General features: G+C 37.4%; 2 protein-coding genes across 2 annotated transcripts; both read left to right on the forward strand.

Annotated features, from left to right (window-relative positions):
- Positions 1–35,847: 35,847 nt before the first annotated feature.
- On the forward strand, positions 35,848–37,583 carry LOC122278536 (transcription factor MYB4-like). Its single transcript, XM_043088716.1, has 3 exons — positions 35,848–35,983; positions 36,076–36,205; positions 37,079–37,583. The coding sequence occupies exons 1-3, from the start codon at positions 35,848–35,850 to the stop codon at positions 37,581–37,583; spliced, it is 771 nt and encodes a 256-aa protein (XP_042944650.1).
- A 13,841-nt stretch (positions 37,584–51,424) lies between these two features.
- LOC122278537 (transcription factor MYB14-like) lies at positions 51,425–53,137 on the forward strand. The gene is made up of 3 exons (XM_043088718.1): positions 51,425–51,557; positions 51,877–52,006; positions 52,618–53,137. Exons 1-3 carry the CDS (start codon positions 51,425–51,427, stop codon positions 53,135–53,137), a joined length of 783 nt encoding a protein of 260 aa, XP_042944652.1.
- Positions 53,138–72,089: the final 18,952 nt, after the last annotated feature.

Here is a 72,089-nt window from a genome sequence, read left to right on the forward strand (position 1 = left end):
TGACGTCCCGTTTTTACATGTATTTTCACTGAAGGAGTATTTTAATTCAATTAATATATTAGTTCTTTTATTTTAAATTATTGTATTTTAATTAGATTTATTTAGTTGTGATATTTGTTTTGTGGAGCTTTCTTTATATTAATTATCGTTTTGAATTTAAATTGCTGTTTAATTTAAATTAATTTGTTTTTTTTTTTTGATTTAAAATTTAGTTCTTAGTTTTTATTAGTTATTTATTATATTTTAGTTTGATGTGGTGTTTAATTTATTTTACTCGTTTTATAGTTTTTAAAATTGTTTTCGTCGAATCAGTTTTTGGACTCCGGAAGTGAGGATTGGACCTCATTTCTTTTCCTCATCTTTTCTTTTTTCTTTTTTATTTTTCTTTTTCTGTTTTCCTTTTCTTTTTCCATTCTTTCTTTTCTTTTTCTTCTTTTTTTCTTTCTTCTTTCTTCTTTCTCTCCCACACGCACGACCTCTCTCTTCCTCTTCCGTCGCCGTCCAGCTCCCCAGCCCAGAACCACCGCTTGCCGGCAACGTGGCTGGCACCACCCACCCAGAAAGTTCCCCCTCCGGTCGGTGAACCTCTCCACCAAAATTCAGCCCCTCCCGTGCTGTCGTTTGCCACCTAGAGCCCATCTAAGTCGCACGGTTTTTGGCCTTTTCCGGCGCCGTCGCTCCACCTCTAGCCACCATCTTTTCACCACTTCATCCCCTACCTCTTGTCGTCCTAACCCACCCATTTTCGACTCCGATCCGTTGCCGGAGCAGCTCCCACGAGCAAAACTTCGATTAGCAGGGCGTGAGGTTAGTTTGAGTGTGGGCTCCCCTCTAGGTCAAAAGAGGCTGAACATTGATGGTGAAGGAATCAGTTCTAGATCACCACAAAATTTTATGCAGAGGACACGAATTCGATTGTTGGCAGCCCCTGGTGTGCGTATGGGAGGCCGAGTTCCAGTTTGTGGCAAATGTAATAGAGCTCACGGAGGCGAGTGTCGTCTGGGTAGTAACTAATGTTTTGAATGTGGTCAGACGGGGCATTTTGCTCGTGAGTGCCCTAGTCGAGTTCAAGAAAGCCGTGGAGCTCGTCGTAGTGGTAGAACTAACCAGAGGCAATTAGATCGGGCTCGAATGTACGCAGTGACTCTTGGTACTATTGAAGGCGAGGTTACGGAGACTCAGAATGCTGGAGTCATGGCAGGTATGGGTCTAATCTAATCTTTAGTGATGAACGCCTTGTGTGGTTTGTTTTTTTTTTATATTATCGAGGCTTGGAGAGAATGGCATGATCTGGGTGATCTTTTAGGGAAGTAGAATAAGTGAGTTCTTTGGTTCCGTGGAGTTTATGAAATGGTCTATAACGTAGTAGGTTGTAAGTTCAACAAATTTCAAGGATAGATTTTATGAAGTTTCAGCAAAGTTTTAAGATTTTGCAGATTTTAGGAAATGATTGGTTATTATTTAAGATTTTAGATTTTGAAAGTTTCGGGAGTTGATTGTTTTATTATTAGATATAAGTTCATTGACCTTACGGATTTTGGGGGAAGGAGTTTTGCATAACTTAAGGTTATAGGGTCGCAAATTTGAAGGACTGATTTTTTTTTTTTAATGAGATTGAAGTTTTTAGTTTCGCAGGATTGGTGTGCTAGTATGAGTTATTTTGGAGATTGATTAGGCTGTAACATTAAAATGGAGTTTAACATAGTGGGATGATGGATATAGGAAGTTTCAAGGAGAATATTTATTTGAGAATTAAAGGTAATGACCTAGTTTGTGTATTTTTAGGATTGATGATATTGATCTTGTTTGTGTGTTTGTCTAAGGATTGAAAATATCGATCTTTTTTAGAAAAAAAAAAAAGAAAGAAAAAAATAATAATAATTGTTATAGCTCAAGGTTATAGTGACAGGTTTTTGGATTGATCCATACCAAGTTTGAGGAAATTAGATGGTGTATAGAATTTAGGTGATGAGTTTTCGGGATTAGGTTGTCGGGTAGAAGTTTTTTTTTAGGCGCTCCTCATGGTGGGTTAGGTTGGGTATGAGCCTTTAAAGGGATGTTCCTTATCATAGATGAGATGACTATCTTTTGGGATGAAATAACTTGTTTTCAATTTGGGATGCTGATGTTGATTTGGTACTGACTTCCTATCTATGATCATGGATGTAGTCTCAGAATGTTGATTTTGATTAAGGCAGCTAGAACCAATTGAGGAATGAGTGATAATTCGTGATTTTTGGAAGTATATTATTAGTTTCTATCAAAATATGGTAAAAGTTTTCTTGTTCATAGGTGTTAATCGAGCTTGTACTTGATGCTGCTAATTTATGAGGACATAGTCATTATATATTTTGGCGAGTTATCAGAGTGCGCGCGAAAGCTTGATTTTTTTTTTTTTTGGAGATGCTTAGATATTCAAATTTTGTGTTGATTTTGAGGAATTAGTAGTGATTCAAAGTTTTAATGGGAGATTAATCATTTGGTCGTGCAAATTTTGTTTATTGATGGTTAACTTTGGAAGTGGCTATTAGGTTACCAAAGTTGGACTAGGATGAAAATTCAGAAGGTAAAGCAGAGACGTCGTCGATATTAGCAATTTATGGTGTGAAGATAATAACCATTGGAATTTGTTGGGAGTTTTCGATGATATGTATCTCTCAATTATGTTCGGAGTTGTATCCTGTATCTTATTTTGGCGCTGATGTTTGACCTCACAAATTTCGAGGACGAAATTTCTTTTTAAGGGGAGAGGATGTGATGACCCATTTTTACGTGTATTTTCACTGAATGAGTATTTTAATTTAATTAATATATTAGTTCTTTTATTTTAAATTATTGTATTTTAATTAGATTTATTTAGTTGTGATATTTGTTTTATGGAGCTTTCTTTATATTAATTATCGTTTTGAATTTAAATTGCTGTTTAATTTAAATTAATTTGTTTTTTTTTGGATTTAAAATTTAGTTCTTAGTTTTTATTAGTTATTTATTATATTTTAGTTTGATGTGGTGTTTAATTTATTTTACTCGTTTTATAGTTTTTAAAATTGTTTTCGTCGAATCAGTTTTTGGACTCCGGAAGTGAGGATTGGATTTCATTTCTTTTCCTCATCTTTTCTTTTTTCTTTTTTCTTTTTCTTTTTCTTTTTTCCTTTTCTTTTTCCATTCTTTCTTTTCTTTTTCTTCTTTTTTTCTTTCTTCTTTCTTCTTTCTCTTCCGCGCGCATGACCTCTCTCCCCCTCTTCCGTCCCCATCCAGCTCCCTAGCCCAAAACCACTGCTCCCCGGCGATGTGGCCGGCACCACCCACCCAGAAAGTTCTCCCTCCGGCCGGTGAACCTCCCCACCAAAAGTCAGCCCCTCCCGTGCCGCCGTTTGCCGCCTAGAGTCCATCTAAGTTGCACGGTTTTTGGCCTTTTTCGGCGCCGTCGCTCCACCTCCGGCCACCATCTTTTGGGCACCATGGTGCCGACTCTCGAGTGTGTGTGCCTAGGTGTGTTTGAAAGGAATGTTGGAAGGCTTTTCTAGCACAACAACGTGGAGTTGAACTGTTTGAAAAGTGAGAGTATGAAAAATAAAATAAAAGTAAAATAATCAGAAAAATAAATGAGAACAAAATAAAATAATGGAAAGAAATTTGAGTTGCCTCCCAAAAAGCGCTTGGTTATAGTCTTTAGCTTGACGTTTCCTTCTTTAAATCACTGATCAATCAAATCAATGGAGACTTTTTACTTGTTGAAATTTCCTTCAAAGTAGGGTTTTAGATGTTGACCATTAATTTTGAATGTGCTTTTTGAGTCGTTAGAAATCTCAATGGCACCATATGGGGAAAACTCCAGTTACTATAAATGGTTTGGACCATCGGGATCATAATTTTCTAGGGAAGATGCGAAGTTTGGAATTATAAAGTAGAACTCTTTGGCCAACTTCAAATTTTCTCTTAAGAATGTGTCTATCATGCCATCTCTTGGTTCTCTCCTTGTATATGTGAGCATTCTCATAGGATGCATGCCAAAACTCATCCATTTCGTTGAATTGTAATATCCTCTTTTCACCTGCTATCTCCATGTCAAAATTAAGAGTCTTGATAGTCCAATAAGCTCTGTGTTCCATCTTCACCGATAAGTGGTATGCCTTCCTGAAAACTAGACGATAGGGGAACATACCCATTAGAGTTTTGAAAGCTGTCCGTTATGCCTATAGTGCATTGTCTAACTTTTTGGACCGATCTTTCCTTGAGTTGCTCACAGTTTTCTCCAATATTCGTTTCAACTCTCGGTTGGAAATTTCTACTTGTCTACTAGTTTCAGGATGGTATGGAGTGGCAACCTTGTGTGTAACATAATTAGGGATGTCAAATCGTGTTAACGGGTCGTGTTCATGTCGTGTCAAAGCATATATATTATACTATATAGGTTAACCCTGTGACGCCCCCAAATCCCCACGTACGGACACGGGAAAATCGAGACGTCTGGATGATGACATCACGGGTCACCACCCTATCGACGTGTGCCAAGTGTGTGTATAAGCAACGAATGTGCATGAGAAACACCCAGCGAATAGCAAAGTCAATAACTAAGTTTCAGAATTTTTCTTAATTTAATATAAAGATGTTTAAAACATACATAATAAAATATTACAAAGCACAAATATAGTTTTAAACCAACAACAAAGCTTAAACTTTAACTCAGAACTTCGGCGGAGCTGGATCCTCGGGCTCAGCCTCCTCCTCTTCCTCGAATCCTGCACCAAAATCTACGGAACCAAAAATGGTGCCGCAGGTAAGTAAAATCCAAACACCACTAGATAAAAATATATAAAACTCAAACAATAAGCATGAAAGAAAAATCAATGCACATGTCCTGCAAAACCATATTTTTCCACGCACGCCAAAAACTCATTCGGCCCAAAAACATATCGCTTAAAACCAAGCCTCGCCATTATCCCAGATAATGGCCCAAACCACCATTTTCCCAGAAAATGGATCAAAAGCCTCAAAACCAAACTTCGTCATTTTCTCAAAAAATGGCCCGCATCTGAAAACCATAAAAACGATCCAATTATGCAAGCACCATGATCTCCCCTAGGGATCATCCGCACACTCTGGCTCTGTGCCACACCGCAGGTAACGACTACACGTGTGACACCTAAACGAGCGATGCCCAGACTCGCGCCCAGCGCGTACCTGGCCAGACCATCCTCTAGTCCCCACCACTCTAGGGACCACGGAGTCTACACGACAGCGTTACTGTATCGTGCGATCCAGTCATCGCCCTGAGACAACCCAGGGGACGTCACTCAGTATTATCCACTCCCGAGTGACCAGAGGAGCTCCACCGAGATAATAACCCATCCCGGCTTGGGCTCGTGAAACACACGCACCCGAAATCCATTTACTCCAACGAAAGATGATTTTCTCAATTAAAATAAAATGCACATGTATGCAATATGTAACGCACGCCTCATGGCACAAATAACCAAGCAATCACAAACAACCAAACCCAAGCACTCCGTCCTTAAACCATCCGACCCCCGAACTCCTCGGACTCAGTCCGGAATCAACCAACCAGCAGATAAATATTTATTATAAGAGTAAAATACATTTAAATCTAAAAGTAGAGTTTGAAAAATACTTACAGCACTATATGGTATTTTTCGAAGGCTCTCGGCGTTGCCAACAGCGGAAGAAAAGTAACTTAACAGTGAAATTTCACTGTGGCCGTGGGTTGTAAAATACCCACTTTTGAACGGGGACAAACCAAAGCTCGGGATTGATAGGGAATGGTCTAGAGATGTTTATAAAGCTAAGGGAAGTGGAATTTGGCCGTGGGTGGCGGCGAAAACGGCAGAGGAAGGGCTTAAACACCCAAATCAGAAACTAGCTCGTGGGAGCTGCTCCGGCGACGGATCGAGGCCGGAAATGGGTGGGTTAGGACGGGAAGGAGTTGGTGATGAAGTGGTGAAGAAGTGGTGGCCGAAGGTGGAGCGACGGCTGCAAATCGGAGCTAAAGCCGCTTGGCTTGAAGATGGTTTTCCGGCTAAACGGTGGCATGGTTGGGGATGAAAGTTGGTGGGGTGGTTCACCGGAGGGAGGGGAAGAGATGGGTGGTGGTGGTGTGCTGCACGGTGGCTGGCGGCGGTGGGTCTGGGCGGTTGGACGGAATGGCGTGAGGGAGAGGAGAGAGAGAGAAAACACACGGGGGGGTCGACGCACGGGAAAGAAAGGGAGGGAAAAAAAAGAAAGAAAAAGAAAAGGAAAAAAAAGAGAAAAAGAGAAAAGGGAAAAAAGAGAAAAGAAAAGATGGAGGAAAGAAATGAGGTCCAGTCCTCACTCCGGAAACCAAAACAGATCCGCCGAAAACAGTATTAAAAACTGTAAAACGACTAAATAAATAAAACACAACATCAAATAAATTAAAAAATCAATTTAAAACACAATAATTTAAAATAAATAAACCACTATATTAATTAAATTAAAAACAACCCTTCAGTGAAAATACACGTAAAAGCGGGTCATCACATCCTCCCCCCTTAAAACAAATTTCGTCCTCGAAATTTGCAAGATCAAACACCAACTTGAAACAAGCCACATAATTCCACATAAAACCACCTGTGACCAAGATTAAGAATGTACCGTTATTACTCAAACAAGTATGGGTTTGCTCCCTCATGTCCGCTACTCGCTCCCAAGAGAAATCTTGAGCTAACGGATCTCCCCATGCCACCTTTACCAGAGGTATTGTCTTGGACCTCAACTGTTGCTCTTTCCAATCCATGCTCTTCGACGGAACAACCTCATAAGTAAAAGGTCCGGTTGCAACTGAATACTCTTTGGGTCGACAAAGCGCGGCTCTTGTTGTCCAAAGCTCTTCTTCAAGGATGATACGTGGAAGACATCATGAATATCCCCAAAATATTCTGGCAAAGTAACTCTATAGGCGACAGACCCTACCTTCTCCAGAATCTGAAAAGGGCCAACATACCTCAGATCCAGCTTCCTCTTCTTACCAAAGCGCTTAACTCCTCTCATGGGTGAGACTTTGAGATAAACCCAGTCACCTTCTTCAAAAGATAACTGTCTCCTCCTGGTATCAACGTAGCTTTTCTGACGACTCTGAACTGCCGCCATTTTATCCCTGATGATCCGAACTTGGCTTTGCATTTCTTGAATTATTTCGAGTCCAATTATCCTACTCTCCCCGACTTTATCCCAACACAAAGGCGATCTGCACTTCCTCCCATAAAGAGCTTCATAAGGAGCCATCTGAATGGTCGCATGGAAGCTGTTATTATACGTAAACTCTATGAGCGGCAAGTGGTTTTCCCAACTCCCTTAAAATTCCATGACACATGCCTGCAACATATCTTCAAGGGTCTGAATGGTGCTCTCTGATTGGCCTTCTGTCTGCAGGTGATATGCAGTACTGAACTTCAACTTAGTACCCAATGCTGCCTGCAAACTCTTCCAGAACTGAGACGTGAACCTTGGGTCTCGATCCGACACTATACTCTTCGGTATGCCGTGCAACCGTACTATCTCCTTGACATACAAGCGGGTCAACTTACCCAAGGAATCGGTGTTATTAATAGGCAAGAAATAAGCACTTTTCGTTAACAGGTCAACAATCACCCAAATAGAATTTTTCCCACTAGGCGTCCTCGGCAAGCCCACTACAAAGTCCATCATGATGTCATCCCATTTCCACTTAGGAATGGGGAGGGGTTGGAGCATACCTATGGGTCTTTGATGCTCGGCCTTGACTTGACGGCATGTGTGGCATTTCTCAACATACAAGGCAATATCCCTCTTCATTCCATCCCAACAATAATTTTTCTTCAATTCCCGGTACATCTTTGTATTGCCGGGATGAACTGAATAAGGGGCCGCATGAGCTTCTGCCATGATCCGCTCCTTGAATTCTGAATCTTTGGGGACCACCCTACGATCTCAAAACCGAAGAATTCCATCTTTATCCATATTATAGTGCAACGACCCTCGAGATTTTCTGACTCTTTTTCTGATATCCAGCAGCTTCGGATCCTTCCTTTGAAGAGTCTTCAATTCCTCAAAATCAATTACCCGAATATCAAGAATTGAAGATAAAATCTCTTCTTGCTGTGAACCTTCAATAAGGAGCCTTTTCATCTTCCAAGTGCGATTTTTGGCTCAAAGCATCAGCAACTATATTTGCCTTCCTCGAATGATACTTGATCTCACACTGGTAGTCACTGATTAACTCCAGCCATCGTCTCTGCCTCATGTTCAGATTCTTTTGGGAAAAAAAATGCTTCAAGCTCTTGTGATCAGTGTATACTTCACAAGCTTCCCCATACAAAAAGTACTGCCAGATCTTAAGAGCAAAAACAATCGCAACCAATTCCAAATCGTGTGTCGGATAATTCTTCTCATGGTCCTTTAGCTGACGGGATGCATAGGCAACAACCCGTCCTTCCTGCATAAGGACACAACCCAATCCCAATTTAGACGCATCGCTAAAGACTACGAATGGCTTATGTGGTTCTGGAAGCGCTAACACTGGTGCAGTCGTCAACCTGTTCTTCAATTCTTGGAAGCTTCTCTCACACTTATCTGACCAAACAAATTCTGCATTCTTCCGAGTCAAAGTTGTGAGGGGTCCATTTAAGCGAGCAAATCCCTCCACAAATCTTCAGTAATATCCGATAAGTCCCAAGAAACTCCGGATCTCACGCACTGTTGTCGGACGTTGTCATGACAAAATAGCTTCCACCTTACTAGGATCAACAACCACACCGTCTTGGGAAATCACATGCCCAAGAAATCTGACTTCCTCCAACCAGAATTCACACTTGCTGAGCTTGGCATACAACTGGTGTTCTCTCAATTTCCCAAGAACTAGACGAAGATGATACACATGCTCTTCAACATCTCGGGAATAAATCAGAATATTACCAATGAATACTAACACAAAGGAATCTAGATAAGGTCGAAATATCCGATTCATTAAATCCATGAAAGCAGCAGGGGCATTGGCTAATCCAAACGACATCACCTTAAATTCATAATGCCCATATCTCGACCTGAAAGCAGTTTTGGGCACATCCTTGTCTCTGATCCTCAACTGGTAGTATCCCGACCTCAAATCAATCTTCGAGAACACAGCTGCTCCTTGAAACTGATCAAACAAATCATCGATTCGTGGGAAAGGATATTTATTTTTGATGGTCACCTTATTTAATTCCCGATAATCAATGCATATACGGAGGGTTCCATCTTTCTTTTTAACAAACAGAACTGGCGCACCCCACGGCGAAGTACTTGGTTGAATGAACCCCTTATCTACCAGCTCTTGCAACTGAGTCTTTAACTCTTTTAATTCAGCCGGTGCCATGCGGTAGGGAGTTTTATGTACAGAAGCTACTCCAGGTTCCAAGTCTATAACAAACTCCATTTCTCGAACAGGGGGTAGCCCAGGCAAGTCATCCACAAACACGTCCGGAAATTCTTCCACAACGGGAATGTCTACCAAAGACTTCTTCTCAGACGGCGTAGACACCATCTGAACTAAGAAGGCATCCGCTCCCCATGCAATCTCTCTTCTTACTAGAATTGCCGATATAATTACCGGCTTTTCTTTTAGCTTACTTCCCGTAAATTCCAGACAATCACCATCTGGAAGCTGAAAGCTAATTACCCGACTTATGCAATTAATACTCACAGAATATCGGTATAGCCAATCCATCCCGCGGATGATGTCAAAACCCAACAGCTTAAACACCACGAAATCAGCATCCAAGAACCTTCCATCAAAATTTAATGGGCATCCCAAAGCAACCTTGGAACACCACACCATTTCACCATTGGGTAGAGCCACTACCAATGACTTCAGCAAAGGTTCCGTGACCAAAGTACACATCCGAGCAAACGTGGAAGATACAAACGACTGTGACGCACCGGAATCAAACAAAGTGCAAGCATAAAACTCATATAAATGGACTCTCCCTGAACCAAACACATAAACCCTTGAAATCCAAATACACAAAGAAATCAAACCACACCAAAAATCAAATCCAACATAAAATTAAATTAAATCCATACCTATAATTACTCCAGCATCATGGGTCGCTGGTGCCTCATCATCCACATCTCCAGGTGTGACAGCATAAACTCAGGCTTGCACTGCTTGTCTTAGATTTGTTCTTCCACCGCGTCTACCTCCATAGCTTCCTTGAACTGGCCTTGGACACTCACGGGCAAAGTGACCCTGCTGGCCACAATTATAGCATCGAGCCCCACCAGAAGGGCACTCACCCACATGGGCTCTATTACAAACTCCGCAAACTGGCACACGTCCTCCCATACGAACACTTGAGGATGTTTGCAGTCGAGTTCTGGTCCGCTAAAAAAATTTCTGAGGCGAACCCGAGCTGCTTCCTTCACCAGAAAAACTCCGCCTCTTATGTCCTGAAGGGGAGCCCATACTCAGATTATTCTCTCGCTCCACAAGGGTGGTCACATCCACTAAGTCCTGAAAAGTGGATATCCGATGACTGACCACCATACGGCGTATATCAGGACGTAGTCCCTCCTAGAAACGCTCGGCTCGCATTTCCTCTATGGCGATGAGGTGGGGAGCAAATCGCCCAAGTTCTATAAATCTCCAAGCGTACTGTTCCACGGTCATGCTCCCTTGGACCAAGCTTGAGAATTCTCTTGCCTTTTGCCGCCTTACAGAAGCGGTGAAGCACTGCCAGGTTACAGCGGGAAAAGATCCCAACTCTGCTTCTAGCATTACTTTCTTGGTATCCCACCAATCAGAAGTGGTGCCTTGCAACAGATAGCTGGCGTAGAGCACTTGTTGCACCTCAGTGCAACCACACACCTCAAAAGTTCTTTCTAAGTCTCTGACCCACTTTCCAGCTTGAAGTGGATCTTCTACTCCAGTGAAGTGTGGAGTTCTATGCGCCAGAAAGCTCTCATAGGTGCATCCGGCTTGCACCATGCTACTAGGCCCTCCTGGGTATAGCCAAGGCCCTCCCTGATGTGGCCAAGGACCTCCTGATGTAGCCAAAGCCCTCCTTGTTGTGGCCAAAACCCTTCTTGTTGTGGCCAAGGACCCCCTTGTTGTGGCCAAGGTCCTCCTTGTTGTGGCCAAGGCCCTGACTGCTGTGGTCTAAAATTCTATTGCATGAACTCCGTCATCTGCCGTATTGCTTGGGCTATGGAGTCATCTCTCGATGTATCGTCCCGTGACTCTTGAGTAGATTTCCTTGGTCTCACCATTTTTCCTGCCACAACACAACCTTTGACCCCCTTTAAGAAAACAAATAAAACCAACATAAAACTAAAAACCAAAACCAACACCACATAGCAAGAAACAAAAGAAACCATCATGCAATAACATAACTAAATAAATAAAAACAAGGAAACAAGTTCTAATAAATAAAACAAATAAAACATGTCAAATAGCAACTTTACTTAAAATAAGTTTATTAAAACACAACTTTAAAAAAAATATTTTGGTACTACCTACGGGACATGTGGTTTTACCCAGAGCCAAACCGCTCTGATACCACTTGTGATGCCTCAAATCCCCACGCACGAACATGGAAAAATCGAGACGTCCGGATGATGACATCACGGGTCACCACCCTATCGACATGTGCCAAGTGTGTGTATAAGCAACGAATGTGCACGAGAAACACGTAGCGAATAACAAAGTCAATAACTAAGTACCAGAATTTTTCTTAATTTAATACAAAGATGTTTAAAACATACATAATAAAATATTACAAAGGAAAAATATAGTTTTAAACCAACAACAAAGCTTAAACTCTAACTCAGAACTCCGGCGAAGCCACATCCTCGGGCTTAGCCTCCTCCTCTTCCTCGAACCCTGCACCAAAATCTACGGAACTAAAAATGGTGCCGCAGGTAAGTAAAATCCAAACACCACTAGATAAAAACATATAAAACTCAAACAATATGCATGAAAGAAAAACCAATGCACATGTCCCGCAAAACCATATTTTTCCACGCACGCCAAAAACTCATTCGGCCCAAAAACATATCGCTTAAAACCAAGCCTCGCCATTATCCCAGATAATGGCCCAAACCACTATTTTCTCAAAAAATGGATCAAAAGCCTCAAAACCAAACTTCTCCATTTTCCCAGAAAATGGCCTGCATCTGAAAACCAAAAAAACGATCCACTTATGCATGCACCATGATCTCCCCTAGGGATCATCCGCACTCTCTGGCTCTGTGCCACACCGCAGGTAACGACTACACGTGTGATACCTAAACGAGCGATGCCCAGACTCGCGCCCAGCGTGTACCTGGCCAGGCCATTCTCTAGTCCCCGCCACTCTAGGGACCACGGAGTCGACACGACAGCGTTACCGTATCGTACGATCCGGTAGTCGCCCTGCGATAAACCAGGGGACGTCATTCAGTATTATCCACTCCCGAGTGACCAGAGGAGCTCCACCGAAATAATAACCCATCCCAACTTGGGCTCGTGAAACACACACACCTGAAATCCATTTACGACAACGAAAGACGATTTTCTCAATTAAAATAAAATGCACATGTATGCAATATGTAACGCACGCCTCATGGCAAAAATAACCAAGCAATCACAAAAAACTAAAACCAAGCACTCCGTCCTCAAACCATCTGACCCCCGAACTCCTCGGACTCAGTCCGGAATCAACCAACCAGTAGATAAATATTTATTGTAAGAGTAAAATACATTTAAATATAAAAGTAGAATTTGGAAAATACTTACCGCACTATATGGTATTTTTTGAAAGCTCGCGGCGTTGCCAACAGCGGAAGAAAAGCAACGTAACAGTGAAATTTCACTGTGGCCGTGGGTTGTAAAATACCCACTTTTGAACGGGGACAAACCAAAGCTCGGGATTGATAGGGAATGGTCTAGGGATGTTTATGAAGCTAAGGAAAGTGGAGTTTGGCCGTGGGTGGCGGTGAAAATAGCGGAGGAAGGGCTTAAACGCCCAAATCGGAAACTAGCTCGTGGGAGCTACTCCGGCGATGGATCGAGGCCGGAAATGGGTGGGTTAGGACGGCAAGGAGTCGGTGATGAAGTGGTGAAGAGGTGTCGGCCGGAGGTGGAGCGACGACGGCAAATCGGAGCTAAAGCCGCTCGGCTTGAAGATGGTTTTCCAGCTAAGCAGCGGCACGATTGGGGATGAAAGTTGGTGGGGTGGTTCACCGGAGGGAGGGGAAGAGATGGGTGGTGGTGGTGTCCTGCACGGTCGCCGGCAGCAGTGGGTCTGGGCAGTTGGACGGAACGGCGTGAGGGAGAGGAGAGAGAGAGAAAACGCACGGGGGGGTCGACGCACGGGAAAGAAAGGGAGGGAAAAAAAAAGAAGGAAAAAGAAAAAGAAAAAAAAGAGAAAAAGAGAAAAGGGAAAAAAGAGAAAAGAAAAGATGGAGGAAAGAAATAAGGTCCAGTCCTCACTTCGGAAACCAAAACAGATCCGCCGAAAAAGATATTAAAAATCGTAAAACAACTAAATAAATAAAACACAATTTCAAATAAATTAAAAAATCAATTTAAAACACAATAATTTAAAATAAATAAACCACTATATTAATTAAATTAAAAACAACCCTTCAGTGAAAATACACGTAAAAGCGGGTCATCACAAACCTTAACCCGACCCGTTAAGCTTATCGTGTCAAAATTTCAATCCCTAACACAACCCATTAATATAACTGATCATGTCGTGTAAACTTATTTTGACCCATTAGTGAAGATTATGAAATAGGTTAACATGACATAATACGACTTCTTTCAAACTATTTATGTAAATGGATTGAATATGAACGAAATTAACCCATTTGACCTGATTAAATTTAGTATAATTTTATATAAATCTTCAAATTATAATATCTATAAAAATTATAAAACTAACTACAAGTCCAAAAGAACAATTCAAACAATAAAAATATCAATGTTAAAATTCTAACAATTTTATTTTAGGTATAAGTATATAATTGTAACTTTAACTTTCTTATCGTGTCAAAACGGATTGACCCGTTATTAACTCGTTAAGCAATCATGTCTTAACAGGTCAACCCATTTTGATCCAAACCTGTTAAGACTAAACCTTAACCCGCTATTATCGTGTAGTGTTCTTGTTGGATTAACGGGTCGTGTAACATATTGCCACCCCTAAACACCATATTTGCTCAAGAGTACCTCAAATTGCCGGTTACAAGAATGTTTCTCCCTATCACTAATTATTGTTGTTGGAGTTCCAAACCGAATGAATATCTACTTTATCAAAAACTTCATCACAACTTTAGAATCATCCGTAGGGAGGGCCACGACCTCTACCCATTTGAAAACATAATCCACAGCTATTAACGTGTATTAATTAGAGAAAGAAGGAGGGAATGACCCCATGAAATCTATGCCCCAAATATCAAATAGCTCAACAATAAGTATATTATTTAATGGCATTTCATTTTTTCAAGAAATATTACCACTCATTTGACATTTATCACAAGAAGAAACAAAAGCATAAGTATCTTTAAAAATGGTTGGCCAATAAAAACCTAATTGGAGCAATTTAGCTACCGTTTTGTTCACTCCATGGTGCCCACTAACCTCTAATGAATGACAATGTCTTAGGATCGACTATCTCTTCCTCAGGTAACATCTCCTAATCACTTGATCACTACAATGCTTATAGAGGAAAGGTTCCTCCCAATAGTAGTGCTTGACTTCCAGAAAGAATTTCTTCCTTCGTTGGTATGTAAAATCTGGATTGATCACAATGCTTACTAAGTAGTTTACATAATCTGCATACCAAGGAACTTGTGTTAGAGATATAACAAAGAGTTGTTCATCGGAATACCTCATTTATTGGAGAAAGTGGCGCTCCTTCTTTGGTTGTGTGCTCAAGTCTAGAGAAATGATCTGCTACTTGATTCTTGATTCCTTTTTTGTCTTTGATCTCTAAATCAAATTCTTGTAGGAGTAAAATACACCTAAGTAACCTTCGTTTAGCTTCATTTCTAGTTAATAAGTATTTAAGAGAAGAATGATTAATGTAAACAATTACATTTGACCCAATTAAATATGATCTAAATTTATCAAAAGCAAAGACCACAGCTAACAATTCTTTTTCCGTAGTAGCATAATTTAATAAGGCATTTGTCAAGATATGACTTGCATAGTAGATAACATGGAGAACCTTGTTCTTCCTTTGTCCAAGCACAGATCCTATTGCGTAATCACTTGCATCACACATCAATTCAAATGGAAGTGCCCAATCTAGTGTACATATTATTAGGGCTGAACTTAACTTCTTCTTCAAAAGTGAAAATGCCTGCAAACAATTATTGAAAAAGTTAAATGGAGTATCTTTGACCAAAAGAGAACAAATGGATTTAACAATATTAGAAAAATCTTGAATAAAACGACGATAAAACCCTGCATGTCCCAAGAAACTTCTCACGCCCTTGAACGTGCTAGGTGGAGGTAATTTTTCTATGACCTCTACTTTGGCTCGATCTAGCTTAATACCCTTGGAAGAAATTTTATGTCCAAGTACAATTCCTTCCTGCACCATAAAATGAAACTTTTTCCAATTAAGAATAAGGTTAGTTTTTTCACATCTATGTAGACTTAAAGATAGATTATTTAAACAATTATCAAATAAAGAACCAAAGATAGAAAAATCATCCACCACATCCAAAAAAATGGCCATCATGCATCGTTGAAATGTGGCTGGAGCATTGCACAAACCAAAGGGCATCCTCCGGTAGGCAAATGTTCCATACGGGCAAGTGAAAGTGATTTTTTCTTGATCTTCCCATGAAATGTGGATTTGATTGTATCCCAAGTATCCATCTAGGAAACAATAATAAACATGACCGGTGAGCCGTTCCAACATTTGATCAATGAAAAGAAGTGGAAAGTGATCTTTTCGTGGGGTATCATTGAGCTTGCGGCAGTTTATGCACATTCTCTGTGATTGTTCTTGTTGGGATGAGTTCATTTTAATTCTCTACCATCGTCACTCCTTTTTTGGGCACTACTTGCACCTTTCTTGGGCACTACTTGCAGTTGACTTACCCATGAGCTATCATAAATATGGTAAATAATTACGGCATCCAATAATTTGAGAACTTCATTTTTTACAACTTATTGTAAGTTTGGATTAAGTCTCATTTGTGGCTGCACCATAGGCTTATAATTGTCTTCCATTAAAATCTTGTGCATGCAAAGTGAATAGCTCATTCCCTTAATGTCAGCTATAGTCTATCCCAAAGTTTGCTTGTTAGCTCTCAAAACTTGAAGTGACTTCTCTTCTTTAAAACCTGTCAAAGGTGAAGAAATTATTACGGGTAAAGAAAAATCATGTAAATAAGCATATTTAAGATGAGAAGGAAGATATTTGAGTTCTAAAGAATAATGGATGACTTTTGTGGAGTAGTGCTTTCTCCCAATGTTATGTTTTTCGACTTCCCTTTAAGCAAGTAAGGTGGAGATGTTTCCAAATAGTGTGCATAATTGCTTATCTTGGAATTCTTGGAATTGGACGTTCCAGATTGAACAAGACATGCCTCAAGTGGTTCCTTAGGATAACTCCCTTAAAAAATTTCTACCACAAGTTCATCAATCACATCTATGTTGAAGCATGAATCGGTTGTTGACGGATATTGTATTGCCTCAAACACATTAAATGTAACTTGTTTATCTTGCACCAGTAGTAGTAGTTTTCCTTGTTGCACATCTATGAGAGTTCTTCCTGTGGCTAAGAACGGTCGAGCAAGAATAAGTGGGGTTTCTCTATCTTCCTTTATATCTAAAACAATAAAATTTGTAGGGAAAATAAACTTGTCAACTTTAACAAAAACATCCTCTATGATGCCTCTTGGTCATTTGATGCATCGGTCCACCAATTGAAGTGAAACGGTAGCAGCCTTGATCCCTTCTATCCCTAATTGCCTTAAAATAGAAAAGAGCATCAAATTTATGATAACACCTAAATCACACAAAACTTTTTTGAAATAAGAGTTTCCAATGGTGCAAGGAATGGTAAAATTCTTTGAATCTTTAAGCTTTGATGGCAACTTATTTTGCAAAATGGCGGTGCACTCTTCAGTCAACATCACTATCTCATACTCTCATAATTTCCTCTTATTTGATAGAATTTTCTTCATAAACTTCACATAACTAGGCATTTATTGCAAGGCATCTACAAAAGGAATGTTAATATGTAATTTTTTTGAAAAGAACAAGGAACTTAGAAAATTATTTATCTAGCTTATTTTTCTGAATTCTTTGAAGAAAATGTATAGGAGGAACATGATGAGAAGTAAGAGAAGAAGACTAGGGAGGATTTTCTAAGTTTTTCACTGTTCGGCTCATAATAGGGGTGGGAGATGCGGCTCTCATAGTCATCTCCTCTTTTCCAGAATTTTTCACTTTCTCTTCAAAATTAAGCTCCATTCCACTTCTTAAAGTAATGCATTTACTTGCTCTTTTGGGTTGTTTTCTATGGTGCTTAAAAGTGATCCTTGAGGCCTTTTAGACATAAATGTTGCCAATTGACCAAACGTCATTTCAATGCTCCACATAGTGTGCTCATTGTTCTTTAGAGCAATGTCATGTTCTTGAAATTTAGCATCAATCTTAGCCATAAATTGTGCCATTACCTCCTCCATATTTGGCTTCTTCTCTTGTTATTGATTTTGAAAACCTAGTGGAGGCCTGACAACATTTTGAGAGTTGCTCCATGAGAAATTTGGGTTGTTTCGCTATCTTGGATTGTAAGTGTTGGAATAAGAATTGCTTTGTCATTGGTAATTTGACACAAAGTTTGCTTGCTCTGAACTATTGTTGATGAATGGATTTCCCAATTGACAATCTACCTCCATATGATTTCTTGCACAAAATTCACAAATTGCATTAGTAGATTGAATGAGACTCACATTTACATTGTCTAATTTCTTAGATAAAGCTGCAACTTGAGCAATTAAAGCAGATAAAGAATCAATTTCGTGAACTCCTTGAATTCTTTTTGTTGTCACTCGATCCACTGGCCATTGATAATTGTTGGTTGCCATCTCCTTCTCCAACTCATATGTGTCTTCTGGTGATTTCTTTATGAAAATCCCTCTCGCTGCTGCATCAATCATCTTTCTAAACAATTCTTTATACCTCTCCCGAATTTCATAAAGCGACTCCATATGAAATTGGACAAAAGTGGTGATATCATTTCTCATCTTCACGGTTTTGGCTTGGGGAAAGAATTTTGCTAGAAACCTTTTAGCCAAATCATCCCATGTAGCTATGGTTAACGGTGGAAGTGAGTTTAACCAGACCTTTGCCTTGTCTCGCAGGGAGAATGGAAAGAGTCTCAATCTAATAGTATCATTAGAAATCCCGTTATGTTTAAAAGTATCACATAACTCTATAAAATTAGCTATGTGAGCATTTGGATCATCATGTGGTATGCTACTGAATTGCACCATTGAAGCAACTATTTGAAGAATAACTGGCTTTATCTCAAAGTTATTGGCTTGAATGGTTGGTCATCTCATGCTAGAGGTAGCTCCGGTGACCAAAGGGACAACATAATCTCCCAAAGTCCTATTTCCAAGTTGATCTTCCATTGCTTCGTTCTCAGTTGTGGAATCCTCATTCTCCTTGTTCAAACGATGAAGGGTGCTGTGACGCCCCCAAATCCCCACGCACGGATACGGGAAAATCGAGACGTCCGGATGATGACATCATGAGTCACCACCCTATCGATATGTGCCAAGTGTGTGTATAAGTAACAAATGTGCATGAAAAAACACGCAGCAGATAGCAAAGTCATATAACTAAGTATCAGAATTTTTCTTAGTTTAATACAAAGCTGTTCAAAACATACATAATAAAATATTACCAATCACAAATATAGCTCAAATCCAACAACATGGCATAAACTCCAACTCAGTACTCCGGCAGAGCTGCATCCTCGAGCTCAGCCTCCTCCTCCTCCTCGAACTCTGCATCAAAATCTACGGTACCAAAAATGGTGCCGCAGGTAAGTAAAATCCAAACACCGCTAGATAAAAGCATATCAAAACTCAAACAATATGCATGAAGAATGCCAATGCACGAAACTCATAAAACCACATTTTTTCCACGCACGCCAAAAGTCCCACTTGGCCCAAAAACATAACCTTTCCAAATATCACCTCGCCATTATCCCTAATAATGGCCCAAAAACCAGACCGTCAGAGCACTATAGGCGGAAATCACAGGCAGGACTCTACCACCATCCCTGCTCACCATCGTCCCTACGCGAGCGCCAAAGGCGGGAATCACAGGCGGAACTCTACAACCGTCCCTGCTTACCACCATCCCTACACGTGCCTCTGACTCAAACCAGTCAGTACAACCGTTCACATATACCATAATTCATTTCTCGCTTAAAAGCCCAGCTTTCATTTTTTTCAAACATATGTACATGCATGCAACTACACGAAAAACCCAGTTTTCCCTTTTTAAACATGAACATGCGTGCACTATACAAAGAAAACATCAAGGCACAAATATCTCAAACAAACATCAACATCAACCCAACAACTCCGTCCTCAATCCATCCGACCCCCGAACTCCTCGGACTCAGTTCGGAATCAGCCAACCAACAACAAATATTTATTGTATGATCAAAATATATTTAAATCTAAAAGTAGAGTTTGGAAAATACTTACAGCACTATACGGTATTTTTCAAAGGCTTGCGGCGTTGCAAAAGGCGGAGGAAAAGCAACGTAACAGTGTAATTTACACTGTTGCTGTGGGTAATAAATTACCCACTTTCGAACGGGAACAAACCAAGGCATGAAATTGATAGCGAAAGGTCTTGAGATATTTATGAAGCTAAGGGAAACGAGTTTTGGCCGTGGGTGCCGGTGGAAATGGCGGAGGAAGCGAAAAAAGCTCAAATCGGAGTTGTGCTCATGGGAGCTGCTCCGGCAACGGATCGAGGTCGGAAATGGGTTGTTTAGGTCGGCAAGAGGTAGGGGAAGAAGCTGTGAAGAGATGGTGGCCGGAGGTGGTGCGGCAGCGCCGGAATCTGTGAAAAATCGTGTGGCTTGGAGGAGCTCGTGGTGGCTAACGGTGGCTCGGATGGAGGTGAAACTTGGTGGGGATGTTCACAGGTGAGAGGGGAAGAAAACTGGGTGGGTGGTGTAGGCCACACTACCGGCAAACGGCAGTTCTGGCTGCGAAAGCAACCGGCGACAGGGGAGAAAAACAGGGCAGGTGCCGTGACTTCCAACCATGCGTGGCGGCTAACGGCTAGTCCGATGGCGCTGAAAATTGGTGGGGATGATCTCTGATGGGAGGGGAAGAAAATGGTGGGGGTTGCTACACGGTGGCCGGATGGCGGTGCACTGGGCTGTCAAACAGGCGGCGATGGGAAGGAGAAATGGAGGCTCGGGCACGCGGGAAGAGGAGAAAAAGAAGAAGAAAAAGAGAAAGAAAGAAGAAGGAAAGAAAAGAGAAAAGGAAAAAGAAAAAGGAAAAAAAGAAAAAGAGAAAAGAAAAGAAATGAGGTCCAATCCTCACTCTAGAATCCAAGAACTGATCCGCCAAAAAGGATTTTAAAAAACATAAAACAACTAAAATAAATTAAACACCGCATCCAATAAAATAAAAATCAATTAAAATACAATAATTTAAAATAAAAGAACTAATATATTAATTGAATTAAAAACACACCTTCAGTGAAAATACACGTAAAAGCGGGTCATCACATCCTCCCCCACTTAAAAACAAATTTTGTCCTCGAAATTTGCAAGATCAACCATCAGTGCCCAAAAAGATACAAGATACAACTTTGAACCTAATTGGGAGATACATATTATCGACAACTCCCATCAAATCCAAAGGTTATTATCTTCACACCATAAATTACTAATATCAACGACGTCTTTGCTTTACCTTCCAAACTTTCATCCCATTCCAGCTTTGGTAACCTAATAGCCACTTCCAAAGTTAACCATCCATAACCCAAATTGCATAACCAAAAGATTAATCTCCCATTAAAACTTCGAATCACTACTAATTCTTCAAAATCAACACAAAATTTGAATTTCTAAGAATCTCCAAAAATCATGCTTTCGCGCGCAGTCTGATAACTCACCAAGATACATAAAGGCTATGTCCTAAAAAATTAATACCTTGAAGTACAAGCTTAATCCACACCTAATCACAAGAAAAGCTTTACCACCTTTCCATAGAAAATCATATACCTCCAAAAACCACAAATCTCCACTCATTCCTCAGTTGGCCATCGCTGCCCTAAACGAAAACCAACATTCCGCAAAAATACATTCATTGATTGATGATGGAAACCAATACTAATCAACCTCTAAGCCCCAATTTGAAAACACAAAACATCATCCCAAAATACACGTCTCTTCTAAAGATAAGGAACATCTCCAAAAGGCCCAAGTCCTTCCTGGCCAACCAACGAGAACGCCTAAACCTCTATCCGATATCCCACACTTCAAGCTCATTACCTATATTTTGAATAACATCTAATCTTGTAATAACTAACTCACTATAAACTACCATTGACTTCACCTAGATATAATCAAAACGCTTTTGGTAACTCACCCACCTACTTGTACTCTCAAAAACTCTAGTTTTAGCACAACTAATTCCTTCAACAGCACTTCACAAATAAATCTCAAGACAGGCTATACTGTTTAAATCTTCAATCCATCAAAAACTATTAAACAACACTCATGGATCCTAATGCTTTATTACTTCACACATATGATTATGCTACCCACCGTTGGTGCATAAGTTTCAACTTCCAAGATTTATTACTTCATACACCACACATGGTGACCTAATGATCTCTTTTCAAGTTAGGTAACCATATCTCCAATTCTCCCAACTGGATACTTGATCTCCAAAGAAAAGTATAGCCTCACCAATTTAAATTCCTATGACTTCAAGTCGCAAATAATTCTCAAGATGAACACAACAGTCGTTTCAAACCATCATCCCAATGGGTAACCCGCTCCGACTGCACATTCCGCTCAACTTACCAAACAACTCAAAGCCAAAATCTCTTGAATTTAATATTACCACACAGATTCCTCTTCAACTCCTACCAAGCCAAAAATAGATGAGACTAGGACTAGCACTCCCCGGAATCCATACGCACTTACCATTACTACTCATCGATCTTATGTACTCTTAGCCAACACCAAAAATCATTCAAACGTACAAGTGATCCATTATCACATTTCCATCACCTGGACTTATATCCTCAACTCAATAAGAATCATTCCTGAATCTACTCAACTTGTATCCTTAAATCAGCAACTAGCCATTGCTTAAAGTTTGGTACCGAGAATGACCTTAAACCTACTAAGAACCCATTCCCAAAAGTCTACGAATCATATAGCCTCAAATTCAATCGTATTCAACACCAACACAAAATCTACTATTTCCAACACCCCAATGGACCTATATCTTTCAAATCAATAGAATCATTTCCTAAAATCTGCCACTACAACCTCGAGTTAACAATAATTATTTTCTAAACTAGCTCGATGTCTTCAATCCTCAAAGAAATATACGAACTAGATCATTACCTCCAATCCTCAAAGAAATCTACTCTAGAACAATTTTCATATCAATAGCTCAACTCCAATCAACCCCCTTTTTAATGGTTACAAACTACTCACTCACTAGAGTAGATCAAATTACAGCACTAAGTCTGTAAAACTAAGAACTCAATTCTTATTATAAATTAGTCCTTCAACTCTGCAATTCTAAAACCTTAAATCAAATAAGAATCATCTTCCGGAACTTCTAAGATCAATGAACTTACATCCCATAATAGAAAAATCGACTCCCAAATCTTTCAAATTTTAAAACATTAATGGGTAATAAATCATTTTCTAAAATTCTCAAGATTGGTGGCTTTAATCCAAAACATTCACCTTAAAAGCTTGTAAAATCTAAAGCTCCAATTGCCACCAAATTATTCACCCGAATTACGAAATCTAAAACTCGAAATTTAATTATTCCCCCCCAAAGCTTGTCGAACCTAACACCTTAATTACCATAAACTTATTTTCCTAAAATCTATAAGGCCCCAAACTTTAAAACTTTGCTGGAACTTCATAAAATTTAACATCGAAATTTGTTGAACTTACAACCTACTACGTTATAGACCATTTTCTTAAACTCCACGGAACCAAAGAACTCAATTATTCTACTTTCCTAAAAGATCACCCAGATCATGCCACTCTCTCCAAGCCTTGATAATAAAAACAAACCACACAAGGCGTTCATCACCAAAGATTAGATTAGACCCCTACCTGCCATGACTCCAGCATTCTGAGTCTTTGTAACCTCGCCTCCAACAGTACCAAGAGTCACTGCATACATTCGAGCCTGAGCTAATTGCCTCTGGTTAGTTCTACCACTGCGACGAGCTCCATGGCTTTCTTGAACTCGACTAGGGCACTCACGAGCAAAATGTCCCATTTGAACGCATTCAAAACATTGGTTACTACCCAGACGACACTCGCCTCCGTGAGCTCTACTGCATTTGCCACAAACTGGAACTCACCCTCCCATACGCACCCGGGGGCTGCCAACGATCGGATTCCTGTCCTCTGCATAAACTTTTGTGGCGATCCAGAACTGCTTCCTTCACCATCAATGTTCAGCCTCTTCTGACCTAGAGGGGCATCCACACTCAAAACCCACGCTCTGCTAGAGTGGCCAAAACAACTAATTCCTAAAAAGTTGTAATCCGGTGGCAAACTACTATTTTGCATATATCTGGTCGCAAACCTTCCTGAAAACGCTCGGCCTGCATCTCCTCTGTGGCAATGAGGTGGGGAGCAAATCGCCTAAGCTCTATAAATCTTCGGGCTTACTGTTCCACGGTCATGCTCCCTTGGACCAAGCTTGAGAACTCTCTTGCTTTTGCCACCTCACGAAAGCGGGAAAGAAGCGATCATTAAATTCTTTCATAAAGCACTGCCAGGTCACAATGGCAAAAGACCCCAAACCTTAAATAAAATTCCCTTAAACATATCCTTAAAGTTCGTTGAACCCACACTCTCCTATACTATAGCCCTGTTACATAAATTCTACAAAACCTTAACCTTAATCATCTTAAGCGACTTAAAGCTAATTCCTCTCCTCATGGCTACGTGAGTTCCCACCTTACAAAGATTGCCTAAGTCATGACATTCTCTTCAGACCTCAACATCATACAAGCAAACCACACCGCTAAAAATTCAAGCCTACTACACTAAATGTTCATGCCTAATAATAGTATCCTCGATTATACCGCCTTCCTGCCACATCACAACCTTTGACCCCCTTTAAGAAAAAAAAATAAAACCAACAACTGAATTGCACCGTTGAAGCCATTATTTGAAGAATAACTGGCTTTATCTCAAAGTTATTGGCTTGAATGGTTGGCCGTCTAATTCTAGAGGCAGCTCCGGTGACCAAAGGGACAACATAATCTCCCAAAGTCCTATTTTCAAGTTGATCTTCCATTGTTTCGTTCTCAGTTGTGGAATCCTCATTATCCTTGTTCAAACGATGAAGGATGCTGTGACGCCCCCAAATCCCCACGCATGGACACGGGAAAATCGAGACGTCCGGATGATGACATCACGGGTCACCACCCTACCGACGTGTGCTAAGTGTGTGTATAAGCAACAAATGTGCACGAAAAAATACGCAGCAGATAGCAAAGTCATATAACTAAGTATCAGAATTTTTCTTAGTTGAATACAAAGCTGTTCAAAACATACATAATAAAATATTACAAATCACAAATATAGCTCAAATCCAACAACATGGCATAAACTCCAACTCAGTACTCCGGCAGAGCCGCATCCTCGGGCTCAGTCTCCTCCTCCTCCTCGAACTTTGCATCAAAATCTACGGTACCAAAAATGGTGCCGCAGGTAAATAAAATCCAAATACTATTAGATAAAAGCATATTAAAACTCAAATAATATGCATGAAGAATGCCAATGCACGAAACTCATAAAACCACATTTTTTCCACACACGCCAAAAGTGCCATTTGGCCCAAAAACATAACCTTTCCAAATATCACCTCACCATTATCCCTGGTAATGGCCCAAAAACTAGACTGTTAGAGCATTGTAGGTGGGAATCACATGTGGGACTCTACCACCATCCCTGCTCACCATTGTCCCTACGTGAGCGCCGTAGGCAGGAATCACAGGTGGGACTCTACCACCGTCCCTGCTTACCACCATTCCTACGCGTGCCTTTGACTCAAACCAGTCAGTACAACCGTTCACATATACCGTAATTCGTTTCTCGCTTACAAGCCCAGCTTTCATTTTTTTCAAACATATGTACATGCATGCAACTACACGAAAAATCCGGTTTTCCCTTTTTAAACATCAACATGCGTGCACTATACAAAGCAAACATCAAGGCACAAATATCTCAAAAAAACATCAACATTAACCCAACAACTCCGTCCTCAATCCATCCGACCTCCGAACTCCTAGGACTCAGTCCGGAATTAGCTAACTACCAGCAAATATTTATTGTATGAGCAAAATATATTTAAATCTAAAAGTAGAGTTTGAAAAAACTTACAGCGCTATACGGTATTTTTTGAAAGCTCGCGGCGTTGCAAAAGGTGGAGGAAAAGCAATGTAACAGTGTAATTTACACTATTGCCGTGGGTAATAAATTACCCACTTTCAAACGGGAATGAACCAAGGCACAAAATTAATAGGAAAAGGTCTTGAGATATTTATGAAGCTAAGGGAAATGAGTTTTGGCCATGGGTGGCGGTGGAAATGGCGGAGGAAGTGGAAAAAGCTCAAATCAGAGTTGAGCTCGTGGGAGCTGCTCCGGCAATGGATCGAGGCCGGAAATGGGTTGTTTAGGTCGACAAGAGGTAGGGGAAGAAGCTGTGAAGAGATGGTGGTCGGAGGTGGTGCGACGGTTCCGGAATCGGTGAAAAACTGTGTGGCTTGGAGGAGCTCGTGGTGGCTAACGGTGGCTCGGATGGAGTTGAAACTTGGTGGGGATGTTTACCGGTGAGAGGGGAAGAAAACTGGATGGGTGGTGTAGGCCATGGCACCAGAGAACGGCGGCTCTGGGCTGCGAAAGCAACCGGCGACAGGGGAGAAAAACAAGGCAGGTGTCATGACTTCCAACCGTGCGTGGCGGCTGATGGCTAGTCCAATCGCTCTGAAAATTGGTGGGGATGATCTCTGGTGGGAGGGGAAGAAAATGGTGGGGGTGGTGTACTACACGGTGGCCGGACGGTGGTGCACTGGGCTGTCAAACAGGCAGTGACGGGAAGGAGAAATGGAGGCTCAGGCACGCGGGAAGGGGAGAAAAAGAAGAAGAAAAAAAGAAAGAAAGAAGAAGGAAAGAAAAGAGAAAAGGAAAAAGAAAAAGGGAAAAAAAAAAGAGAAAACAAAAGAAATGAGGTCCAATACTCACTCCGGAATCCAAAAACTGATCTGTCGAAAACGATTTTAAAAGACATAAAACAACTAAAATAAATTAAACACCGCGTCCAATAAAATAAAAACCAATTAAAATACAATAATTTAAAATAAAATAACTAATATATTAATTAAATTAAAAACACACTTTCAGTGAAAATACACGTAAAAACGGGTCATCACAAGGTGCGTTGAATGTTAGGGTCAAAAAGTACTAAATCCAAGCTTTGAGTAAGTCTCATGTACAATTCGGGAATCTTGAAAAGAAAAATAAAAAAAAAAAATTAACAATCAAGACTTAGAAAAAAAATTCAAATTAACTTAGAAAAAAAATTCAAATTAACTGAGAACTAGTTGGTATAAAAAGTAATAGAAAATAAATAGTCCTCAGCAATGGTGCCAAAAAATTGTTGTAAAATTTTACAAGTACACGAAATTATACCAAGTAATATAATGATAAGAAATATATTGAACCCACGAGGACTATTTACTTATTAACTATTAAAATTGTTCTAATTCTAAGTTATTTGAAAACCAAGAAAAGTGATCGATTTTGAATTGGAAAATCCACAAAAAATTAAATTAAATCAATAACAGAAGAATTGACCAAACACTTGAAAAGAAGAAGATTTTACCCAAGAAGAAAACACTAAAGCATCCGACTCACCTAACCAATCCAATCCCTAATCCTAACCATATAATCAATCAATTATTATCCTATATGATGACGAAATATTCTAACTTATCTAAGACCCTCTTTCGGGTAGAATTATAATTATTCAACATATGATAACCTGCGATATGTCTATGCAAATTTAAAAGCATTTGAGTACATTAAGATTAATAATATTTCACATAAAAGTCACATAAATCACGTTGGCACATTCATTTCTTTCGTTCAATTCATGGCACATATCATACGAAACTAAACTACATACATCATCTCTCGAATTAACATGCATAACAAATCATTCAACTATTGGCCAAATAATTGAAGGTATTAAACTCAATGATGTATACTCAAAATGAATGATAAAATTATGAGCACAACGAAAGAAGATTCAGGATTGTAATGGAGAGACTACATCGTAGCCTTAGCAATAGAAATTAGTTCATAATCTAATAAAAATAAATCATAATAATTCTGAATTTATAATGAGAATTATACAACGAGAATATTAAAGAATTAAGAAGGAAACTCTAGGTAGATCGAGAAGCTCTATCGTTGGTGAACTCCAATTCTGCATATTTTTGACCTCCTGCTTGAAGCGCCGCTTCCTTCTTGAAGATGTTCATTTCGGGCTCTGGCTTAAACACGAAAGTTGTAGGGTTTTCTCTTAGATACCAAAATTACCCTTATTGGAGTTGTCTAGAAAATTTATCCTCCAAATACTGAAGGGTACTTTAGAAATTTCGAGAATGAACGTTTCCTATTCTCTTGATGACTACTTCAATTTCCATAACTCTTTCAATTTATTTATTCGTAAACAAAAATAAACAAGATAAATAAAAACTCTAATAAATAATAAAATAAAACACAAACTAGTATAAAATTAAGAATAAAAGTATGACAAAACTTATATAGAAATTAAGCACATCAAAGGGTTATACACTAAGCCTCGTCCATTGCCTTAGTTGTGATGAGGAAAAGAAAGAAATGACTAAAATACTTTATTCAAGTGCAATTGGAAGTCTAATGTGTGCCATCTTATATATGTACATGATCAGACATTTCCTTTGTGGTTGGAATGGTTAGTCATTACCAAAGTAACTTAGGACATGTTAATTGGCAAGCAATTAAAAGGCATTCTGATACATTAGTGGGGCAACATGTTTATTTTTTGCCAATTAGGGTGGAGACATGGGATTGAAAGGTTATAGTGATGATGATTAAGCTAGTCATAAAGATGAGTATAAATCCATGATGGGTTGCATAACTATGCTTAGTGGAGGATTTGTTTCTCGTTGTAGTAAAAAAAAAAAAAACCAACTATTGCTTTATTTATGATGGAGTTAGAATACATTATTTGCTTAGTAGCGGTTCAAGTAATTGTTTGTTTAAGGAGATCCTTTTAGTGCTAGAGGTTACAATTATCACATATTTAGCTGTTAAGATATATAGTAATAGTATGACAATTTTGGTATATGTTAAAAATCTTAAATAACACCTGTGGTGCATGCTTTATTAGCAACAGGCAAAGCCCAAAAATGGTTATTGTGGTTGCAAAATTGGCATTTGCTACAAGTTTAATAGATAGGAAACTTTCTTGTAGTGTGCCACAGTAAAACCAAAACATTACATTTTGTTCAATATATTTATGATGTTGTGTGAGGAAAAGTGATCCTACAATGTCTCTCTATCAGCAAGATGGTAGTTGACCATTTTACCAAGGCTACTAATAGAAATGCTTTCCAAACTTATACTTGGAGTTTAAGACTTCACTAGACTTGACTTCTTGTATGTTTGAGACTATTAGTATCTATTGCATTAGTAAGACTATTATTTAGATATATCTTATATTATGATTTAATCAAGACTATGGGAAAATCACACATTATAATGTGTCATTAGGCTAATATCAGTCTACTTACATGAATGATCACTTAGGGACTGAATAGTGAGCAAGATGAGATAAAGCGATCACTGTTGTGCTTGAAATTGAGTAAGTAAACTTCTTGATGTTTTGTGAACATTCAGAATGGATTTGAACTATAGCTTGGCTAATATGAGACTTACAAGCATTGCACGTGAAGTATTTGCACAACTTCATAAAACTTAGCTAAAATGGATGTTAGACCTTAAACAAGAGCCAGATGAGTGATTATACTAAAAAAATCCAATTTAAGGCGCCTTATGGACACCCAATCATCTATTGATTGCATGTTGTAACATATATTTCATATTGTATATGCTCTAAACTACCATGCGAGGGAGTGATAGGATGGATTCCTACTCCATCACTATGTCAGCTCTAGTGGATCAATAGATGATTAATTCATTTGCCCTTGAATCTAGATCAAACCATGTCATGAAATGAATACTTGGTGTTGCTACTTTAACATATTATTTCAAGATCATGATTAATATGGTCTCACAGAGTATGTTTAGAAAAGTAGTCAAGTTCAAACGAATTGACATGAGTGTCTATGAAAGTTTATTTGGATACTCACTTTTATTTTATAACTCATAGTTCGTGTGCTTATGTCATTTAGGTTTGATATAGTCATAAGCATATTGCATAATATGAGATTGAGTATTACTTTGAGTTGTAAACTCATAAGGGATTAAGAATGCTCGACCTAGTGTGATCAAATAGTCTAGAGCATGTGCTCCTATGCTATGCCTTATCGTCAGGTCACACACTTTATTTTTTATAAGGAAATAAGTTATTGAAAGATCAGATAAGATAGTTTATGAGCATAATACTCATTGTAGATAAGTGAGAGATATTAGTAAATGGGTTAAAAGCCAAGAACTATGTGGTGTCCACATTGCCCATGTGAAAGCCCATCATGTTGTTTAAGAGGATTTTATTTGTATGTGGGTGTGTGAGAGATGGGCCCAACCCATGTAACTGAGCCCATAGTTGAAAACAAGACCCCAACCCCTCCCACCAAAACTACATCATTTTGGCCTAAGGATAGGAAACCTTAAACTTTATTTCTCTCTCCCTCCCTCTTCTAGTGCCACACTACTTCTTCCTCTCTCTTTGAATTTTTTTTTTTTTTTGTCTTTTCCCCTAGTAGGCAGCAGCTGTGCTACCACCCACATCTATTACCATGTCGACTTCACGTGTTGGCATGGTTCGTACCTTCTATACCATTGTCAGATAGCCACCCGTTGTCCCCAGTCACTGTCGAGTCCTCCACAAGCTGCACATGGCTTCTTTCGACCATGTGAGCACTGTCGGTCACACCTATCACACACACACACACAAATGTTTGGACACCATGAGCCCCTCTTTTGTGCCCTACACACTACACTGCTTGGTGTGCCTAATCACTGCTGATGGTGAGGTTTTTTGTGAGTGGGTCGTTTGATCTGTATATAGGCCGAACCTTTTGCTCTTCAAAACCATTAGAAAAGCACCCTCTCCTCTTCTCAGGTAGTCTTATCATCTTCCTCTCCCTCCGATCTTCTTTTCTATGAGTTAGAGAAATTGTTTCTCCAAGCTTTGCTATGTGCCGTCATAGCCCGCCACTATCGGCAGCTCACCAGTGGTCGTCCAACCACTCCCTTGCCTTTTCCCCTTTTCCCTATCTCCTCCTCCCTTGGGTTTGATCCCAACCCATGGGCTAAAACCCAATTTTGAGTAATCCTCTTCCATGCCCCACCACTCTCCATCGCAAAAAATTACCTCCTCCACCCTTTATCACGTCAGATTTGCCACTCGTTAAAATAACCTAGCTGTTATCCTCGCTATTTTGCCTAGATTTGTCTCTGTCGCCGTGCACTACCATTGCCACCCCTACTACATGACGCACACCCACAACTTGTAGGATACTTAAGTCAACACAAGCGCTTGATCATCTAGAAAGTTTCCCTTTTGTGTTGTCAGTAAAACCTTAGGCTGACCCTTGAAATACTACTGGGGAATAAATTGTTAAACTGTGTTTGTTGCAATCTAGTTGTAAATGAAAAGTGGTCGGGGGCACCATGGAGCATTGGGTATTATTGTAGTTGGTGAAGCATTGGGAATCGTGTGTAGTTGTGATTTTTGAATTGTGAATTTGTGAATATGTGTGTTGGTTGATGTATTATTGTTATGTCATCCAATATCTACTTGTTCATGCATTTCCATTATTAACTGTGCTCTGATCTATGCCTGTGTTGTTATTAATTTATTAATTATGCTATGTTCTTTGGTTGTGCTGAGAAACTGGAAAATTGCAGTTCTGTGTCAAAATATGAAAAAAACGTGTTTTTTATAGGTGGGTGCATATCACGACCAGAAGCTGAGATATGGCATTATCTCCGTGGAGCTCCTCTGATCACTTGTGAGTGGGTAAAATTGAGTGACGTCCTCTGAGTTGTTGCAGAGTGACAACAGGCTCAGATGAGAGCATAACGCTTTCATACCGACTCCGTGGTCTCTCTGATGTCAGAAGCTAGAGGATGCTTGGCCATGTACGCTTCGAGAGTAGATTTGGACATTGCTTGTTACGAAGTCACATATACAGTCATTACTTATGGTGTGACAAAGGGAGCCAGGGTGAGCAGATAGTTCTTAGGGTAGACCATGGTGTATGCAGTGATTAAACGAAAATGTGGATTTTTGGCGTTGCTTGCTATGTAATTATTGCTAATTATATTGGCTTTGTACAATTTTGGTAGTGCTGAAAGATCTCAATTTTTTTTCTGTATTTGTATTTTAGGTATCATTCTATTGGTTTTACTTGCTAAGATCATAAGATCTCACTGTGGTCTTCCCACCTGCAGTTTTGCTTTGTGGAATTGTAGGTTTTGATGCAAAGAACAATCATGTGCATGGAGGACTGGCCCCACTTGAGGAGTGAAGACTGGGGACTTTTCCTCTATGTTGTTGTTGTGGTGTTGCTTTCACTTTTATCTTAGTCAATGATTGTAATAAATTATGGACTATTTTGCTGGGGTTGTAATTTGAATTTCTAGTATTAGTAGCAGTTCAGACTGTCCTTATTTCATTTTTCCACTACGTTTATAAACTGCGCACTTTATATTGCATGCTTGCACACACGCTTCCATTTAGCACTTGGGATATGTGACCCGAGTGGCCAACACTCCAATATCGCGACTCCCGTCAAATCAAACATAGAGGTTGAAGGCACCACACACATGGTTTAAGTTCATGCGTGAGTAATTACTTTGGTAACTCCATTAGTAAAATTGTCTCGATCCCCACATCCTCACCAATGAAAATTAATTTAATTTTAAAAAAGTTAATTAACAATACATCATAAGACTCTTAAGAGAAGTAGAGTCTCCACTTCTCTTAAGGTAATTCTAATTAACCTCATCCTACATATCCACTTCTTCAAAAAAGACTTCCACACAAATAGTACTAGCAAAGCCAGAATGGTGTAGAACTTTTCCAAAATTAAAAAAAAAAAAAATGATACGATACAATACAACTTATAAAAAATAACTGAACATTTCTTTTTCTCGTACAATTTCAATGAAATTTAGGTAATTGGGATTTATTATATTTTATATTTACCTCTTGTTGTCTTATTTAATTTTTTCTTTCCCCCATGCCTCTTTTTCGTATATTCCTCTTCACTCTGCTTCTTGGATCCTTTTGTTTCGGCCAACATATATATATAATAAGAAAAAAAAAAAAACATGCTACGTATGAAAGTAGAATTGATTAAACAACGATTACAATTTTTGCAAAAATTGTTGTGTTCAACTTTAATGCCAGCATTTTTATTTTGGGTAAGGTGCTCATGGTTCGGAGATATTAATGTGATCCCTTTCTTTCTTTTTATTTTTTATTTTTATTTTATATAAGGTGACACTCAATATTAATGGAAAATCTGTAATTTTCCTAGAATTGGATCATATTATCATCTAAAAACGTTTTATGCCAAACATAAAAAAAAAAAAATATTTCAGGTTATCATATATATTATTTGAAGAAAAAGAAAATAATTAACAGCAGGCTAGGAGATTCATTTAATTAAGTTGGTCCTAAATTTACAAGTTAATGCGCTACGTATGCATATGACAATTACCTGGTGATGTATGGATGATCCCTTATCTATATGTACGTACGAGAGGAAACAGTCATGCATAGACAAAGAAATCAAGATATATTAAATGGAGTTTTAGACCAAAGAAATTAAGACGACTAGAAATTAAGACCATTACAGAAAATAACAAAAACACCACTCAATAAATATTGACTATAAAACTACGTACGCGCCTCTCCTTGTCTTACAAACATCATTTTATATTACTTCCTTTGAATTGGAAGTATGAAACGGAGGCATGAGGGGATCATGAGTTGATTAATGCAGAAAGCAAAAGAAGTAACAAATATATATATATATATAATATGGTAGGGTGCATGACTTTTGACCAATTGGCCGGGTGTTCATATATAGCATTATTTATTAAAAAAAATTAAGATATTGATTTAGATTGCTTATGGACATGTGATATGCGCCTCTCCTTGTCGTCTACCGCTTTCTTTCCAAACCTCTCCTCACCTTCCATGAATTTCATTCGCTGAAACCTCTAAAATTCATAATAATAATCTCGCACTAGACAATATTAAAGTATAATTCCAAGTAGGATCAGGTCAGACTTAATAAATTTTATATATATATATATATATATATATTTTGATAATGTAATGAGACTCTTAATTCTGATCAAATTACAGTTAACATTCAAACCAAATGGGACGCTTTTAATCTAGAAGAGTTCTGTTATATATAATTATTTTTGCATACTTTTTATACATTTTATTGGTGTAATTGGCCAAAACAGTTATTTTATATTAAAAAAATGATGCAACTTATCATATTAATAGAGTGCGTAAAAAAGTATATAAAATTGATTGCACATAAAATTTTTGAATTTAGAATACCCATTGGATATCCACCTCCCCCAGTTTGAAATATGGCTCTATCTATCTGTCCTAGCTAACTTCCAGCTTACGTATAGTCTCAGTCCAAACATGGTGTTCTTTGTCTTGGGCTGGTTTGAAATATACAAGACCAAATCATCTTATCTTATCTTATCTTATTTTATATAATTATAATAATTTTTTCAAATTTTTATATAAAATATAATAAATAATTCAACTTTTTTCAATCCAAAAAAAATTTAATATTAAAAAATTATGTTATAACAATATTTTATTCAGCTTTCAACAAAACGTCTCATCTCATTTTTTCTGAACGTACTATATAACCAAACGAAATTCTAGCTCCGATGCTGATGAAACTACAACATGCATTAGAAAAAAAACACCTGTTCGTTTTTCATTTTGTAATTTATCTACCTGTTCATTCATAGTCATAGACTCTCATCACTTAAATATTTATGAACATGAGCAAATTAATCATTTTTATTTGCGTGCGTAATATTACTATTTCATCATGAATCTCGTCATTCAAGTCATATATTTGTTGGTGTGATACCTTATGTTCTGCATACATTTGAATTATAAACAACATTTTTCTATTTATTTTTCAACTTTTGTTATTCAAGGATTGATCATGACCATGCATGACAATTCCTTGGAAATACATGCATGTTGCTTTCACAGAAATCTTAATTACTTAATGATGAATTTCTAGGGACCTGGTGTTCATGCATGTTATTATAAAATATTTTCCTTCCTTTCATTGTAATACTAAAATATATCATCTCATGAGTTTCTTAGATCAATGCATATAAACAGCTGGGAAGCATTAAAGGATTGCAAAAGTTTTATATATATGAGATCACCATTCACTTGAATTGTCCACATACACATGATCATGGGTTACGCATGCATGAATTGACTGGATTAACAATTCTGAGAGGGTTGAAACAATCTTATATACGAAATATAATAAACTCGAACTGAGAAATCTGATTATATATATCCTTCATGTACATGCAGCATGTATATACGATTCACATATGTTGAAACAGGTCAAAGATGGCATGCATCCCTTTATTTCTGATCACAGCTTGCTGAGGTATCTTTCATCATCGATTAATTTCAGACTCGTATATTATATGGTCGTCACAAACATGCATGGACGATCAATTTTAATTCAAGGTATTGATGGCTTCTTAATAATATATATATATAAATGACATAACTTCATATTATATATATTATGTTATATCTATACTTTACAATAAAGTTACTAGGTTAATTTATCATCTAACTAGACGTACATGCTTATAGCATTTTTCTTTAAAGAAAATACCCATAATAAACTATGGTACTGCCATGCAATATCCTCCTAATTCCAGTACTCGATATTTCATTTTATTTAAAATATATGGCAACCATGATTGATTTGACTATAATATTGTTTGCTAGTTGACGGAATAAAACATATATCAATATGCTCAAATATATCTTAATCCAATGGAAATTGAATTTCATTTGACTATACAGGTATAACTAAAACGTGTTGATCCAGGACCGGACCTCGAGTGAGCTAATTAATTTCTCTTTATCTATGGAAATTAATCATCATCACATGAAAAGTTAAAAACGTTTTTTATTGAATTCAATGACAGTAGTGCGAAACAATATTCGCAACTATTAATAGGGCTTTGAGGTCTGATCTGCAAGTCGAAATAGTTGAGCTCTATACATACGTACAGCTAACTAGAGATGGTGAACACTAATTCGTATGGTGAAAAAATGCCTGCGAGTAGAGGCTTTTGGAGTCCTGAAGAAGACCAGAAGTTGAAAGCCTATATTAAGCGATATGGCATTTGGAATTGGTGTCGGATGCCAGAAGCTGCCGGTAGGAATTTTCATTCGTGCATCATGGTATGGTGTTTATATCTACTTTAGTTAACCTAATTTTTATTGGTTTTATTTCTACTTTTCTTTCAGGTTTGGCACGATCTGGGAAAAGTTGCAGGCTCCGTTGGATGAATTACCTCAGGCCTGGCATTAAGCGAGGAAACTTCAGCCAGGAAGACGACGAAACTATCCTCAAATGGCATGAACTGCTGGGAAACAGGTGAGTACATTACAAATTCTATGCGAAAGATTTACCGTAAAGTTGAAGATTCCTGCCATAGAGATTTGAGTCTGATTCTTTACTGTGTATATATAGTTCGAGGTTTGTATCCTGCTGTTTACTCCCACCCAAATGAGAGCGATGCATTAATGAGTTAATTATTGTTAACTTCGAAGGGATACTAAAAAAACCTTCCAGACTTAAATCACCATCGGCCTGTAGTTATGCATGTAGATTCTATTGAAAAGACTGATACGATCGAGTACGTTATGATGCAACGTATTAACAGTACATCCGTCTGCTAAAACGTGCGTAGGAACGAGCTAGCATGCATGCATTTTAACTGCACTGATCATGAAAAACGAAAGAAATCTAATAGGTTTTTTCTTATAGCAATCCACTTGTTACAAATATCCATTCATCTAAATCAAAATCCCATCAAATAAATTGATTGAAAACAATGTTTTTCACGGATCGTAATTAATATGAATTTTGCTTTATGGAATAGCAACGTATGTGCATTTAAAGAACATTTCTAATTTCACAAATTATAATCCTTTTATAAGATGGCCTAAGGATGCTATGATTTGGGGTCTACCATTTAGAAATCCAGGGTTGTAGATTAGCTACAACTTCGCTTCTATTTTCGTAATATGATTTCAAATAGTGTTAAAAGCAAGATTTTCAAAGCATGCATGCCATGATGACGGGCAAAGGAGATTGAGTTTTCAGACTTCTGTTAAACCTAGATGTTGAAGATACTCTAGAATCATTTTTAGAGCATCTAATAGTGATGAAAGTAAAACCCGGATGATGATCTTCTAAGTTACAGTACTTGAGTGTAATGTCCTTGCCGTCTTTAATTTATTTCAGATGGTCTGCAATTGCTGCAAAGCTTCCTGGAAGAACTGACAACGAAATAAAAAATTACTGGCACGCGCACTTGAAAAAGCGCAGTAAGATCAACACTTCCTCGTCAACGACTATATCAGAAATAGTGAAATCATCCGAGGTTGAAGTTAACAAGAAGGATTCTCCCGGGATTCAAGATCTCCTACTTTGCGATGCCCCAATTTTGCCAAACATGGATGCCACTGAAGGTATACCGATGTCAACACAAATGCCCATTAATGATATCTCTTCTTCACGCACTGATCCAGCCGCTGAAATTGTCCAACATATAGAGAAGAATTTTAGTTCATCTGAAACATCTGATCAAAATTTCCTAAGTATATGGGAGCAGCCATTTTTGTTTCAGGACATGTGCATATTGGAAACAGACGCTGGATTTATGGTTCCAACTACTGCGATGTGGCTCCAAGAGCCCATGTATCCATATGTTTACCTTGATACTGGCTACGATTTATGGATCGATTGATCAATGCAAGCAGAAATGCAAGTGATGTGCATGATAGGACATATCTTTCATTAAGAGTACTTGTTTTGAGCTAGAGGAACTCGTGTTATCTATTGTCTTCAAATGCATTCGATGGTTATGTTGTAAATAAGCAATATGCATTTAATAATTACTATTACGTAGTTTTTAAGTGTTTAAGTCGTAAGTAACGTACGTTGCTCGAGTACAAAACAACTTTTTAACAAACAACGAATGGGGAAAAGCACAAACATGCTCGAGATGTGCAAATTATTTATAGCCATTGAAACCATCGCCATTGTTATTGTGTAAAACGATGACAATGAAGTAAAAGTAAATGCGAAAGAGACAAGCAATCACACACATGACACAAAGATTTACGTGGTTCGGCAAATTGCCTACATTCAAGGGAGTTGCGGATGATTTTTATTACTTGAGGAATCACAATACAATAGTGGGGGCGACTACTATTCTCTCAGTACAGCCATATGCCATAAAATAATATATATATATAGTCAAATGGCGGAAAACTTCTAAAATCCATGTAATAGTGATGTTCGCTCAAGCAGCGTGTCGAGCGCGCATCAAGCAAACCTTTTTTTGGAAATTGCTTGAGTTCACTGTCGTGCTATCTTCAAGTGAAGCTCTCTGACTTGCCTTCCCTTGAGCGGCTAATGACTCCGCTCGAGTAATGTGGACCAGACTCCACAGCACTCAACAATTCTCCCACTTGGAAACTAGTACACTCACTGTATCGCCCTCTTCCTCAAACATGATATCCTCCACCTTGGCAACTCACTACCCATGTCTTCATGTTAGAAGACCAACTGAAGTTCTGCACAACTTCAATTTCTCAAGTGTAACACCCTTTGTCAATATATCAGTAGAGTTCTTGGTTCCACAAATTTTCTCAAGTAACAATTGTCCGTTATCTAACAATTATCGTATAAAGTGATACCTGATCTAAATGTTCTTGGTCTTAGAATGAAATACTGGATTATTGGCAAGAAATATGGCACTCTGACTATTACTGTATAAAGTGTCATTCTGATTCTTTTTACCCAATTCCTCCAAGAATCCTTGTAGCCATATCATCTCCTTTGCAGCTTTTGACACTGCAATATATTCAGCTTCTGTAGTAGAGAAAGAAACTATTTTCTACAGATTAGAACCCGATGACACTGCAGTACTACCTAGAGTGTAAATAAAGACTGTGGTACACTTTCTACTATCAATATCTCCAGCTAAATCAGCATCAACATAGCCCTGCACCTTTAAGCTCTCTCCTAAGAAACACAAGCACGTTTTTGAGGAGCCTTTTAGGTACCTTAGAATCCACTTCACTGCTTCCCAATGTTGTTTTCCTGGGTTACTCATGTATCTACTCACAACTCCCACTACATGGACAATATCTAGTCTAGTGCAAACCATATCATACATAAGTGAACCAATAGCTGAGGCATAAGGAATCTTACTCATGTAATCTTGTTCCTCCTCTGACTTAGGTGATTGATTCTTGCTAAGTCTAAAGTGGCTGGCCAAGGGTGAGACAACTGGTGTGGCCTTGTCCATATTGAACATGTGATGCCCCTGGCCTTCTCGTACGGACACGTGAAAATTGAGCCGTCGGGATGATGACAGCACAGGTCACACATCCTATCGCTAAGTGCTAAGTATGTGTACAAGTTAAAGTATACAACAAAAATAAAGTAGCAGAATAATAAAGTCAGTCAACTAAATATCAGAGTTTGTTGAAATACAAACTTGACTAAAACAAGCGTAACAAAATATTACAAGTTCCAATATCATCATAAAACCAAATACATAATTTTAATATGGAAAATAATTTCCAAATAAAATAAGCCAAACTCCAAATCAGTTCTCTGGCAGAGTCACCTCCTTAGGCTAAGTCTCCTCCTCATTTGCATCCAAATCTACAATACCAAAGACGGTACCGGAGATAAGTAACAATCTAAACAAACCTCAAGATAAAATACATTCATGCAATAACCAAATGCATGAATATGATACCATATGCATATGTCTCGAAAATCATCATTTCTCGAAAAAACTAATTTTACACGTACTCCAAAATCCCATTTTGGCCCAAAACATTTCCTCGCCATTATCTCAGATAATGACCCACAAATCCAATCCATTAAAACAACCACCATTTTCTCAGAAAATGTCCCAAAATTCAATTTCAAATCAATATCCAATTTAATCTGCATGCACCATGGTCTCTCCTAGGGACCATCTGCACACTCCGGCTCCTATGCCATACCGCAGGTAATGACTATGCATGTGACATCTATAGAAGTGATGCCCAGTTCCGCGCCCAGTGCGTATGTAGCCAAGCATCCTCTAGTGCCCACCAGCAGAAGGGCCACGGAGTCGGCACGAGAGCGTTACCATCCCGTCTGATTCCGTTGTCGCCCAGCGACAACCCAGGGGACGTCACTTAGTATATTATGCTTCCAAGTGGCTAGAGGAGCTCGATCGAGATAATGCCTTATCTCTACTTGTGGTCATGATACGCACGCACCAAAAAATCCATTAACACTTGAAAATCTAGTTTTCAATATCCAACACATGTACATGTATGCACCATGCAATGCAAATGACAAGACACAAATATCCAACATCATCCAAACATAAAATAACTCCATTTTCAAATCCATTCGACCCCTGACTCCTCGTAATTAGTCTGGCACAACCAACCAATCACAAATTATTGTTAAAGCAAAAATATATTTAATCTTAAAGAAAGTTTGAAAATACTTACAATTCTATAAAATAATTTTAGGAGGATCAACGAGCTGCAAAAGGTGGTAGAAAAGAAACGTAACAGTGCAAAATGCACAGTGGTCGTGGTCACAAAATACTCACTTTTGAATGGAAACAAACTAAAACTTGGAATTGATAGGGAATGGTTTAGAGGTAGTGGTAAAGCTAGTGGAAGTGGTCGTTGGCCGTGAGTGGCGACAAAATGGTAGTGGAAGTAAAAACTGACCAAAACAGAGTTTAGCTTGTGGTGGTTACTTCGGCGATGGATCGGAGCTGGAAATGGGTGGTGAAGAAATGTTGGCTAGAGGTGGAGTGACGGCGGCGTTAGAGAAAATAGACGCTGCAGTTTGGAGGGGTGTGTGTGGCTTAACGGTGGCTCGGTTGGGGCTGAAAGTTGGTGGGTAAGTGCGCCGGTTGGTGGGGAGTCGAACGGTGGGGGCGGTGAGAAGCACAGCGGTTAGCATCAGTGGGCTGGAGGAGAGGAAAGAAATGACGAGAGAGGGGAGAGAGAGAGAGTCGCACAGGGTTGGGGAAAATCGGGGAGGAAAAGAAAAAGAAAGAAAAGAAAGAAGAAAAAGAAAAATGAGAAAGAAGAGAAAAAGAAAAAAGGGAAGGAAAGAAATGAGGTCCAATCCTCACAACTTGGGGTCATAAAACTGATCCAATGAAAATTATTTTTAAAATAGTAAATTAAATAAAATAATTTAAATGCAGTGATTAAATAAAATAAAATAATAAAATCTCAAAAACACAATAATTTTGAAGCCCATAATAACTAATTTAAATTAAAAAGCAATTAAAATATAATATAATAATAAATAGCAAGAAAGCATGTAAAAATAATTTCACAACTTAATAATCATAAAATAATATTGCAAAAAAAATCACCTTTAATTTAAAATAAGAAAATCACTAATTATAATAATTAAAATAAATTCACCCAATAAAAATACACGTAAAATGGGGATATCACATAACCTGCTGAGTACCTTTTTCACATACTTAGCTTGCGAGAATCTCAACGTACCTCTGACTTTGTCTTTGACAATTCTTATGCGGCTTGGGGGGTTCGCGAGAATGCCTTCAATACCTAAGTCAGATATCACAATGAGGAAACCTTTTCAATACCAATGAATCAAATAGATCATCACATACCTGGGTTCTTTGTTTATATAGAGTCTGTCAGGCATCTATTGTTATGTGATAGCTGACTTATCTGCCATTTGAAATCCAAATGTTAAGATGGAGGGTTTATCTATATTCGAGCAATATCTCTATTCAATCGATAACTTTCTTTTCCCGATGGACTCTGTGATGACCAGACAAAGTGAAGTTGAGGCCATTAAATATTTTCTTGCCTTAGTGATAGAAGGTCCTGGTGATTTAAGGGAAGAAGAGGCTTTATAAGCTTAATTATGGATTTTAACTCTAAGAACTCTTAGTGAAATTAAGCCATAAGGGAAAACCCAAGCCCACTTGGACTTTAGCCCAATGTTCAAACCCTAATGCTATGTAGTGTTGATAATGGGCCAAGGGGGAAAGAAGTGTGTTAGGAAAGCCCAAGGGAAGGCTTGCATGCCTAACCCTGGTAGCATTGCCATGTCACTCATGCAAGGATGCTTCTAGAAAAATGAAATGATGAGATGCATAGGGAAAACCAAGAGGCACTCGACCAAGCCATCCCACATGCATAGCACCTTCTAGATGTACACCATTTCAATTTCCAAGAGGCATGCATAGGGAAGTGGTGCATAAGGAAGACAAAAGGGATTTCCAAGAAGGGTTTGTGGGGGAAAGCCAAAAGACAAGAAGGATTTTTGGTTTCCTCCTACCACACACCAACCCATGAGTTTTCTTTGATTTGTTCCAAGTGTCAACCATGTAAGGAGTTTCTACAAGAAAAGGTGAATTGAAATTTGCACAAAAGACCATCTTAACCCTAAATTTTCGGCCACCACACTCAAGGTACACACTCACACGCCACTTGACAATTAGGGTTACAACAAAAGGATTTGGGAAGTGGAAGGCCACATTGGGAATGTGCATGGAAAGGGAAAGATCTTCATAGGGAAGGGAGAGAGAGAGTGGGGCGGCATCTAGAAGCCTCCACAAGCCTAAGCCATGTGGCATCCATGCAACATATTATTTTGGGACGAGGAAGAGACTAGGGAGTAATTTTACCTAGTTTCCCTAATATACATTGCACCTAGATATTTTTTAGAGGGGCATTTTCAACCAAGAGGGGAGGAACCCCACACGCCACCTCATGCCTTGGTCTTTTCCAAAGCAATCTCATGATGAAACTCAAGGGGCATGGATGACAAAGGGGAAGGAAGAAGGGCAATGCCATTTGTCTTTCATGCATTGGGTTTCAAGTGACCAATAAGATTTTGTTGGAAAGTTCTATATAAAGGGGGTAGAGCTACATGCCCAAGGGTTTTCTTTTGTCATTTTCGGATCTCTCATGTTCTTACCTTCTTTGTTCTCTCTCTCACACAAGCAAGCAAAAGTTTTCTCACTTTCTCATACTTTCCTTCCAACCAAACAAAGGAAAATTACCTTCAAGAAAAGATTTCGGCTTAGCGAAGGAGAAGCATGGTGAGATTTGCTTTATTGATTCACACACACACACACCCACACATGACACATTATCAACTCGTGGAGATGAGAATGTCTAAATAGTTTCGGTTTTAACAAAACACTCACAATCTCACACTTATTCTTAAGGAACCAACTAGGGTTTGGTATAAGCCGAATAATGAGGAGTCCAAATCCTTCATGTATTCGGCCAATTACTTGCCTTTTCCCCTTATTTTGAGTTATGGAGAAGAACACAAGAAAATGAGAGACTTCTTGACTCAAAACCCTAGAACCCAATTGATCTATTGGTGCTTAAACTCAAGTAGTAGCCTTAAAAACCACACATGCACTTTAACCTCACGGATTAAGGGATTTTAGAACCCTCATTCTAACTAGTTACACTTCGATTTATAGCTTGTTATTTGTTAATCTCCGTGGACTTTTGTAGGTATACACTCAACATAGTTCTTGTTAATGCATGTATACTTTTGTGTAAATTTTTGGTTTATTTCTATTACTTTGGTTGCTATTCTTGTTTTCTTGATTGAATACTCTTACATGAACTTGGAAAATGATTATGGAATGGCTAATGTGAATCGGTTTATGATGATAAATGGTGATAAGATTCCCTGCATGTTTTGGTTTTAAGGAAAATAATATTGATGTTTTAAGACTTGTGATGATTCGATTTTACCCTACTTTGAGTGACACAAATCTTGGTCAAATGCCATGATTTCATCTCTTGTTTTATTATGCCATGATTTCTAAGCATCTTGGATAAAGTTTGAAGTATGTTCAAGTGATGATTTTCCATGTTCTTATGCATGTACCGGCCAAGGCTAGTTTACCTAGTTCCATAAGGGGGGAAATGTTTTTGGAACTTGACATATGAAAAGGAATATTTTGGTCTTGTATTTTGGGAAATGCAAACTCATACTATGTTTTGAAAAACTCTCTTTGTATATGGATGTCAATGATAGGACAAGGTTACAATTGCCTATGGCATTGCTTAGTTTCTCTTTATCTTTTTATTGTTTTCGCTGAATGTTTATTGCATATTGCTAGAATATCTAGAAGCATTGTATCTGTCATGTACGAGGGGTGTGTAGACTTGTGTTGCATGTCTCGGCGTCTCAGTCACTGCCAAATTCCAAGTGGGGGCTGGGGGTGCCACAGAGGATGTTATCAGAGTAATTACGTCTCTGGGTAAACCCACACTTTGTCCTAGGGATACATTGTACTTATAGCTAGGTTTGAGATCTGTAGTTATAGGCTGTGATCTTGTAAGTGGTAGGCCCGAGTCTCGAAAGGATGGAGTAGAATGTGTAGACGACCTCTGGAACGTCAAGTAATGAAGGGATAAGCTATCGGGAGAAGACTGATCTGCATTGGTTTTATGCATTTCAGGCAAAAGAAGGTGTTATGGTGTGAAACTAGCATGAGAATACTACTCCTCAAATAGAGCAAGAAGTCAAGAACATGCCTATGGAAGGAGGACAAGCATAACGGAGGCTATTCACCAAATGACTGAAGTGGTGTGGACTCAGACGGAACAAGGACAACAGACTAGATTAGGACCACCTAGAGGAGAATAAGGATGTTCTTATGAGAAATTCTTGGTGCATAAATACTATAATTTCATGGGAACAGAAGGATCGATGAAAGGTAATAAGTGGCTCTTGGACTTAGAAATGACTTTTGATATTAGTGGATGCACAATAGAGACGGAGTTCGATCATCATTTCTTTTTGGAAATGGCTAAGTAGTAGAAAGCTTTGGAATTTGCAAGCCTAACCCAAGGAAATATGATGGTCGATCAGTATGCGGCTCGTTTTATGGAAATGGGGAGATCCACATCTCACCTAATCAGCACAGAGCAGATGCAGTTTAGGAAATTTCAGGATGCGTTGAAACCCCATATTCGAAATCAAGTGGCCTACTTACAGATAGAGAATTTCCAAGAGCTAGTTAATGTGGCATCGACAGTAGAAGCGGAACAACAAAGATTGATTACGCAAGTTCAAGCAAATAGAAAGAGGGGATACCCTTACTCCTCAGGAGGTAGTGTGGGGAAGCAAAAGGCCCTTATAACCCCAAGTAAAGGAAAGGGTGTAGCAGCTGGGAGAGCAGAACCTGTCCCTCCGCCGCCATGTCACTACAAGAAAAATAGACAATTGCGACCAATTTATAGCAATGAAAATACCATTAGCAACCAAACAATTTGGTTGCTAATGGTATTTTCATTGCTATAAATTGGTCGCAATTGTCTATTTTTCTTGTAGTGTGTCGACGATGCGGGAAGTGGCATAGTGGAGAATGTCATTTGGTCTCAAGAGTGTGTTTTAAATGAGGCCAAACTGTTCATATGATCCGAGATTGTCCACAGAATATGCCTGGAGGGACATCAACGCCAAGCAACAAACCAAAGGTCCTTGCAAAAGCTAAGGTTTATGCCATTATGCTAGGAGATGTGGACTTGGAAGCCGACTAGACGGTAGAAGCGGGAGTGATTAGTGGTAACATTTCCAACTTTGCTTTCACTCAATTAAAATTGTATTTGAAGATTGTTGAGCAACTGTAGTTACCTTATTAGGTAAGATATGATTGAAGCAGTATTCAATATGGACTATGTTTGATTCTGGAGCATCAAGATCCTTTATCTCTAGTGATTACATATGATGATGTGAGCTTGAGGCTGAGCTGATGCCTTAGAAAGTGTTAGTGGCTATTCCAGATGGGAAAATTATTGGGTGTAAGAATATAGTTAAGAATTGCCTGTTAGAAATCAGAAATGTAGTTCTAACTGCGGATTTGATTGTCTTTCGTATGATGAAATTCGATTTAATCCTAGGAATGGACTGGTTATCGAGACATTATGCCAAGATAGACTGTCGCAGGTAGAAAGTAGTGTTTGATTTTCCTGAGAAGGAAAATCACCATTATATGGGGCGACTGTTCGATTGAATCCATCTATGATGACCATTGGGCAAGAAAGGTAGAGCCTGATGAGTGGAGATACTGCTTATCTAGTAATGATTATTAGCATGACAGGGGAACCTAAGGAGTTGAAGGAATTCCTATGATTGAGGATTTTTTGAAGGGTTTTCCCGACGAATTGCCTAGATTACCTTCGAATGGAGAGATGAAATTTGTAATATAGCTTGAACAGGCCACGACTCCAATGCACAAGGCACCATACTGAATGACCCTAGTAGAATTGAGAGAGCTTAAGGTTCAAATAGAAGAGCTCTTGGAAAAGGGTTTTATTCGACATAGCTCATTACCATGGGGAGCACCGGTATTGTTCGTTAAGAAGAAGGATGGAACTCTAAGGATGTGTATTGATTATAGAGATTTGAACAAGTTGACTATTAAGAATAAGTATCCATTACCAAGAATAGATGATCTGTTAGATCAATTGCAAGGAGCTACGGTTTTTTCTAAGATTGATCTATGATAAGGATATCACCAACTCAGAATCAGAGTGTGAGTTTTGGCTCCGAGAATTGAGATTTTTGGGACATGTTATTTCTAGTGTGGGAGTAGCAGTGGACCTTGCTAAGATAGAAGCAGTAACAGAATGGCAAAGGCCGATGAATCTTCACCAGATACACAGTTTTCTTGGGTTGGCAGGATATTATAAGAGGTTTTTCCAAACTTTCTAGTCCTCTAACAGCACCTACTAGAAAGAACGCTAAGTATGTATGGACCGAAGAATGTTGATGAGTGCGCAGAAGTGCACTCTAAATACCCTATTATTGGATTAAAATGGTAAAATGTGAATAGAAATCATAGGAATTAATGTGTATTCTTGAATTGAGTTTCTATTTACCTTGGGATACTAATAAGTAGTTTTTTATACTTAATTTTAGAATTTATAAAAGAGCAAGTCAAAGCCCAGTCAAATTCAAAGGAGGACTTTCATGGGGTTTAAGAGCAATTTGGATAAAAAAAGAAAAGAAAAAAAAATACAAAAGGAAACTATAAGAAGTCCTAATTCAAAATTTGGTAGGAGATAGCCTAGATATATTTTAGTATTTTGACCGTAACTTTCTACTCACACATTGGATTGATGCGATTCTCGATGCATTAGAAATATATAATAAAGGGATATAAATTTGTCTCTAATAAGAATTTCTAAATTTGAACTCTTGAAGTGTGTACATGGCTGCCAAGTTTAGTCATAAAATTTAGATGATTTTTTTATGTGAAAATTATGAAGACATTATGATTTCTTTCCTACCCTATGTAAACATATTATTAGCACGAAATAGAAGAGAGGGAGAGGCACAAGAGGCAGATTTGAAGAGAGGAGAAAATCACTTCCATGGCTACCATTTGCTTTATTTTTCTCTGAAAATTTTTGTTGTCCATTATATTTTTGGGAAACTAAATTATCAAGTAGGGTTAGGGATGAACTTGCACATTAGATGGTATTTTTAATTTATGTATTTAATTTTCAATTACTAAAACTCTTTTGCTTTATCATTCTCAATTCATTGTTGATTTGTTTTTCTCCGAATAATCATAGAATTTATTCTGTTTTTGGATTTAGTCATGCTTTTTCTATTGAATGGATTGGTTATTTGATTATGTTTGAATCAATTATTTATCTATATTAATTTAGTTTTTTGTTGTAATATCGCTCATTGAGTATATTGTTGTAGTTGGATTTTTTCAATAAGGATAATAATTTACGTATTTTAAAAGTGGTGAATAATTTTTTAAAGGGTTACATTTAGTTTAATTTTGGTTTATAAATCTATACATTCCGATTGGAAATTTCGAGAATTGAGTTCCCAATTGAGTTATTCAATGAATTAAGAATAATTAAAATATTGGATTTGTGTAAGGGATTCCCGATGCTCTACTCTTCGTCAATTTGATTTCTTCTTCTGTTAGTAACTTTACTTCACTTCAATTTGCATTTAAAATTAATTTTTGTTCTCCATTAATTATTTAATATTTTTGTTTAGTTTCTTTGTTTCTTCTGCTATTCTTTTAATTTGTCTCCCTATGGAATTGATACCCCAAAGTTGTACTAAAACTACCGCGTTATTCTTTGGCATAATCAAATGTGAAAAGAGTTTCCAAGAGTTGAAGAATAGGTTAACTTCAACACCTGTATTAGCATTACCTAAACCTTGTAAGCCTTATGTGGTTTATAGTGATGCATCCAAGATGGGTTTAGGATGTGTTCTGATGCAAGAGAGAAAAGTCATCGCTTATGCTTCGCGATAACTCAAGGACCATGATCAGTACTAGCCTACCCATGACCTAGAATTGGCAACTCTAGTTTTTGCTTTGAAGATCTAGAGGCACTACTTATATGATGAACAATGTGAGGTGTGCATAGATCACAAAAAGCCTTAAGTATTTGTTTAGTCAGAAAAAACTAAAAATGAGGTAGAGAAGGTGGATTGAGACTATTAGTGATTACCAATTAAGTATCATCCTGGTAAGGCTAACGTTGTGGCAGATGCACTTAGTTGCAAAGCACAAACCAATATGGCATCTCTTCTGACTGTCATCAGAAATTGGAGACCCTCAACAAGTTTCTAACTCATCATTCCGACGCATCGATTCCTGTGTTTCTGTATGCTGGAGTTGGGGCGTCACAACTTGGATATTTAATCCATACCCTTCGTCTTGGGATCTTTAAAATGATATAACGGTGGGCTTTAACTACTGATTTGAAAATGTGTAAACATTGATTTAACTTAAAATACTAAGGGGAATTAAGATAAAATATTATTTAACTAAACTTTAGTCTATGAAATATAATCTTCATCCTTAATTAAACGATGAAGTTTTGCTAATTAATTTTAAGAGAATAAAACTATTTAAATAAATTTAGAGTTTTCAACATAATTTAAATCTTACAATATTTTTAAATGACTAAAATCATTTAATTAAAATGATTTTTTTACAATTATAATATTTTTTTTCAAAAATATTATAATTATCTTATTTAAAATTAGGTTTCGTTCAGTAACCCTCAAAATATCTCATATAAATATTCTAGGATATTTAAAAATACTCAAAGGCTTCAAAACACTGGTCTTGCTTTAAAAATCACATGATATCTTTAAAATACACCATCAAGGCTCAAAATGCAAAACGAGGCTCGTAACCATAAGAGAAAGAAGGAGCGGGATGTTACACAATGAGCCTCAAAGGATATTAAGCCCTCTCCAGGTGCGCTACCAAACTTTGCTTAAAAATCTTTTCTTCTTAACTAAAAGAGATCTTTATTAAATACTTAAAATCTAAAAGAGAGTTTGCAGAAGCACTTATTTAAATTCAATAAAGTCTCATTTACTTATCAAAATAACTTATTAAACTTTAAATCATAAAATTGAGCATGACATAAACTATCTAGGCTTTTGCCTTGCCTCCCTAGGCCAAATCTTGTCCTACATGAAATTATGATATTTATGACCCAGGTACATATATAAAAAGAGGCTTCCAATGGTGGGCATACATGCATAATCTTTTTATAAAAGAAATTCCATTTACCGTACATATGTGCAAGTGTATGATCATGTTACTTACCTTGTAGTGTTGCTGTCTAAAATTTTTGACACAAAATTGCTAACGACATTGAGCTGTGAGGTTTATGGTCTTTTTTCCAAATAACACGTGGAATGAAGATATTTCTAGAGAGATTTGGGAAATGGGGACAACCAATTTGAGTTAGACTCTGTTAAAGAGTTTTAACCTGAAGATGACTTGTAGAATTGTATCCCTGTTGGAATAGGATGCCAACGAGTTCAAGTTGGACTCAGTTACGATCTTTCAATAATAGAGTTTGAATTTAAAAACATGATCTACTAGTTCGTTCAATGTAGCATTGACAATGACTGAGACTGCGTAGGGGACTTCAATTAGGGATGATTTTAAATTGAAATAAATTTCTAATAGGCAATATTTAAATTCTAAAAGGAGACTAATTCGTTCACTAAATAATAAATGGGATTTAACCTATTTATTGAATCTAATTATAACTACTAATCAATCTTAATAATTTATCGCTCGTAAGCTTATTCAATATGACTTATTAAATATAATTTAAGAACAGTAAAAATTATTAATATCTCAATCATAATATTATTCGACTGGATCGTTACAATGTCACTCTTCATTCTAAATCTTATAATTATCCCAAATCATGCTTGTTGGTATCGCATGCATGTATATTTAAAGTGGTTTTGGGTATCAACCACTTCATTAGTAACTACTTCAAATGTGTAGTATAGTAAGTGTAATTTCGAATAATAAGATTTAAGATGAAGAACAACAATATTTTTCTTTTTATTTTATAACTTTTCTATTTTTCTTTTTATTTAATAACTTTTCTACTTATTCTTAGTCACTGTCCGACAGTACTGACTGATGGTCGAAGAAATTATACATCACCTATCGATGAGATGAGAAATTCTTGTTTTATCCCAAAACTTTGCACAATTGTTTTCCCAAACATTACTCGAACACAATATACTTTTCAATTTTATATCCTCAACTTTTTCATATAAGCATTAACTAATCATTACAATCTTCCTAAATTTCTAAATAAAACATAAAATACAATACAAAATTTTCAAATTACCAAATAAAAATAATATTAAATAATAATATTCAAATAATATTATAACTTTATACTATTTTTACCCAATTGTTTCTCTCTCATTTTCTAAAACCAAATAAAACATATTAACTAAAACCCTTTCACTACTAATCATAATTACCTAAGCATGCATGTCCTTAACTAATGATCAAATAATATATTATATGTAAGGAGTTGGTGTTGTTATTTGAAATTCGTACCTTTCGTTCTTTCATTGTAGTACGTACGTACTAAAATCCTATCAGTTTCTTATATTCATGGAACAGGTCAACTATCTCGGCCTGGCCTTTTCTTAATTTCTCACGTGTACGTTGACAACGAGTTATTCTATCCCTAGTGAAGTGGGGTCCTATCATTAATCATGGACATCGACTTTCATCATATTTTTAGTCTTGATCGATTCAATTTTAATTCTGGCTAGGTACATATAATATATATATATATATATACATGCTGTTCGATCATGATTAATTTCTGAAGAGATTTGTTAATTAAATAAACTGTCATTATTTATGGATCGATCATGATTTCTTTTTCGGTCCAACCATGATTACTAATTTATTTTTAGACATATATTAATTTCCATTCAATAATGAAGCTAGGTGCCATCCTCCTGCATATATATATATATATGCACCTTCCACTTAATTAATATATCCTCTTGATTAACTTGTTATTACAGCAACCTCGTACGCGGATTGGATTGACCTTAATTATATTAATTGTCACTTGAAAAGTTAAAACTTTGATAAACACGGTTTTGACCCAGGGAACTGCATGGCCTATGACATGACTACCAAGCAATAATCGTAACTATTTATAAGAGCAATACTTAGATCAGATATTGATCATGAAGACTTCAGACGGTGAGAAAATGCCCGCGAGATCAAGAACCTCATGGAGTCCTGAAGAAGACAACAAGCTGAAAGCCTACATTAAGCGATACGGCATTTGGAACTGGAGTCAGATGCCTCAAGCTGCCGGTATGAATTAATTAGCAGATGATCTTAAACGTTAAATAAGGTTAATGTGTTTGGCCATCAAGATTTCTCATCTCAAACACAAAATTCTCATCTCATTATTATAACTTTTTTCAAATCTCCATACAAAATATAATAAATAATTCAAGTACTTTATTTTAACTTTCTTAAATTTCAAAATAATAATAATATTAAAATATAATATTTTAATATTTAATCTTAAAACTCAAAATTTTCATCCGAGAAATCTCAGTGACCAAGTAGAATTAATTATTTATATTTTTATCTTAACACTTTTTTATTTTATTTTATTTTATTTTAGGTTTGACACGATCTGGAAAAAGTTGTAGGCTCCGATGGATGAACTACCTTAGGCCTGACATTAAGCGGGGAAACTTCAGCCAAGAGGACCAAGAAACTATACTCAAGTGGCATGAACTGCTGGGGAACCGGTAAGTACATTACAAATTCTATATGGAAACTATACACAATGTTCTTTAAATGCACACCTCGCTATATATTAATTCTATATATATATATATATATAGAGAGAGAGAGAGAGAGAGAGAGAGAGAGAGAGAGAGAGAGAGAGAGAGAGAGAGAGAGAGAGAGAGAGAGAGAGCAAAGTTCTTTTTCTTTTTCTTTGTTTTTTTGGAGCTAGCTCAAACCTACAATTCTCTTTCATATCTAAGGTCGTGTGAGTCTAAGGAATTGACACTCAAACTCTCATCATGATTGATATTACATACAGAATTACGTGAATTTCTAAAGTGCATTATAATTTGCAAATGGTGATTGAAGTCTGTTATATGCTTTTAGAATCAGTTTGAAGTTAACATGAACAATTAACTTTCCAATCGAATTAGCATGTCTTAAATTCTCACGATTGACATCACATGGATAAACTGCAACATATATGGCTTCTACAAGATGGAAAAGCAAAAGCTTTCAGACTTCGGTTAAACCCGAATGTTGAAGATATTGTGAAGAAAGAAAAATCTGGCTCTTCAAAAATGCAGCAGTACTTGATAATGTCGGTCTTACTGTCTTCAATTTATTTCAGATGGTCTGCAATTGCCGCAAAACTTCCTGGAAGAACCGACAATGAAATAAAAAATTATTGGCACGCCCACCTGAAAAAGCTCAGTAAGAACAATTCGTCATCAACCATTATATCAGAATTGGTGGGAACATCCGAGGACGTTGACTCTAACAAGAATGATTCTTCTGGGAATCAAGATCTCCTACTTTGCGATTCCCCAAAACTGCCAAATGTGGATGGCTTTAACGGTATACAGACGTCACCACAAGTATATATGTCCATTAATGATGTGATCTCTTCTTCAAGCAGTACTGATCCTCCAGTTGAAGATGTTATAAACCAATACATGATAGATCAGAACGAGATCAATTTTAGTTCTTCCAACGCCTGTGAAATAATCCAAAGTATATGGGAGCAGCCATATTTTTCATTTCAGGACATATTCATGCCTGAAACAGACCCTGTATTTATGGCTTCAACTACTGCGCCCATGTATCCAGATGTTTGCTATGATGCTGGCTATGATTTTTGGGTCGATTGATCAATGTAAGCAGCAGAAATGCATGTGATCATGTACTGATAGTGTCCTTGACCAAGTGTTATTTTGAGCTAGTGGAAGTTGTGAACCTTATCTTCAAATGGTCAGTTTGTAAATAAGCATCATGCATTTGAATATCCACGACACGCTGGCTTAGATCGATTGATAGATTCATGTGTGTGTATATATATATATGAATCTTTCATTCACCTAATTGTCTACACGTAGATAAATTAATTGACTTAACCTATTTCAAATCATGGGAGGGTTGAATCAATATTGATCTTATGACATAATAAACTTGAATTAATTAATGAAAAATTAATCTGATGGTATCCTGTATGCATGCATGCATGCATGTATTTGATTCGCATGATAATATATATCTCATCCTCGCCTTTTGTTAATTTCTCACGTGTACGTTGACACCCAGTGTTATTCTATCCCTAGTGAAGTGAGGTATCACTACAACAAATATGGCTTTTAGTGACAGATTATAAATAGTGACGGTTTCCAAACTGTGACTAAAACGTATTTACTATGACGGTTTGTGAGAACTGTCACTAAATGTTGGGCAAGAATTTCAAAACGTTCGGACGTTTAACATAATACGTTCGCACTTCAAAGTAACGTTCGAATGTTATGTATATTTACGTGCGAACGTAAAAAAAATTAGCGCGAACGTTCGAACGTTTTACATAATTATGTGCGAACGTGAATATATTAGCGCCAATGTTCGAACGTTAATGTGATAAAGTTCGAACGTTATATGTTAAATTACATAAATTAACCATAATATATATTTTTTTAATAGTAAGGTTGAGTAACGTTATATTAAAAAAAAATTAAGAGTAGAAATTAAGCTACACAAGACATACATTAAATATTTGTGTCCATTACATATGTCGAAAATAAAAAACATTCGAATGATAAATTTTTACAAATCACTTTCAGAACTGCTGGTTTACAAAAGATCGAAACTCCTCAGTCAATGTCTCAACCTTATTGTTTAACACATCTACATGATGTGCAAGATGTGCGACAGCCTGATCTATATGTGCAATCTGTCTATCGATCTGTCGGTCTATATGCGCCTTCATATCTGTCATCATTGTATCAACCCAAGCAGGTCGCACATCCCCAGCAGATGTAACTCCCGGCTGCTGACTAGTACTCGCCGACGGGCGAGCAACATCGACCCCAGACTCAGTCGGGGGAACAAGATCTGGCGTAGGACTAGACTGACGCCGAGCTGAGCCTCTCCCCTGTCCAATGCTCCGGCGGTGTGTGGTTATGTCGATAGGGCTCATCTGGTTTATAACCATCTCCTCCGCCTGGAGTGGCACTCCTCGGGCTAGTAATAAGCGGCTGATGATGACTCCGTATGGGAGATTATCCGTGGTAACGATGCTGGCCTCTTAATGGATCCGCTCAAATATAACAAGGGGCAAGTCAATGGGCTCACCACGTGCCAAGCCAATCAGGAACTGTGCACGAGCCCGACTGAATGTGCTCTTATGTGCCACCGGGTCTACATTTGTTGCAACAAAAATGTGCAACATGCGAAAGAAAGGCAGCAGCTGATTCTGGCTGAAGGAGTTCAGCCTATCGAGCTTTGTGCGGTCCGTGCCAGTGAGGATGTAGAAATCCTGGTCCCGCTCATTGTCACCAACCTCAGCAGCAATAGGATCGCCCTCGGGTCGATCTTCTTCATGACTGGGCATAAACTCAACAGGGCCCGAAGATGAAGCAGAAGCGGCTGGATCTGCCTCGAATATGCCCGGGGAAAATGCAGCTGCTATGTCATCAGCTTGAGCAGCTGTTGACTCAGGTAGTATACGCGGAATCTGGAGCAAGTCGGCGAGGACATCCCCCGAGAACTGAAACTGTACACCGCGTACATTGAGAGTATGGGATGATGCATCGTTAGGCATGGTGGCCATCCCAATGTAAAACTCTCGAACCATTGTGGGGTAAATCTTTCCCCTCAATGTGCATATGGGGCCCCAGCCTCTGGTGACGAAGATGTCTCTCAGCGTCTTTTGCTCCCAACTGAGCTCATCAAACTCATTAATGAGGATTTTGTGATGACCCGCTTTTGAGTGTATTTTCGCTAAAATAGTTGTTTTTATTTTAATTAATATATTAGTTTAATTATTTTAATTTATTTGCGTTTTAAAATTTGTTTTTTTTAATTTATTTGATGTTGTGTTTTATTTCTTTTAGATGTTTTGTGGTTTTAATCCTTTTTCGGCGGTTTGTTTTATTTTCCCGGAGTGAGGATTGGACCTCATTTCTTTTTACATCTTTTTCCTTTTTCTCTTTTTTCCTTTTTTTTCTTTTTCCCTTCTTTTCTTTTTCCTTTCTTTTTCTTTTTTTCTTCTTTTTCTTTTTCCTCCTGCTTTCCCCCGCGTCGACCCCCCCGATCTCTCTCTCTCTCTTCTCTCTCCTCACCCACGGCCGGAATCTTCTTCAGCCCAGATCGCCGCCGTCCGGCCACCGTTTGGCTCACCGCCAGTCTCGTTCGAACCCCCTCCCTCCGGCGCACCTTCCCACCAAATATCTCCCCCTGCCGGCCGGCCGTTTGGCCGGAAATCCTCCTCAAAGCCCCACGGTTTTTCGTCCGATCCGCCGCCGTCGCTCCACCTCCGGCCACCATTTCTTCACCACTTCATCACCGGTCCCTTGCCGTCCTAACCCACCCATTTTCGGCCTCCAACGACCACCGGAACAGCTCCTACGAGCTTGATCTCCGATTTGTGTCTTCCGGCAATTCCGCCACCACCCATGGCCAACCACCACTTCCAATAGCTTCACAATCATCCCTAGACCATTCCCTATCAATTTTGTGTCCTAGTTTGTCCCCGTTCAAAAGTGGGTTTTTCACAACCCACGGCCACAGTGAATTTTCACTGTGACGTTGCTTTTCCGGCGCCGTTTGCAACGCCGCGTGTTTTCTAAAATTGCCATATAGCGCTGTAAGTATTTTCCAAACCCTATTTTCAGATTTAAATATATATTGCTCTTTCAATTAATTAATTTGCTGGTTGGTTGATTCCGGACTGAGTCCGAAGAGTTTGGGGGTCGGATGGATGGAGGACGGAGTTGCTTGTTTTATTGTTTTATGTTGTTGGATTAATTTATTATGCATTGTTATGGCATTACATGGTGCATGCACGTGTATTTTTTGTTTATGTGTGAAAAGCCTGTGTATTGGCGTAAGTGGTCTTACGGGTGCGTGTGTCTCACGACCCCAAGCCAGGATGGGGTATTATCCCGGTGGAGCTCCTCTGGTCACTCGGGAGCGGAATAAACTGAGTGATGTCCCCTGAGTTGTCGCTAGACGACGGGAGCCGGGGCTAGGGGTTGCTTGGCTATGAACGCGCTGGGCGTGGAACCGGGCATCGCTCTACGCACCGACTCCGTGGCCCTTCGCTGGTGAGGGCTAGAGGATGCTTGGCTACGAACGTGCGGGGCACGGAACTGGGCATCGCTCGTTAGGTGTCACATGCGTGGTGGTACTCTGCGGTGTGGCACTGGAGCCAGGGTGTGCGGATGACCCCTAGGGGAGGTCATGGTGCATACGGATAAAATGTGACTTTGGCGTGTTTTCCGGAAAAGATGTGTTTTTGGGCCAAATGGGTTTTTGGCGTGTGTGGAAAACTGTGTCTTTGGGTTTTGTGCATTGGGCATGGTTCATGCATATTGTTTGAGTTCTATATGTGTTATTATCTGGTAGGGTTTGGGTTTTACTTACCTGCGGTACCATTTTTGGTTCCGTAGCTTTTGGTGCAGAGTTAGAGGACGAAGAGGAGGAGGCTGAGCCCGAGGATGCGGCTCCGCCGGGTTGCTGATGCTATGTGTTATATTTGTTTAAAGCTGTATTTGTGTTTTTATAATATTTTATCTATGTACGTTTTAAACAGCTTTTATTACGTTAAGAAAATTCTGGTACTTAGTGATGACTTTCGTTATCCGCTGCGTGTTCTTTTGTGCACATTTGTTGCCTTTGCACACACTTGTCACCCGTCGATGGGATGGTGACCCGGGTTGTCACCATCCGGACGTCTCGATTTTCCCGTGTTCGGGCGTGGGGATTTGGGGGCGTCACAGATTTCTCGTTCCCCCATAACAGTTCGTGCCCACAGTCAAGCGATGTCCGGATTGCCTCCATCCCTCCCTCGCTTCCTTGTCGTCATATACTGAGCCATATCCTGAAAATAAAAAAAATATATATAAGTTATAACATTTAAAAAAAATGATTATAATCACAGATACATACGTATTATGACATATATCGATTATACTAAAAATTAAAATATCATTCTTATAAATTTACATAATTTTGCTAGTAAAACTTTTAAATAATTTCACTTTTTCAATATATAAAATAATAATACCTGAAAGAAACAATATAAAATTTTTTTTATAGGAAACGTTCGAACGTTAATACAATGTACGTTCGCACGTTAAAATAGGTGCGAATTTACAAAAATGATACGTTCAGACGTTTTTATCAAACGTTTCATTCAAACGTTCGATAAAAACGTGCGAATAAGTTCATTACGTCTGAACGTACTATCCAAACGTTCGGACGTAATGAATCTGAACCGTCATACGTTCGGACGTTCTTACTAGCCGAAGAATACCAACGGTTTACATTCGAACGTTTTATCCAACGTTACGTTAAAGCGTTGGATAAAAACGTTCGCACGTAAAACTAATACGTTCGCACATTACAATATAACGTGCGAACGTAAAGAATAGAAAAGGTCACACGTTCGGACGTTGTGTCGTGACGTCCGAACGTTACGACACAGAAACGCTGAGTCGACTCAGCCATTACCGAAAGCTTCGAAACGCATGTTTCGAAGCCACAAACAACCAAAATATGCATTTCCAAAGATGGAGAATGTTTCTACGGTCCTATTCTATCATTTGACTGCGAATGGTGGCCGGAAATGCAAGTTTTATAATCGGGCTACGATGGGTTTCGAATTTTTGAAACCCACCGATTAAAAGCAAGGAAATAGAAGAGGGAGAGGGCACATTACCTTTTAGTGACGGTTGTGGTGGCGGATGGCGACGGTTGCGGCGGCGTGCGTGGCGGAGAGGATGAGAGAGTTTCAGTTTTATAACCGGTTTTGTACAAGTTATGGCCTGGAAACCATCGTGCCTGGCCTTATATATAGTTAACGTCCGAACGTTAATTAATTAACGTTCGGACGTTAACTGCACTTGCGAACGTTATGCAGATTACGTTCGGACGTAAAAGCATACGTGCGAACGTATAACTTTTACGTTTGGACGTTGTGTTAACATGCGAACGTACTATAGTATATGTTCGGATGTCAACCAAAACGTCCGAACGTTTTGGTTATAACATTCGAACGTTTTTACACTATATATTATATTATATATTATATAATATATTATTATAATATATATTATATTACCTATATATTACTATATAATATGATATATAATATTTAATATTATATATTATATAATGTATAATATTATATACGTATAATATACGTATATTATATAGTATATAGTGTTAATAGTGTATATAGCGTATACTATATACTGTTATACGTGTATATAGTGTAATATAGTATACACTATATAGTATAACACTATATAGTATATAGTATATTACACTATATACTATATAGTGTTATATAGTATGTAGTTTTAATACGTATATAATGTTATATACGTATTATTGAAACCTATATTATATAGTATATAATAATATAGTATACTATATTATATACGTATATTATATACGTATTATATACTATATATAGATATAATATATATTCGTATGTTATTATATATTATATTATATATACTAATATATTATATTATATCTAGTGTATACTTATATAATATTATTGTATATATTATTGTAATAATATTAATATATATATTTAATACTATTTAATATGTTAATATATATAGTATATATTATATAGTTATAACTATATCCAATACTATAGTTAATATACTATAGTATATTATATAGTAATTATATAGTATATAATATATATAGTATATACATATAAAGTATATGTATAGTATACTATATATTACACTATATTTGTAGTATATATACTATATTATATACAAGTAGTATATATAACATAGTACTAGTACTATATTATATCTATAATATATTTACTATATAATATATTATACGATATTATATAGTTATTATATATAGATAACATACTATATAATACTTATACTATATTATAGACTATAATATAGATAATATAGTATATAATACTTATATTATATTATAGACTATAATATAGATAATATATTATATAATATTTATACTACATTATCTAATAACTATATTACTTTAATATAGTTATTAGATATACTATATTAAAGTATACTATACTAGGATAATATACAATTTTTCCTATATAATATATTATAATATACTTGTTATAACTATAATATATAATATACTTATTATATATTATAGTTATAATATAATATATATTTTATATTATTAGTTTATATAAAGTTATAATATATATATAGTACGTTGTTATATAATACTTATGTTATATATATTATAATTGGTACAAATTATATATTAATTAATATTGTATAATTTATAATTTAATTAATAAGTATATTATGAGGAATATACTAAATATATAATATGTAAATAATAATATTAACGTTTGAACCTTAATGAGAAACGTTCGGACGTTATAATAAATTCGGAGGGAAATTTCCCGCTTAAACCAAATTTGCACAGTACGTTCTAACGTACTATATAAACGTTCGAACGTTACTGACGAATACGTAGGATGGACAACAATACGTGCGAACGTACTGTATAATTATTGAGCGGGATAATTTTACGTTCAAACGTTAATGCGTAAACGTTCGCACGTAAAATGAAACGTTCGAACGTTCATTAATGAACGTCCGAACGTTAATCGCATAACAAGCCGAAAATAAAACTTTCACGCACGGGAAAGCAGATTCATTTCTGCTTTCCTCTGTGCGTGTTAGAGTGAGAGACAGAGAGAGTTTTAGAGAGACGGAGCTGGGAAGTGGAAAGCAGTGGGGAGAGACAGAGAGTTTTAGAGAGAGGAAGAGAAGAAGTGGAGGGTTATAGTGAGTATATGTTTGCAAAGGTATTTTTTTAAGCATTAAGGTAAATGGTTTTTCTCATTTTTTATTTGTAATATACATGATAATTATCAATGTTTTATTTCATATATATTTAACTAACTAGTATTGTGTATTTTTTGAAGGATCATTTGTTGTGAATTGTTGAGAAGTTGTGATTTTTGAAGAAGAATTTATTTAAAGCACAAGGTATATATACTAAACTCTATTGTTACATTTTATTGTGGATATAATTTGTGATTAATTTTGTGTTGTTTGGATGAATTAAAAAGAAAAATTATTGTTATTGAATATGTTTATTCTTAATGTGATAATGTTTTAGTATAGTGTATGTTTTTGAATAATAATTATTTGTTAGTTTATGTGTCTATTTTAGTAATTTGTTGTTATAAAAGAATATATATAACAATTTTTTTAATAAATAAATAGTGTGATTATTTGTGTAAGAATAAAAATTTTAAAATATAATTTATTGGATGATGAAGATTATAAATTATAATATTACAATTATAACTATTATATATATAATTAGTTAAATAACTAATATAATAAATTATCATATATTACTAAGTGTCAATAATAAGGCATAACTATATAGTATATATAAAAAATCGTATTACTAAAATGATAATATAAATAAGTATTATAAAATAATAATACTTATTTATCTAATAGCTCAATAATCCTAAATATTTTATCTAATAATATATAGTATAGAGTATATTAGTATTTATCCATAATAATAATTATCATGTAATGTATAGTATTAAAAAATGATTAATAAGAAATAGATAAGTAATTATAATAATAATTACTTATTTAATAATAAAAAATATTATAATAATTATAATAATTTTGACAATAATAGTAATAATTATATAATAACTGATAACAATTAAGTGTTATCAATATATAGTATAACTAGTAATTATAATCTAATTTACTATATATTATATTAAATACGAGATAAATAAGTAAAAATTGTTATTTTATGCTATATAATAACAGATAAAATATAAGTGTTATCAGTAACTTATAATAGTAATTATAAGATATTTTATAGTAGTGTTATATATTATATAGCTGATAAATGACATATAATATAATAAATTAGGAATTATATAAGTCTACAAATAATTTCTAAGTGTTATCAATCATTAATAATATAAATATTATTAGTACATCGGGATAATTCAAACAATGTGCGCTAATTTATTTGTAGACTTTTTTGTTAGATATTGTATAACATTGCATAAATAACCTTAGACCTGTTTGGGAATTAGTGTACATTTAGGTGTACATTAATTCCTGAATTGTCCAGTGTGGACAGTTTAAGATTATATTATCTGTATTGCACATAAACGTTATTCCTACTTTGAACGTTTAGTATGAAGTTTCGGTGTCTTCCTCATTTGTTCTTCAGGTATACTGTTCTTAGGGTCATAATCCCTATATGTGAACATGTATACTTGGAGAACTATGGGGAAGTGCTGCCGAAATTTTTACTAACGTTCAAAGTAGTAGAGTGACGGGACTTGTGCAATATGGAGAATATAATCTCGAATGGGATAGGACCAACTACCTTGAGAAAGAGTACTTTGAACATGATGTATCATGACATGCATGTGTATTTAACTTTACCTTAATTACCAAAAAATTAGATGTTTTTAGAAATGGATAAAAGTTGGATGCGTTTACGCGATAGACTTGGAAAAGATTACATACCCTATGCACGTGGAGTAAGGGCCTTCATTGATTTTGCAAAGGCGTCTGCTGATAGTCGTGGTTACATTAAGTGTCCATGTCGAGGTTGTAAAAATTTGTGTGCGATAGGATTGGATGAAGCTGAAAGTCATATATTTGTGAATGCTATGGATTTGGGCTATACTCGATGGGTACTGCATGGTGAGCCGTATGCTGAATCAGCGGATGACTTATTCAGTCAGCGGGAAAATTTGCACAACGTGGATGATGATTATGAGCGAAATGAGATGGAGGAGATGTTGAGTGACATTGGAGCTGGGATGTTTATGGATGAGGTTGACGACAATGGCTCAAGTGGGCGACGGAATGATTCAGATAATTTTCCAGAAATGTGGGAAGATGCAAAGCGTGAGCTTTATCCAAGTTGTACAAAACATTCTAAAATGTCGTTTATTGTGCGGTTGCTTCACATAAAATCATTGTGTGGAATGTCAACCAAAGCAATTAACATGGTATTAGACTTATTTAACGAAGTGCTTCCCGAAGGATCTGCATTGCCGAAGAACTTTTATGAAGCGAAACAGTTGAGAAAGGGATTAGGATTTGAGTACAAGTCCATACATGCGTGCAAGAATGATTGTGTTTTATTTTGGAATGAGAACGAGGAGAAACAAGCATGTCCTGTATGCGGAGAGTCGAGGTGGAAGGATAAGAAAAGCGTTCTGGTTAAAGTATTGCAATATTTCCCATTGAAACCCCGGTTGCAAAGATTATACATGTGTAAGAAAATAGCTCACGATATGAAGTGGCACAAAGAGAAAAGAGTTCAAAATGATGGATTTATGAGGCACCCTGCTGATTCACTTGCGTGGCAATCTTTCGATAATCAATATCCAGAGTTTGGGATAGAAGCAAGGAACGTGCGTCTCAGACTCACAACTGATGGATTCAACCCTTTTGAAAATATGAGTACAAGTTATAGCACTTGGCCTGTAGTGTTGATCCCGGATCCCGTACAATCTTCCACCATGGAGGTGCATGAAGGCGCCTAACTTTTTGTTAACTTTGCTTATCCCCGGCCCGAGATCACCTGGGAATGACATTGACGTATATTTGCAGCCGTTGATTGAAGAGTTGAAAGAGTTATGGGAAGCAGGCGTCAGAACTTATGATGCATCCACATCAACAACTTTTCAAATGCATGCTGCGGTAATGCGGACGATAAATGACTTTCCGGCATATGGGAATCTTTCTGGCTGGAGTACTAAAGGAAAGTTAGCGTGTCCGACGTGTAATAAAGAAACTACTAGTGAGTGGTTAAAATATTCTCAAAAGTTGTGTTTCATGGGTCATCGACGTTATCTACCAACTAATCATGCACGGAGAACAGAATCCGCTAAGTTTGATGGACGCGTAGAAGATAGAATTGCGCCAAATGAGTTGTCTGGGGAAGAGATCCTGGAACAATTGGTACATGTGGCAGCGAACAATTTTGGCAAAGGTCAGGGAAAGAACAAGAGAAAACGAGGCGTAGCAGAATTGAATTGGACAAAGCGTAGTATTTTTTTTGAGTTGCCATATTGGTTGTCCTGCATGTTGCGACATAGTTTGGATGTAATGCATATTGAGAAGAATATTTGTGATAATATACTGGGTACATTGATGAGCATCAATAAAAAGACGAAAGATACGATTAAGACAAGAAAAGATCTTGAGAGAATGGGAATTAAACATAATTTGCATTTACGAGTGGATGGTGAGAGGGTGGTCATGCCGCATGCATGTTTTACAATGACAAGGGAGGAGAGGATGGACTTCTGCAAATGGTTGCAAGGTATGAAGTTGCCAGATGGTTATGCTTCAAATATCAGTAGATGCGTAAGTCATGATGACTGGAAAATTGGTGGATTGAAAAGTCATGACTGTCACGTATTTTTACAGAAGTTATTACCGGTGGGAATTCGTGGGAAGCTAACATCTACTGTACGTGTTGCCATAACTGAACTGTGTATGTTTTTTAAGGATTTGTGTGCTCGGGTAGTGAAGCGAGATATGCTGCAGAAACTGGAAGAAGACATTGCTACTATACTATGTAAATTTGAGCAAATCTTTCCACCGTCATTTTTTGATGTCATGGTCCATTTAGCAATACATTTACCCCGGGAGATCATGTTGGGTGGACCAGTACAGTTCCGTTGGATGTATCCAGTTGAAAGATATTTAGGTCGACTGAAGCGCACTGTTAGGAATAAAGCCAGAGCTGAGGGTTCAATAGCAGAGGCCTATATACACGATGAATGGTTAACATTTTGCTCTTTATATCTTCGTGGTGTTGAGACACGATTTATTCGTCAGGAACGAAATGCTGATCTTGCTGCTCCGCCTTCTCATGAGCTATCAGTGTTTTCTCAGAATGTACGACCTTTGGGTGCATAAACGGGTTACGATTTACCTGATATAGAGTTGGGTAAAGTTCGGTGGTACGTACTAAATAATTGTCAGGAGATTGATCACTATCTCAGATATGTCGTTGTACAAGGTTTAAATAATGCTAAAGATTATATACAACTTTAACTGTTGTTATGTAAAATAATATGATAATATATACTATACAGTGAGCACATGGACAAACTTAAGATGGAAGGCATCGAGGATATAGTGGCAAGACACGAGTCAGAATTTTCTGGATGGTTTGAACAACGTGTATGAACTAAACTCTATACTATATGTTACATGATGAAAGTTTTAACTCTAACTAATATTTAATAAATGACATTATTTAAATTGTTAGATATTGGAACAACGTGCTCGTCATACCGGATCAGTCTCTTTTGAATCGTATGCATTGGCCCATGGTCCATCAAACAGAGCACTTCGATACACTGCATGCACAGTTCGAGGTTATAGATTCCATACTCTGGACCGTGAACATAATAGAAAAACTCAAAATTGTAGTGTCTTGGTCGAGGGGAGTCATGGAACAGATGATATTGATTATTATGGTGTCATTCGTGATATTATCGGATTGAAATATCTGGGTGGGTCTATAACATATGTCTTCAAATGTGATTGGTGGGATCTAGGCGGTGGTCGGGATTCGATATATAGGGATAATCATTTTACGAGTGTCAATATTGCATCTAAATGGTACGAAGATGATCCATTCGTACTGGCTTGTCAAGCTACTCAAATCTATTACTTGATTGATCCAATGAAAAGTGCTGATGAAGATAGTGGAGAGATAACTTGGCGAGTTGTACAAAAATTTGTCCCTCGAAATATATATGAAGTAGGAACGAGTACAGATTACAATAATAGTGGAGATGAAGATGACACTCTAAATGTAGAGGCCTACTAGGAAGATGGAGGAGGGGATATTAACTTATTTGTTGACCTCGGTGCACTCGAGTTGCTCCCCTTATGTGGAGATGACGTCCCACTCATCCATCTCGACCCGTCTTCATTAAATTATCACTCATTTGAAGAAAGTGAGAAAAGTACAGAAGAAGAGTCAGAAGAAGAAGACGAACAAGAATCCGGGGGGGAAGTGGATAAGGATGATGAACAAGAGCTTGATGATGATGATGACGAAGATGTTATACAGAGAGATTCTGAAACAAACATGGAAAATACATCCGAAGATGAAGACTAAAAGTACTAAAAAGTTTATTCATATACAGCCATTATAGAATTTTATAATAAATATAAATTTATTCTAATAATATTTTTTTGTTATATATAATCATTTCCAAGTATGCCGCCAAAAAGACAAAGGAGAAATGTGCCTCCTCCACCGAGTCCAAGTCCTGAACCCATTGAGGACTCCCCACCTGAGGAGTCTGTTCCTGAAGATGAAGTTAACATTACAGAGAACGATGCACAGTCGACACTTACCGGTAAGGAATGTTTACGTTAATACTATACATACTTGAAGATGTTTGTTTCAATAAATAATATATATAACCTTCAAAATTATACTATCATCTATTAGTTGATGAACAATTGGCTCGTCGCGGTCGTGGCTATACACGCGGCATCTCACTTGAGAAAAATCGAAGGCATGGTAAATTGAAAATCACAATTCCTGATAATTCCACTGGAGGAGTGAATGATAGTGCAGCAGCACTTTCCTCCTATATTGGCACAGTAATTCGAGCTTACGCTCCATTTTATGTGCGCTCCTAGAGAGATGTGCCGAATGAGATTAAGGAACACATTCGGAGTCGTGTGCTGGTGAGTTTACTTATTATATCATTTTTTTCACCTACATTAGTTTATTATATTTTTAACGTAATTAATTTATAATTAGGATGAATTTGACCTCGACTTTGGTCGTAGCGAGGATTTGAGAACTGTGAATGAGTTAATGGCTACACTATTCCGACGTCACAAGGGACGATGTCACGACCATTTCAAGAAATTTGAGACGTTTGAAGAGGCTGCACAGTCCCCTTTCCAGCAGATGAAATTAGACGACTGGATAAAGTGTTGTGATCTTTTTGCCTCTCCAGAATATCAGGTATTTTAGATTTATTTTCTATAACTATTTACATTTATATTTGTTGTTTATATTATATGTATGTACATATATTACAATTAACGGTGAGAATTATTTTTGTAGCACTTAAGTTCTACAAATGCAAATAATAGATCTGCTCTGACTATTCACCATCGTGCTGGTTCAAGATCATTCCATCGTCTTGCTGAAAAAATGGTAATTAATAAATGCAATAATTCATATTTTTTCTTATTATTCTTTTATATAAGTACTAATATTGTCTTTTTCAAATTGCTAATGTCGTTTTCTTAGAAACGTGATGATCCTGAAAACTTTTCCCTCATTCATGTCTATGCTGCTGCTCACACTAATGAGCATAGTGAGTGGATGGATCCTGCAACTGCAATTAATTATGTAAGCGGTGTTCCTTTTGTTGAATAAATTATGTAACATGTGATTAAATTATTTTTTATTTGTATTTCTTTTAATATGTTACTTATTGTGTGTTTTGATCTTTCAAACTGCAGGGAAAAATGATGGAGATGCAGTCAGCTTCTGGGGATTCCTCTCCTAGTGACTTGGACATTTTTTCACAGGTGCTTGGGCCCAACTCTAGTATGGCAAGAGGTTTGGGACGATCTTTCAAGCATTCTGGTTCATCTTCCTCAACCTCATCGACATCACAAATTAATAATCTTATCAAAGATTTAGAAGCTGCACGACGCGAGAATGAGTATATGAGGTCTAGACAGCAAGAGTTGGAGTCCCTCTTAGAGCGACAGTCTCATTTAGAGACGCGTTTGCAGGACCAACAAAGAGAACATGAGGAAAGAATCCGTAGTGAGGTCCAAGAGCAAGTGCAGCAGGAGATGTTGATGCAAATGGAGCGTGTTATGTCATTGCAACAGAATCGTGCTGGGCGAGGAAAGAAAAGGAAATGAATTTTATTTCTGTATTACATTTTAAACATCTAATTTGAAAACAGTTTCAAACAATATTGGTTGTGAAATATGTACTGTAATGTGAAACAATTGGTTTGTTTATTAAGTGGATGAGTTTAGCATTTCTGATATGTACGTTCGAATGTAAAAAAAATACGTTTCAACAGTATTAAACGTTCAAAAATACGTTCGAACGTAACCATACAAAATAGTAACAAAACGTTCAAACGTTTAAACCCAATTTAAAAAAACGTTCGAATGTCAAAAAAGTTTAACATTCCAAACATCCGAACGTACACTTTACGTTCGAACTCTACTCTCTTAACATTCGAATTAACGTCCGAACGTCATGTTACAAACGTTCGGACATTATTTCATTTTCGTTGGATTCGAGATTCGAACGTAACGTTCGCACCTATAAACGTTCGAACGTTTACATTATACGTCCGAACTATAATCAACAAACGTTACCTTTTCTCGTTCGGATGTCAGCTCGTCTTATTTACGTTCGAACGTATAATTTTACGTTCGAACGTTATATTCTGTGACATATTCTAACCGTCACAGAAAATAATACGTTCAAACGTTATTTCAAACGGCACATCTCCAACCGTCACTAAAAATATTTTTAGTGATGCTTGTACAGTAAACTGTCACCAAATGTAATCCGTGACGCACATTACGTGACAGTTGTGGTGACGGTCAGAAACTGTCACCAAATATATTTCGTGACAGTTTTTTGCATTTGTCATCACTATCGATCAATTTTAATTCCAGCCAATTACATATATTATATATTCATGAAATTTTATATAATATATGCCTTTCGATCGTCTCATGATTTCTTTTTTTGTCCCACAATCGGTATATAACTGGTACATAGGTATCTTAATTATATTAATGTTATTTTTTTGGATTAATGTTACCTATATTAATGTTATTTTTTTGGATTAATGTTACCTTAATTAAAAAATTTACTATTTTTTTAAGTCCAATGATTACTGTATTTAATGTTAGACATATATTAATTTCCATTCAATAATGAAGTTAGGTGCCATCCTCCTGCATATATAATATGCACCTTCCACTTAATATCCTCTTGATTAATTTGTTAATACAACGTACAACTACGCGGATTGGCTTGACCTTATATATAAACAAGCCTTTCTTCTTTGTCTTCGGAAATCATTGTCTCTTGAAAAGTTAAAACCTTGATCAACAGGTTTTTGACTCATGGAACTGCATTGCCTATGACATGACTGTAGCGCCTCTGACCTGTCCAAAATCAAACAAGACGATATTGAAGTGGTTCAACAAATTACTTACGTCCACTAGAGCCTCTTTTACTAAGTTTGTACAAGATTACAACACTCAACAAATTATCTCACGTCCTCTCTTTCTTTCTGTTTTTCCCCACACTGATTTACATAAATGAGCTCTCCTTTTATAGGAGAGGGCACCTACAATTGCTGACTAAAGGAAATTCGGTGCAGCAATTTATGACTAAATTGCAGAAGACTTGGGTTGCACCTAATACAACAAATAGCAAAACAGTGGTGCTAATCAAGTGGACTGGTTTCACACTTAGAGTGGTTTTCAACAATCACCCCCTCCACCCAAGTGTGCCATACCAGGCTGCGTACAAATTGATTCATTTTTAAAATGAATACACCTCATTCTTTGACATGAGAGACTTCTGCTATCGAATGCGCTCCAATGCACCTGAGGGTGCTCAGTAGTGTACAATATTGATCAAGTCCAAACAGCATTTGAACTTGATCCCTGTGACGACTTTCATCAACATATCTACTAGATTATTTTCAGTGCCAATCTTCTGAAGTTTGATTTCCTCTTCTTCTAATATTTCACGTACAAAGTGAAATCGGACATCTATGTGTTTTGTTTGAGAGTGATATACTTGATTCTTTGCCAAATGAATTGCACTTTGATTATCATAATAAACGGTAACCTCTTGCTACTTAAAGTCCAAATCTGTTACCAATCCCTGTAACCAAATAGCTTCTTTCCCAGCTTTTGTTACAGCTATGTATTCAGCCTCAGTGGATGATATTGCAATTGTCGACTGCAAAGTTGATTACCAACTAACTGGTTCTCCAGCCATAGTGAACACATATCTAGTTGTCGATCGGCGTTTGTCAAGATCACCTGCATAGTCTGAGTCAACATATCCAGTTACTAGACTATCTTCACTCTTCTCGAACTTCAAACCAATATCTACTTAGCCGCATAGCCGCATGTCAATGAGCCTTTCCGGGACTATGCATATAGCGACTAACTAAGCTAATGGCCTGGGAGATATCATGTCGTGTACACACCATGGCATACATTAAGCTTCCAACAATACTTGCATATGGGACATTCTTCATGTAGTCCTACTCTTCATCAGTTTTAGGAGACTGCAATGCACTGAGCTTGAAATATGAGGCCATAGGAGTACTCACCGGCTTCGTCTTCAAGTTGATGTTGAAGTGTTGGAGTATTCTCTTTAGATACTGCTTCTGAGTAAGGTGAATTGTACTTTTCACCCTATCTCTGCTGATCTCCATCCCCAATATTCTCCATGCTTCTCCCAGATCTTTCATTTCAAACTCATGACTTAATTGAGTTTTTAATCTATTTATCTCCTCCTTACTTTTACATGCAATTAACATATCATCTACATATAAAAGCAAATAAATGAAAGATCCATTTGCAAGTTTTCTGAAATACACACAATGATCGTATTGGCAATGAGTGTATTTTAGATCCATTATAAAGTGCTCAAACCGCTTATACCATTGCTGAGATGACTGCTTCAAGCCATAGAGAGACTTCTTCAGACTGCATACCCAATTTTCTTTTTCAGCTTCTTTAAAACCTTCTGGTTGAGACAGATAAATCTCCTCTTTACATCAAGCTGTGCTAACTTAAGATCATATTGTGAAACCAAAGCTAGCAATATTCGAATGGATGAATGTTTCACAACAGGAGAGAATACTTCACTGTATTCAATTCCCTTTGTCTAAGCGTAGCCCTTGGCTACCAACCTAGCTTTGTATCATACTCCATTTTTAGCAGCTTGATCATCTTTCTGATTAAAGATCTATTTATAGCCAATTATCTTCTTTCCTTTTGGAAGAGGCACAAGCTCCCAAGTCTAATTCTGGTGAAGAGACTGCATCTCTTCATTCATTGCCTTTGTCCATTCAACTTGTTCACTAAACTGTATGGCTTCTCTGTAAGTGGTTGGGATCTCACCCCTTTCAGCTGGTATTGCATATGTCACATAGTCTGCAAAACGTGTCGGTACATATCTCTCTTGTCTCGGTCTGTTGTTGCTATTGATTCGAGTTGACATAGAGGTACTGTGACTAGACTATCAACCTTATCTTGTCCATTCTTTCCTGAATTCTTTGAAGTAATAAACTTCACATTCTGCGAATCATTTGATGTTTCACCATCATTGTTGTCTTCATTGGAATCTTTATGCTTATGTGACTTAAGTATCTCAGATTCGTTGAATGTAACATCTTTACTGATAATTACCTTTTTAGACTCTATGCACCAGAGTCTATACCCTTTTACACCAGTACTAAAGCTTAAGAATTTTTCTTTCTTAGCTCTAGGATCAAGCTTACTTTCTTTAGCATGATAGTAAGCAGGACATCCGAAAACATGTAAAGAGTCATAATCAATAGCATGTGTACCTCTCCACTTTTCAGTGGGTGTCTTCCCATCATTGGCAACTGCGGGTAGTTGGTTGATGAGGTGGCAGGTATATGCCACAGCTTCAGCCCAAAATTGTTTACTGAATCCGACATCCAGTAACATACATCGCACTTTCTCTAGTAAAAGATGATTCATCTGTTATGCCACACCGTTCTGCTGTGGTGTACCTCGTACCATGAAGTGTCTGACAATTTAATTTCCTCTCTCCAGCATACTTCCATGAAGGGGTCTGAAGTGTACTCACCTCCATTATCAGATCTGAGCCGCTTGATCTTTCTACCAGTCTAAGTTTCAATCATTTTCTTCCAATTAAGGAAGATTTTCAGCACTTCATCTTTATTCTTCATCGTATACACCCACACACGACGAGAATAATCATCCATAAAAATTATAAACTAATGCTTACCTCTCAAAGATACATTTTGGGTAGGTCCCCAAACATCGAAGTGTACATAGTCAAGTGTCCCTTGTGTATTGTGTACAGTGGTTCCAAACTTGATCCGCCTCTACTTCTCCAATACACAGTGCTCATAGAAAGATAGTTTACCAGTCTTGGCACCTTTGAGTAAGCCTTACTTCACCAATGTTTGCAAAGCCTTTTCTCCTGCGTGTTCCATACGCATATGCCAAAGACTGGTGGTGTCAGCATCAGTCTCATCTCGCTTCTCACAGCATGTGGAAACTCTTCCATCAGCAGTACTTCATTGCAAGAAGTACAAGTTTCCTCGCCTCAAATCCTTCATTGCCACCTGAACTCCCATTAGTACTTTGAGAGTTATATCTTCAAGGTGATTCTGAATCCCTTTGAATCTAGAGATCCCAGTGGGATGAGATTCTTCTACAAGTCCAAAATGTACCGAACTTCTATCAGAGTCTTGACACTACCATCATGTAGCTTTAACCGAATGCTACCTATTTC

Source organism: Carya illinoinensis, chromosome 10 (genome assembly GCF_018687715.1).
Source record: "Carya illinoinensis cultivar Pawnee chromosome 10, C.illinoinensisPawnee_v1, whole genome shotgun sequence".
Lineage (NCBI taxonomy): Eukaryota > Viridiplantae > Streptophyta > Magnoliopsida > Fagales > Juglandaceae > Carya > Carya illinoinensis.

Excerpts from the sequence above, each read along its gene's own strand:
- LOC122278536 (XM_043088716.1), top strand. The coding sequence starts at position 35,848 with ATGGTGAACACTAATTCGTATGGTGAAAAAATGCCTGCGAGTAGAGGC. Across the intron at positions 35,984-36,075 it reads TCGGATGCCAGAAGCTGCCG|GTTTGGCACGATCTGGGAAA; the intron begins GTAGGAATTTTC and ends CTTTTCTTTCAG. Across the intron at positions 36,206-37,078 it reads CATGAACTGCTGGGAAACAG|ATGGTCTGCAATTGCTGCAA; the intron begins GTGAGTACATTA and ends AATTTATTTCAG.
- LOC122278537 (XM_043088718.1), top strand. The coding sequence starts at position 51,425 with ATGAAGACTTCAGACGGTGAGAAAATGCCCGCGAGATCAAGAACCTCA. Across the intron at positions 51,558-51,876 it reads TCAGATGCCTCAAGCTGCCG|GTTTGACACGATCTGGAAAA; the intron begins GTATGAATTAAT and ends ATTTTATTTTAG. Across the intron at positions 52,007-52,617 it reads CATGAACTGCTGGGGAACCG|ATGGTCTGCAATTGCCGCAA; the intron begins GTAAGTACATTA and ends AATTTATTTCAG.